General features: G+C 43.7%; 1 protein-coding gene and 1 pseudogene across 3 annotated transcripts; one reads left to right on the top strand and one right to left on the bottom strand.

Moving 5' to 3' along the window:
• The first annotated feature begins 9,060 nt into the window (after positions 1-9,060).
• Positions 9,061-13,290, top strand: LOC123431329 (annotated as a pseudogene).
• Positions 13,291-51,827: 38,537 nt separating this feature from the next.
• On the bottom strand, positions 51,828-57,813 carry LOC123428533 (FK506-binding protein 5-like). 3 transcript variants are annotated; one of them, XM_045112756.1, is made up of 4 exons: positions 54,442-56,873; positions 54,188-54,353; positions 53,790-53,844; positions 51,828-52,793 (listed from the first exon to the last, which is right to left on the bottom strand). In XM_045112756.1, exons 1-4 carry the CDS (start codon positions 56,808-56,810, stop codon positions 52,744-52,746), a joined length of 2,640 nt encoding a protein of 879 aa, XP_044968691.1. In that variant the 5' UTR covers positions 56,811-56,873; the 3' UTR covers positions 51,828-52,743. The 3 variants fall into 3 exon arrangements, with proteins under 3 accessions (XP_044968691.1, XP_044968692.1, XP_044968690.1); XM_045112757.1 differs by having other exon boundaries at positions 51,828-52,790; XM_045112755.1 differs by lacking the exons at positions 51,828-52,793; positions 53,790-53,844 and having other exon boundaries at positions 54,193-54,318; positions 54,442-57,813.
• Positions 57,814-72,089: the final 14,276 nt, after the last annotated feature.

Raw genomic sequence — 72,089 nt, 5'->3', positions numbered from 1 at the left:
AAACATCCCGAATTTTGAGGAAAACCTCACGGGCTGTAAAACTCATAAATTTGTAAATAGTTCTTTTATTTAGAAAGAAGGTCAAGAACTTGAAAAATGTTCACAAAAAAAGAAAGAAAAGGAGAACATGACAAAAAATGAAAACTGGGTAACTTTGGCCGGCCCTGTGGCTCAGCCGCTTGACTTGAGAGGACCGTCTCCGGGGAATCTCGCGTTCGCTGTGGTAAGTTGTCGTGCAAACGCACAGGAATTTAATGGCCTAGCCCATTAGCACCTTTCACTTATGTCGGTTTTTCCTTTTTTTTTCTTTTCTTTTTCCATATTCTTTTCTTCTTTTCACTTTCTGTTTTTCTCAAAAAATATTCAAATACAAAAAAAATTAAATACAATTTTTTTTAGAAAAATATTCAAATTTTCAATAGTTGCCGTTTTTCAAAAACATTCATAACTTCAAAAAATGTTCGTGCTTCCAAAATTGTTCAGTATTTTCCAAAACTGTTCTCAGTTTCAAAATTTGTTATCAAGATTTAAAAAATGATTGTGTTTAAAAAAATGTTTGCACTTCCAAATTTGTTCGTGGTTTTTCAAAATTATTCTCCGTTTCAAAGTTATGTTCTTAAAATTCAAAAATTGGTCATCCTTTAAAAAATTGTTCGCGCTTTCAAATTTGTACTCTTTTGAAAATTATTCTGCGTTTCAAAATTTTGTTCTCAAGATTCAAAAAACGTATGTGCTTTACAACATTGTTCTCGTTGCCAAATTTGTTGAGTATTTTCAAAATTGTTCTCGGTTTCAAATTTGTTCTCAAGATTGAAGTAATTTTTGTGCTTTAAAAATTTGTTTGCACTTTCAAATTTGTTTGGGGTTTTTTAAAAAAATTATACGTTTCAAAGTTCTATTCTTAAGATTCAAAAAATGTTCATGCTTCCAAATTCATTCATGATTTTTCGAAATTGTTCTCAGTTTCAAAATCCTTCTCTTAAGATTCAAAAAATGTTCATGCTTTTAAAAAAGTTCATGCTTTCAAAAGTTTTCTTCGTTTTGAAAAATGTTCATGTTGTCAAAAACTGATGGCAAATTCAACCTTTATTCGTTTTTGTAAAACAATTAAAAAAAGAAAAAAGAAAGAAAAAACGAACCAAAAAAGGAAAGGAAATAAGACCAGAAGAAAAAATAAACAAAAAAATCATTAGTCACTCCTAGCTATTATTTTAATATGCATGTTGACACTCAAGACAAACCATTACTCACTCCTAGCTAATTAAGCATGACATAAGTAACTATAATCTTTAATTGTAATTGCAAACATGTTCAATCCATAACGAGTTGAATCCAGAATGATGAGCTAACCATATATACAAAAACAATTGAGGTCGAGTTTATACCGGCTTTTCTCCATCTGAATCACTTCATCATATATCGTCATTATTGCCTTTCACTTGCACGATCGAATAGTGTAAATAATAATAATAATAATAATAATAATAATAATAATAATAATAATAATAATAATAAGAGTGCACGTGCATTGTATTAAGCTGGAATCTGCAAACAATAACTCAAAGGAGAAGACAAGGTAATATGGGCTCTCTGATAGATAGACAATAATGCATGTGAGAGCCACTAAGCATGTCATCGTGGTCTTCTCCTTGTGACCCAAGGAAAAAAGAAAAACTATTCACACGATAAAGCTCCCAACAAGCAAAAGAAGAATGATAAATCCTTTTGGGTTTTCTTTTATCACTACAACTAAGCAAACTAGAAGGTAAAGCTAGAACTATTTTTTTTTTAATTTTCTCAAGGTTAATGAAACACACAAGAAGAAAACAAATAAGAAATAAACTACCATGGATAGTACAATGAAAAAGTAAGAACACCGACAACTGGAATGAGTGTGTGAACATGAATGTAATGTCGGTGAGAAATACGTACTCCCTCAAGCTTAGGCTTTTGGCCTAAGTTGGTATAGGGCCATGGCTGGAAATAACCCTCTCCTTGGTACTCCGGAGAATACTGTGGGTTCCACTAGTTTATGAGCACGTGTGGCTCCCACTGAAAAACTGGAGCTTGATACGGATCAAAGGTTGGTGTAGGCTCAAGTGTTGGGGGTTGCGACAAGCTCCAATATTTGTAAATTTCCACGGGCATAATAATGTACTTGCCTGAATGAATATCTAACAAAGAAGGAGAAGGCAAAGTAATAATCTCACAAGTACCTTGACTAAATACTAAGTTATAAAGCAGCCTCTTACCATTATCTTTCTTAATAAAATCATGTGTTACCATCCTATCATAATCTAAATATCTTTTAGGAAGTAGCATTTCATCTTCCTCGTCAAGCCTAATAGGTATCTCAAAGTGCTTAGCTAAACGAGATGCATAGATACCTCCGAATATAGGGCCCTTCGAACGGTTTAAGTTCAATCTTTGGGCCACCATAGCACCAAAACTAAAAGTTCTATCAGCAAGTAAAGTGTGGCATGGAATAGTGAGGTTGGGAGCACTGAGGCTTCCACTCTCACCGTGTCCAACTAAACATCTTTTCACAAATAATTAATAATAGCATAGAACATGAAAGTGTATGCTAGCCGCTCTTGCCTTTGACACCCCTCTCTCTCCCTCTACTGTGATTGTGGGAATAAAATCCCCCATGTCTCTAGGACGTGGTTCACTGATGCTGCCCTCAAAGGGTATTTTGAAAACATTGCAAAAACTGTAAAGTGACATTTCCTTAGGGACATCATATAAATGAAATTGTACCATGGGATGATTCTTCCTAGGATAGAAGTGAAATTTTGCTCGAAAGTATTAGTAAGTAGGAGATACTGGTCACACTTATCGTTGGGGAAGTCGGTGATGCATGCATTTTCTGCTAGATAATAGAAATCTTCATAAATACCGGTTGCCCTCAAGAATTACTCACCTGGTCAATCACATGGTCAAACCTCCGTGGTGTGAGGAATATGGTATCTAGGCTTCTTATTTTCATTTTATTTGAAACCCCGGTGTGAAGAGCCTCTCAACAATCTCCTCATCCTTTCTTTTTCTGAAAAATAATTCTGAAATTTTTAGTAAATCCAAATAAGGGTGAATAAAACTCAATCAAAACTTATAGCAACTACTCCCACAAGTGCCTAGAAGCTATATCATGCATCAAAACTACTTGGTACTCTACAAATTTGACATGCAATCTCAAGAACAAGGTCACCACAACAGCAAATATTTGCAACATATAAAGCACTAGAACAAAAACTAATTGGACCATTGGAGGAGTCACATACCGATAACAATCCCCTAAAATAGTTGTGCAAATGACTACGGTAAATGGGAGGGCACCGGCGAGGCTACGGTACATGGAAGGATCGTTGTATGGAGGGCCATCCGTGGAGGATAGTTTGGTGCGAGTGGCAATGGGAGTAGATATGGGATTGCAATTAAGAATTTTTGCACGGTCCAATATTTCAAGAGCGTATTGTTGTTGAGACAAAAAAACATCGTGCTTGTTGTGGTGGGCATTGATGCATAGGAAATGGTGAAATATCGCCGAGATCACTCATAGAAAATTCGCTCTTAAGGGAGGAAATAATGGAGTTGAGAAGGTCGGTAGTTTTGGCGGTGAGAATAATACCATCTACGTAGAGAAGTAAGTAGGCGATGTGGGTGCTGTGATGAAGAATGAATAGAGAGGTGTCACATTTTGAGGCGACAAATCCAAGTGTGTCTAGGAAAGTGGTGAAGCAAGAGAACCACGCGCGGGGAGCTTGTTTGAGACCATAAAGGGATCTGTGTAGGCGGCAAACATGGTTTGGTTTTGTGGGGTCGACGAAACCAGAGGATTGTTCACAATATAGCATCTCATGGAGATGACCATGCAAAAATGCATTTTTGACATCCAATTGGTGCAAGGGCCACGATTTAGAGGTGGCGAGGCTGAGAACAACTCGAATGGTGGCGGGTTTGACCACGGGACTGAAAGTCTCACCATAGTCCACCCCTTCTCGCCGAGTGAAGCCACGAAGAACCGAACGTGCCTTGTACCGGGCCAGAGAGCCATTCGGGTTGAGCTTATGACGATATATCCATTTGCCGATCACAACGTTCACACCTGCAGGACAAGGAACCAAAGACCAAGTGTCATTCTGCATCAAGGCAATATATTCGTCTAACATCGGGTTGTGCCAATTAGGATCCCTAAGTGCAGATTTGTAGGTGGCAGGAAGTGATGAAATAGAGGAAATCGTGAGAACCTTAGGCATAAAATAGTCGTCTTTAGCACGCGTTTTCATTTTGTGTGTGTTCTCGGGTGGAGTCACGGGAACGGACTGGGGTGGCAGAGGCTGGATGCATAGCGGGATAGGAGAGGGTGGTGCGGAAGCGGAGGTGCAGGCGGTTGGAGAATCAGGATCAGGTGTCGTGGGGACGTGGGCAGCAGAAGGATTGGATGGGCTCGCTGGGTGATCTGACGCGAAACTGGTGTCTGGGCTGGCTAGCCCGGTTGGTGCATGAGAGCATGGAGACATAGCGGGCGAGGAATCGGGCACAGGAGGCGAAATCAATGTAGTCGGCTGGGTGGGGCTTGCAGTAGGCAACGCGACGTGGGTGGTTTGGTTAGCGGCGACTGTTGGAGAGATTTTTTGGGAGGTGGAGGTTTCTGGGGCGCGACCATCTAAGAGGATCGGAGCAAGCTGCATGGGAGGCGGGGGATCCGGTGCCGCGGGGGGGGGGGGGGGGGGGGGGCGGGGGGGGGGGGGGGGTTGTGGCGGGTGGTGCGGGAACAGTATATGGAAATTGTGTTTCATCAAATATGACGTGTCAAGAAATAAAAACCCTATGTGAAGAGATATCGAGGCATCGATACCCTTTGTGTTCTCCCCACCCTATCTTGCCTTCTTGGAAAGGGCACGATGCAACCGCATCATCAACATCGGGGAAGACTGACGCCAACACTAAAATTTTCTATCTTAGGGTTTGTTAGCACTAATAATCTTGACGGGTGCGCGTGTGACCGGTCGCACCTGTGGCCGTTGTGAACATATTGCTTGAGTGGCGTACGTGCGCCTGCATGTAGCTAGATTAGTCGGGTCAGTGGCCGGACATGGCGGCAGGTTAGTGCGTGTGTGGGCTGGCTCGTGGGCAGAAGTGGAGGGAGGCGTGCAAGCGCTGCGTGCTCCGCCTATATAACCATCACGTGTACTGCTTGTATGAGTTTGAGCCAGCTAAATGCAAAAAGGATTAGGGCGTTGGTGCGCCCGTGGCGGCGTTCGTCGCCGGCAAAATTTTGTGTTGTCTCCCTTCTTCTACCTTTGTTCGTGCGAGTGAAAGAGGAAGAGAGGGGCAGCCCCAACAGGGTTAACATGAGATGATGGAAAAATTACACAGAGGGTACGTTGTTGGAACATCATTAAGATGAAAGTGGTGAAGGTGATTCGTAATCTTGCCAACACTTACACTTTGCCAAGTTACATTGACTCAACTCCATAAATATTGTGCTTTTACCTAAGAAAGATGTGGCGGAAGACATCATCGAGTTTAGACCCACTAGCCTCATCCATGCTATCGTCGTGATGCTTGCCACTTGGCTTTCCCCCTTATGAACGAATGACCTCGTCTCCAACACAAAGTGCGTTCATTCAGAGGAGAAGAATGTATGATAACTATATGTATGTTACGAACCATGCCCCACTGGTACAGTTAACTCCAATACAAATGTTCTTACTGTCTTTTCGCAACACATTTTTAAACTATCGTCTTGTCTGTGTGGGTGATATATAGGGGGGTCCAAAACAGATGACCTAGATAAATTGTCTACGTTAGGGCGAGCGGTTGTTGACACTTTTCTAAAATAATTGTATGCGAAGTTGTGGACTATCCTACATGTTACACCTTGACATTATATTTATGATCCGCCAGACATCCGAAACGACTACACAGATATACTTGTGTGTAAAATATTGATATCACAAACTGTTAATCTATCGATCTCTTTGCGATAGGTACACTATCACACACAGTTAAAAAATATAAAATGTCTGTGGTGCCTCTACTATCCCCAATGTCTTCATTTTATAAGTGTGTGTGATAGCTATTCCTATCGCATACGGCTTCATATGTGAATCGTTTTTCGCCTGAAATTACACACGCATACGCATTTGAAAGGTCTGTGGTATCATGTCAATCGCACACACATATATCATCACGGGCAGGCCACGTTGCGCTTGTTTAGTTGGTCATCACCTCACAAGACAATCACCACCTACCAAGTCGCCTGGCCCCCACCCGTCCTCAAGATTATCAACAAGATTGTGTGTGATCTATAAAGTCACGGGCTATAAGTGCAAGGTAAATTGGAAAACCGTTTGCAGTCAGCCCCACCTTGGGGGCTTGGTGTGCTATATCTTGAAAAAATTGGTAGAGTTATCTGATTTAGATGACCTCGGTATGAATAGTCGACCCATCGAAGATTTGGGTTTGGTTCACGTAACCCTTGGGATGAAAATTATATGGTTCTCTTTTATGCTCTCACCACTATCACTGTTGGTAATGGGCTGGACCGATGTTGGAGCAACTGGTGTCATTGGACACCGGGTAAGTTTATGTATTGCCTTATATTATTAGCCTATTTACTAGGATGACACCCGTAAATTTCTTGGCTGCACACCGGCTATGCGGACGCATCCCAAGGCCCATGAAATGGCATGTGTGTGCAGCGACACACATATATTGACGAGAGTCCCTGTTCGGACGCCCATGTGTGTCAATAAGCTCTGGCTTCGCAGACGGTTCATCCAACTGGCCCGGCTCATTTGTAGTTCAAATAAAAAAACATATAGCTAGAACACTCTAGTGGGACGGTACTGTACCATTCGGCTCACTGTAGCGCCTCATTTTTTGCTTGGATTCTATTATCAAATATTTTGAATATATGAATATATATGATGAAAAACATTCGAGTACACATTGAACATTTTTTAATGTATGTTGATTTGTTTTTTCAAATATGCATTAAACAATTTGTAATGTATGTTGAACAATTTCTGAATACACATTGAACATTTGTGTAACGTAGATTGGACAATTTTATAATACACATTGAAATTTTTGTGTGATCTTGGGTGAACTGTTTTCAAATACATAGTGAACATTTATAGTATTCGTTGAAAAAAATACTTAATATACGATGAACATTTCATAATGCACGGTGAACATTTTTGTAATATACCGTGAACATTTTCATAGTATACAGTGAACTTTTGTAAAAGAAAATATATTTTTGTAGGAGAAAAGAAAAAGAAGGAAAATGAAAAAGAAATAAAATAAATAAAAACAGGAAAAAGAAAAAACATGAAGCAAAACAAGAAACAATGATGTTGACCGTGGGCCGGCCCAAACTGCGCGTCAGGAGGAACGCCTTCAGCGAAGGCTCACCACTATGACGCCCGCGGGCATCATATAGGATTCGCCTACATTGCGCACCTCCCCATCTATACAGATGTACTCAAAGAGAAAAGGAGGACTATTTATCGATCTAATCTTTTTTTTCTTTTTTGCGAGTGTTATCGATCTGATTGCTCCATGCAAAAAAGTCTGCTCACCCACTAGCCATGGAAATAGCATGATGGGTTACCGGCTCGCCATTGTCTCGTAGATCATGGGAAATTGAAGAGAAAGAAGGAACACCACGTTGTCAATTTATGCTAAATGTATCCCTTTATTTTGTGCAATTCCTGCTCCCTAATCATGTGCATGTTTTTTATTCACTTTTATTATAATTAAGGGTGTTACAATCAGGAAATAGATTACTACTATTTTTTTTAATTGTTTTAGGGTGATTTACAACTCTTTGGATTAATCTACTACTGCCTTTGTCTAATAATATAAGAACGTTTTTGACACTACACTAGTGTCAAAACATTCTTATATTATGGGACGGAGAGAGTATATATCTACATAGGTAGCCCCCACTATCATATTTTTCTCAATATGCAAGCATGCCACCTCATTATTCAATATGGATGGAAAAAAGTCCACCTTAACATGCACCCATGCATCAGTAAAAGCGGCCTTAACATGCAAATATGCATGAGAATTTTCGCTTCATTCATATTTAATAAATATTTATAACTATAACTGTTATTTTACTTAATAAATCATTTGTATTTTCTCCAAATATTCATGTTCCATACAACAGAATCTTATTAACATATATTGCAAAATATTCTCGTAACAACGTGCGGGTTTCATCTACTCCCTCTGTCCCTACACTAGTGTCAAAATGTTCTTATATTATGGGACGGAAGGGAGTAGTTATCAAACGGATTGATGTCGCACATCGTACACCATTAAGGCACAATATAAGTAACCTTAACTCCACAATTGTATTCACCTGGAAAGATAAAACTCCATAATCATATAATTTAATCAAATATGTTGTACTATTTTTTGTTTTCATTATTGCCTATGCAAAATAATACAAAACCATTTCCACCCACATACTAATTGGCAGTTTTACTCAATTTTTGTATTATTGAAGGTGGATTGGGCTTCTTCAAATAGAAAAGGCATGATTTGATATAAATATAGCATTGCTTGTTATCCTTGTGTATGTAGAGTACACATGGACACCATAACATTTGTGTCCTCGGTCTGCCCCTCATAATGGAGAAAGGAATCAATTTTGTAACATTGCGTGGTTGAACGGTAGGAAGCCAAATAACTTATTTTTCCATATAGAAAAATATAGATCATCATGCATCCATTCTTTGGATGTAACTCGAGCCCACTATTTATGAATATGAATGTATAAATGGATGTATATCCATACGAAAAGATAGATGCCATGCAATCATTAATTGGATGTAAACCAAGTCCATTACTAATGAATATTGATTGAATAATTAATTTATATCCAAAATTAGAAAAAATGGTGTAGCGAATGACTAATCATTAAATGTTGAGTGAATCATTAGTGTGATGCCATTTAAAGCTTTCCAAAATAAGAATGGGGCTCACCTCTATATAAGTTGTATTCTCCAAACGATATACAAAGACGTAAGGAATCACATAGTTACATGCTTCAGCAAAAGGAACACAATTCCTATATAAGAATGGGAGGTGATTATGTGGCCATATTGGCCTTACTGTGTTTTTTGTTTAGACCTTCCTACCTCACCATGGTTGAATCAATAGACATGAATGGCCATCTACAAAAGAATGAGAAAGTAAGAAACATCTTACTTAAGATTTTGACACATGCAATTGTTTGTGAATTGCATTAGATTTTCATCCTGTTTTTGTATCTATACGACTAGTTAATATTGAGAATTACTAATGGTTGTAGTAATTTATAACTACTCTATATTACTTATATACACATGGGCACCATATCATCTGTGTCCTGGGTCTGCCCCTGGTAATGGAGAAAGGAATCAATTTTGTAACATCGTGTTGTTGAACGGTAGGAAGTCAAAATAGCTTATTTTTTCATATAGAAAAATATAGATCATCATGCATCCATTCTTTGGATGTAACTCGAGTCCACTATTCATGAATATGAATGTATAAATGGATGTATATCCATATGAAAGGATAGATGCCAAGCAATCATTAATTGGATGTAAACCAAGTCCATTACTAATGAATATTGATTGAACAATTGATTTATATCCATATTTAAAAAAATGGTGTAGCGAATGACTAATCATTAAATGTTGAGTGAATTATTAGTGTGATGCCATCTAATGCTTTCCAACATAACAACGGGGCTCACCTCTATATAAGTTTTATTCTCCAAACGATATTCAAAGACGTAGGGAATCACATAGTTACATGCTTCATCAAAAGGAACACAATTCATATATAAGAATGGGAGGTGATTATGTTGCCATATTGGTCTTACTTTGTTTTTTGTTTAAACCTTGTTACCTCACCATGGTTGAAGCAATAGACTTGAATGGCAATCTACAGAAGAATGAGAAGGTAAGAAACATCTTACTTAAGATTTTGATACATGCAATTGTTTGTGAATTGCATTAGATTTTCATCCAATTTTTGTATCTATACGACTAGTTAATATTGAGAATTACTACTGGTTGTAGTCATTTATAACTACTCTATATTACTTATATACACATGGCCACCATAACATCTGTGTCCTGGGTCTGCCCCTGGTAATGGAGAAAGGAATCAATTTTCTAACATCGTGTGGTTGAACGGTAGGAAGCCAAAATAGATTTTTTTTTCATATAGAAAAGTATAGATCATCATGCATCCATTCTTTGGATGTAACTCCAGTCCACTATTCATGAATATGAATGTATAAATGGATGTATATCCATATGAAAAGATAGATGGCAAGCAATCATTAATTGGATTTAAACCAAGTACATTACTAATGAATATTGATTGAGTAATTGATTTATATCCATATTTAAAAAAATGGTGTAGTGAATGATCAATAAATGTTGAGTGAATCATTAGTATGATGCCATTTAAGGCTTTCCAACGTAACAACGGGGCTCACCTCCTATAAGTTGTATTCTCCAAACGATATACAAAGACGTAAGGAATCATATAGTTACATGCTTCGTCAAAAGGAACACAATTCCTATATAAGAATGGGAGGTGATTATGTGGCCATATTGGTCTTGCTTTGTTTTTTGTTTAGACCTTGTTACATCACCATGGTTGAATCAATAGACTTGAATGGCAATCTATAGAAGAATGAGAAGGTAAGAAACATCTTACTTAAGATTTTGACACATGCAATTCTTTGTGAATTGCATTATATTTTCATCCATTTTTTGTATCTATATGGCTAGTTAATATTGATAATTACTGCTGGTTGTAGTCATTTATAACTACTCTATATTACTTATATGCCCAACAAAAACTTTAGAACACCACATTTAGAAACTAATACCTATATCTTTTGGAGACTTTGTATGTAAATTTTACATGTTATGTGAATTTTATATGCTGACTATTGTGCACTAACATTTCCAATGCAGAACACCACTCTTTTAAGTCCCAAACATTTTCTGTTACCGTGGAGACCTGATATCATGGATGATGAAAGCAAAATTATTTCTCATGTACACTTTCTTACTCTTTCTTCCCCTCTCTCTGGACATATCTTTCTCTACTCTTTCATGTGCTAGATTTGGGATGTTTGTTGATTTTTTTGTGAGAATTGACCATAATAAAAATCACAATGTATGTCGCGATGACATGTGATAAATATAAAAGGCAAATTCAAGGTAGTTTGAACCTAAGCATCGCATCTGTAAATTATAGAGATAAAACAATATAAATACAGATTCATTAGTGAGCCATTGGAAACTTATCCTCACATGCCAACACTCTGCTAGTAATACGCTTCACACCTATCTGAGACATAGATAGAGAGAGAGGGGGGAGGGGGAACGGAGGGGGAGGGAGGTACAGAGAGAGATTTAGTTTTACCTTTGATATATGGAGGATACAAGATTTTGTCAGCCCAAGCACCTAAGCAACACCATTGACAAACCATATGACCTATAGATTACATGCATCACCACAAAAGATAAACTCCATAGTTTTTCAAGTTATTCACTAACTTGAGGTATATTTTTTTCATAAGTATGCAATGTGGCACACCAAGCCAGGACAATTCTATGGCCTTTCGAGCTGAAATGAGTATATGGGCTTCACCAAATATAGAAAACTCTCAAGAATCTGGAGCATCCATACAGATCTATTGTCAAGATGGAGGACACTACAACTTAATTCAAGCCGGCTTTCACGTACAAACATATCGCCTATCCTAGTAAACTCAAATTCTTTTGAATGAACTACTATTTCGTAATCTGGTTTTCCTGGCAGATTTCCCCCTCGTTGTACCATAACAGGGATATTCACTTCTTTACATATTGCACGGTAAGTGTAATCAATGTCATTCAAACAAGTTATAAATTATTGGTGTTCCTATATAGTTTCCATGTATTTTGTAATAGTTTGAGACATTATCGGACCAAGTGTTAGTCTCTTTACATCGACAATAATACATGTTACTTTTTTATTACTTAGAAGGACTTGAGATCAAAGGGGTGCTACAACTCACAATGTGGAGGATTTGTTCCTGCAAGTGGAGCTAAGCTAGTGCCGGGACAAGCCATTGCTCCTGCATCAATTTACGATGTACAAGATCACTACATCAGGCTTAGCGTGAACAAGGTGCATCATTCTTCCTAGTCAACAAGATCGCTATATAAGCTTATAAAATTTCTACTATTTCTCATGCCTTGGTGCAGAAATCTTGTCAAACGAAATGCATAAATATATGGCATATGAATAGCTATAAATATATAGAATATTTGGATTACCGTTAACATAATGCCTTGTATCTAACAAAAAATGTGAAACATGAACTACATATGTATTCTCCGAGTGTCCACACATATAACATTAATGACAACTCTACCATTTATGGAAAAAATTGTAAATTATGAGGGACATGCATGACTTGCTAATTTGGCAGGGTTGCATGGGTTGAAAAAACAAGTAATATGAAAATATATTTTTTTTCCTAACACACATGACTTGCTGATGTGGCATAGTTACACCCATAGAATGAAAGTAGCGTAAAAAATAAAACTTAGAAGTAACATGCATGACCTGTGAATGTGGCAGTGGCAACATGAATAGGAAAAACTTGATGGCTTGCAACTATTTTAGAATGCAAAATTAAAATTAACAAAGTAGGTTTTAATGCTATGGTATCTTTTATAAAAATATGGAACATTGGGTTATGGGAAACTATATGCCGCCCATGATTTTACCTAATTAAAACTTGCTTGTATTCTTCTTATGCGTGAAATTTATTTTTCATGGATTTCATCAGTTCATGTTCGACTACAGGATCCATACTCTGGAGATTGGGTGGTGTACCGTCATGATTTAGAAACACCGTCATTCTTGGGACATTTTCCGAGGGGGCTTTGCCCTGAAACACCACGTATACAAGCCTTGACCGGATTCGTGAATTACTTGAAGAATGCACGAGGTCCACCAATGGGTAGTGGGCACTTCCCCGATTGTGATGAGAAGAAATCTGCCTACTTCAATCACATTAAGAACTACGACGTAAATGGTCAAGCTGTTGACCCCTTTCTCAGTGGGATGGTCAAGTTAGTTGATAAGAAAAACTGTTATGATGCAAATGATTTATTTCTCATATTTAAGAAGGGTTTTACGTTCAACTATGGTGGTCCAGGTGGTTGTATTGGTTGAAAGAAAAGTTGTATTGTAATTTGGATTGAATAAATAGAAAATTATGGATTTGTCAACTATAGCATGGTAAGGATAGGGATCATCATGATAGTCTCTAGTTTATTAATTGTTTATTTTTGCCGCCTACTTAAGTCATTCCCATCACGAGTACATGTGACGTGTGCGAGAAGACAATAGCAAGTTAAATCACTAAAAGACCATATGACTGGACCTCTCTGGGCTCAATGGGCCATGAAATCTAAATAGAAAACCACATAGTAAATGTGTATATTATATGTATGATGAACTAGGAATCTACATGGGATAAGTGCGAAGTAGCCAACATGTTGCCCCCCCCCCCATGACAAACGTAACAATATATGGATGCCATCATGTGGAAGGGAGATATAAGGACGGGGACTTGTAAGTCGGGCTATGTACCACTTTTCGGTTGCTAGGGTGTGAGTCCATAGAGCTTTGACCGTGGTTGGTTGTTGTTGCGTGGATTGTGCCTGCTTGGGTGATTTTAGGGTCATGATGTTGTTTTGGTCGCGTCGTTATATAATGGATGTAATGGTCATGCGGTTTATGCCACCATACTTTCTTCGCGTGAACACTCCCCCTATAAATACATGGACACAAAGCTAAATCCTATGAGCATCACTAAAAGACTGGGCTAACAAATTTGGAGATTGATAAAGTCATCACAGGTTCTTCGTAGTTGGGGAAAACGTCGTCTCACTGAAGGAAACCCTAAAACAGAACCAGAAAAACATGAGAGCTTCCACCAACTATAAAACTTAAACATGGTCGGACGACTTTGGAGCACAAGAAATCGAACCATCTCAAGCTCTCAGCTAGGCTTAGTTTGCACAATGGTTTTCGTGGCGACTTCATGCGAAGCTATGTGAATGGGTGATGTTTGGTACGTGCAACCACACGTATGTATCTACCCTATGTGTGTGGTTTGCGATAGAAATATGCACATGATTAGTTAATTAAGTACTCCTCCCTTTCTTAAATACAAGTCCTTTTAGAGGTTTTAATGTGGATTCTATACAAAGCAAAATAAATAAATCTACACTCTAACATACCTCAATATACATTTTTATATAAACCTTATTGAAATCTCTAATAAAACTTATATTTAAGAACGGAGGGAGGTGCGCACGAGGTATCATGCTTGCATATTACAATAAAATAAATTAGTTGAGATGACTCTCTTAGGTATATAAGATTCTCGAACATTTTTCTAAAAATTCATATATTTTTCAAATTCATGATCTTTTTTCAAATTTATGACTTTTTAGGGGTAGTCTAACGCTTTATTGCTGAATCACATGGGATAGAATAGCAATGTCAGGGGAGTTTGGAGCTAGAGATGACGTCCATTACACTAGTGGGGACAGGGCCTTTAGTCCCGGCCCGTAAGGGGCTTTAGTCCCGGTGCATCAACCGGGACTAAAGGGACGGAACTAAAGGCCTAACCTTTAGTCCCGGCCCTGTTCCAAGCCGGGACCAAAGGTGCTCCACGTGGCCGTCTCGGAGGGAGTACCTTTAGTCCCGGTTCTACTTACGAACCGGGACTAAAGGATGAATATTTTTTATGTTTTATTCCAATTTTCTAATCTTTGAATTATTTGACAATTTAATCTCTAATCACCCATCCTCACTGCTCTAGCGTGGATCACTCATTTCAAATCGTCTAACTTCCCACCCGATCACCCATCATTTCACTGCTTCAGCCCGAGCACGCTTAACTTTCTGGTTCTATCGCCCCTAATTGCCAAGTGTGCACTTGTTGTTTTCCTGACAATAGTAAGCTATCAATCCTAAACAACTTGGGTCTTGATGTCATGTCACATGATTTAATTTTTTGAATTACAAACAATTACTAAAATAAACTTAATAAGTAACAATAATAGTGAATTTCAATGAAAACAACCTAATATTTTTAAATAAAATTATTTGTTGGAAAAAGCTTCTTTTTGAAATAACTTTTTTCCATTTGGAATTTTGAGCATGTGAGTAAACTTCACCGGGCAAGCCCGGGTGAAATCGAGTACCAATTTTTTCTAGTTTTTTTAACATATTAATTTTTTTTGACGTCGTATGGAAAAGTTATAACCGTTTATTTTTTTTTCCCTTTTTTTGCAAAAATTGTCAAAATTCATATCTCAAAATTTCTATACCTACTAGACACTAAAACCTAACAACATCTCAAAGGATTTTATTTTTTGAAGATTTTATCATTTTTGTTTAATTTTTGAAGATTTTATCATTTTTGTTTATTTTCTACAAAACTCAAAGTATCAAGGTTTCAAACGAAAACCCATCTGCTGCAAAGGCATTTTTTTAAAATTAATTGAACTGTAGATTTTTTTTGTGCATTAAATATGCACCATACTACAACATGTTAAAAATCTACAGAAAGAACTAAGTAAAAATAATAAAAAACAACAATTAAATGACTAAAACAACTATATAAGCAAAACAATATTTCTTTAATTAAAATCCTAATTTAAATTATTCTAAAAATAACCGAATAAATCTTACTGTGACAACAATCTAACACATGAGTGGGAGCAAAAAGAATTAAATTAAAAACTATTTGTAAACTCAAGTTATTCAAAAACTGGGTTTGAAGCAAATTTAAACAAATTCAAATTTAAACCATTCAAATTTGAAAAGTAATGGCACAAACAGAAACTAGACAAAATTTTGAATCTAATGCAAAAAAAGAATCAATCAAAAACATTAAATATCCTAAAAGAAATAAGCAATTTAAAACAGAAACTACAAACAAGAATTTAAAAACAGAAAAAAAAATCTGAACACCTTTAGTCCCGGTTCGTGTCACGAACTGGGACTAAAGGTCTACCCTTTAGTCCCGGTTCAAGACATCAACCGTGACTAAATCCTCCAAACCCTTTAGTCCCGGTTCGAGACACGAACCGGGACTAAATCCTCCAAACCCTTTAGTCCCGGTTCGAGACACAAACCGGGACTAAAGGTCTCATTTGAACCGGGACTAATGCCCGACCGGCGCCTTTGCCGCTCGAACCAGGACTAATCCTAACATTAGTCCCGGTTCGTAAAGGAACCGGGACTAATGTGTTTTTCGAGCTGGGACGAAAGCCCTTATTTCTACTAGTGTTAATAACATAAATGCAATTTCGGGCTAGATCATGAGCAAGAGTATTTGACAACAATCCTTCGTGTATAAACGAACTTTAATGAAGTCTCATCGGATGGTTGATCTCCATCAGGGCAGTATACTAGCTAGAACGGGTTTCATTGTTAATTGCATTGACAACCTCCAAGCAATCAGAAGCGATCAGACACCTTCGGCTGCTAGAGCAAGACCTTCTAAGCATGCTAGGGCTTCTAAGGTGGACGATTAGAAATTCCCGAGGAGGCTAGAACGGAAGAACCCAAGTACAAACCATTAGGGTCTTGACAAATTGAGACCACCACTATGTGATTCTTAGTTATGGATACATCAGCATCGACGATCATCTTTATCATCAAAGAGGGAGCCACAACTAGACAGCGTAGGACATGGTTGACGAGTCCCACCGCTAGTCGTCCGCTGGACAAAATGGACTCATTTTCAACCAAGAAGTTGCCAATGAAATGATAAACGGAAAAAGGGCTCTGCAAATGAGTCCTCCTAATCAGCGACTGAAGCATCAGTTCAAGCAGCCACTTGCCTGAACGGCCCAACAAACGCGAGCAGCCGCTACATTCGGCGCACCTCATTCCGTTCGATCACACAATAGCTTCGTTGGATTACATAGTAGTTTATTCGAGCCACTAAGAAAAGTAGTTTGTTCGATCGCTCCTCAGTTTATTCTTTTTTTGTTCGAGTGCTCCTCACTTAGTTCGATCACACAGTAGTTTTGTTGGATCGGTCGATTAACTTTTAAAAAATAATAGATAAAAAAATGGTCGCAAATCGTCCGTGGATTGGATAAACATTCATGGACTAGAAAAAAAATATGAAATTAAAAAATTCACTAATTTCAGATTTGTTTTTGAATTTTAAAGAGTTCATAGATTCAAAGAAGCTTGCAGATTTTGAAAATGTTCATGAAATTGAAAATTTCACTAACTCAAGAAAGGTTCACATATTTGAATTTTTTTGCGAGTCTGAAACAAGTACGCAGATTTGAAAAAAGTGATAGATTTTTAAATAGTAATGAAGTTTGCAAAAAAAAAAATAGAGGTACAAATGCATGAAATTTCAAAGAAAAATACCGAATTTTGAGGAAAATTTCGCAGCCTGTAAAATTCATGAATTTATAAATAGTTTGTTGATTTAAAAGAAAGTGACGAACTTTAGCCTCTTAAAGAGACTAGTTTTAGTCAGACTAATTTTAGTCTTTTGGATCCAAGCACCCTCTAAAACTAGCCTTGAGGCTAAAATCTTTTAGTCAGGGGTACCCCTACTAAAATGTGCATTAGTCATCTCTCTCCTCATTTAACTCCTCATGCAAGTTCTGGATTGGAGGGTTTGAAGGATAATAAATGCTCATTAACTTGATTTTAGTCTAGTTAGTACTTGGATCCAAGCATGGGTGAGGCTAGCAAGTTTTAGTCTCATTACTTTTAGTCATGGGAATAAAACGTATCCAAACACCCTCTTAGCCTCTCTTTAGTCAGGGGTGCTTGGAACTTTAGCCTCTTAAAGAGACTAGTTTTAGTCAGACTAGTTTTAGTCTCTTGGATCCAAGCATCCTCTAATACGTCGATGCATTACGCACATCACGTGACTATTTCATCACTACTAAATATGTCATCGGACTATCAAAATTTGACATGTTTGGCTATGGTGGACATCAGTCACGGCTGCACTTGTCTTTCCCGGAGCCCTTGTCATCCTTCTCGCTGAAGTGTCAGTTGAAGATGCCGTACGGATCGAGCCGGATCTGCTCGTCACCAAAGCTGCCCTACCCGTCGCTCACCTCCTCCTCCTTCTTCGATGACAGTCCGGCCATTTGACGGACAGCCCGATTCTTCTCTCAGACGAGGGCATGCGTGTTCCTCCGCGAGAGAGTCCTCGGCGGTCCTTTTCCTCTCCTTCCCATGGGGGGCAACCGTTCCCGGTGAGACTCGAAGGCTACCGGACTGGTGATGGGGAAGGAGAGATTTTCCCGCCCGATGGGACATCGATGATCCTGCCCAGAGGAACCGAGCGCTCATTGAGCGGACGATATGGAGTCGTGGCGGACAGATCCTGTCGTCGGTCGGGCGTTGTCCTCGCGGGAGCGGCGGAGTGCAATGCGAACCGACATTGCCTCCTCCAATCCGCACGGGACGACCCTCCAGTCGAAGGATCCGGACTGGTCGGAGTCAGATCCGCTGCCCTTCATGCTGGAGAAGGCCGAAGATCGCCGAAGGTGAGCTAGGGTGGTGGGTGGGAGTGGATGGGAATGTAGGGGAGCGGAGTGAAGTGGCTAGGGTTTGGTCCGGCGAACGGATGAGGACGAGTATATGTGGGATCGATGCAGACGAGTGCATGTCACGCGAGCGTGCCCAGACGACTTCATATCCGTCCAATATTTGGGTTGCGTATGAGGGGTGCCGGTCGGACCGGACATTTGAGACCGGTTTGAAAGGCCCGGATGGATCGAATTTAATTTCATGACCGATCAGTGATCAGAGGGCCTGCCCAGGCGTTGGGGGGATATGAGGGGTCCAGTTGTAGATGCTCTAAGACCCTTTTAGTGACTAACGCTTGATTCGAGGGGCGGACCTAGCAAAAATGCTAGACATGCAAAGAGTTACATAAGGTTACACTGACTAAGATTATTTTTTCTAACTAACCACTCTTCCCCTGATTTTCAAGGGGGTGGGGCCCTCATCCCTCTTAATCTTCAATCAAAATTTACTTGTTTATAAAACTCATGTAAAATTATGTACGCGTAGCATTGTTGGCGGACCTAGATAGAGCTTGCTGGTGTCCCTGGACACGGGTCCTGTTTGCACTTGTTTTATTGTAATCCACTGATTGGTGTTTAGGTCATTCAATTACTACTATATATTTTGAGTCACGGTAAGTAAATGTCCGTTTCGCAAAAAAATGTAAGTGAATATCTGAGTGGGGACTGGGGAGTCGGTGCTCTCTACTACTAGTACTAAACGGAACCGGACTGGGATGAGCATAGTGCTAGCGTAAACACCTGATCCAGTGGAACGGAAGTCCATGGAGGCGGACATGGACGAACTGCAAACATCTTTCGGCAGATTCGAAGTCGACGACGAGATGGACGCGGGCAAATCGGCCGAGGAACTGGCCGCGGAGAATGAGGAGATGGCCGACGAGGAGGAGCACTTCGCCGTGTACAGGAGCGCCTGGGAGTCTAGGTGGAGACGCAAGGACGGCTGCGGTTTCTTCAAAGGCGCGAGTGAGTTAACATGCAATTACAAACTTGCTAATTATCCAGCTTTACTTCATCTTGCTGTCCTATTTATTCTCCTCTTCTTCTCTTGTTGGAGCTAAATTACCTAATTATGTTTTTTTGAAGCTAAATGGGTTAATTATTCCATTTTAGAGGAAAATAAGCTAAGAATATAATATTCATGAGCTAACCAAGGTTCTTATGTCATTTTGAGGTTATTATGACATTTTGTAGCTAAATGTGCTAATTATGTCATTGTTGGGGAAATTAAAGGAAGGATAATATGAAAGAGGAGAAAAAAAAGGAGGAGGAGGAGAAGAAGAAGAAATCAAGAAGCATGAGGAGAAGGAGGAGAAGGACTAGAAGGTCCTTGGCCTTCTCCTTCTCCTCCTTCTCCTCCTCCTTCTCCTTCTTCTCTTCTTCTTCTTCTTCTTCTTCTTCTTCTTCTTTCTTTTCATTTTTCCTATTTCTTCTCCTCTTCTCCTCTTGTTGGAGCTAAATTACCTAATTATGTCTTGTTGGAGCTAAATGGGCTAATTATCCCATTTTAGAGGAAAACAAGCTAAGTATATAATATTCATGAGCTAACCAAGGTTCTTATGACATTTTGAGCTTATTATGTCATTTTAGATCTAAATGGGCTAATTATGTCATTGTTGGGGAAATTAAAGCAAGGATAATATGAAAGAGGAGAAGAAAGAGGAGGGGGAGGAGAACAAGAATAAATCGAGAAGAAGGAGGACCTTCTAGTCCTTCTCCTCCTCCTCCTTCTCCTTCTTCTCTTCTTCTTCTTCTTCTTTCTTTTCATTTTTCCTATTTCTTCTCCTCTTGTTGGAGCTAAATTACCTAATTATGTCTTTTTGAAGCTAAATGGGCTAATTATCCCATTTTAGAGGAAAACAAGCTAAGTATATAATATTCATGAGCTAACCATGGTTCTTATGCCATTTTGAGCTTATTATGGCATTTTGGAGCTAAATGGGCTAATTATGTCATTGTTGGGGAAATTAAAACAAGGATAATATGAAAGAGGAGAAGAAAGAGGAGGATGAGGAGAACAAGAAGAAATCAAGAAGGAGGAGAAGGAGGAGGAGGAGAAGGACTAGAAGGTCCTTGGCCTTCTCCTCCTTCTCCTCCTCCTCCTCCTCCTTCTCCTTCTCTTCTTCTTCTTCTTCTTCTTTCTTTTCATTTTTCCTATTTCTTATCCTCTTGTTGGAGCTAAATTACCTAATTATGTCTTTTTGGAGCTAAATGGGCTAATTATCCCATTTTAGAGGAGCTAAGTATATAATATTCATGAGCTAACCAAGGTTCTTATGCCATTTTGAGCTTATTATGACATTTTGGAGCTAAATGGGTTAATTATGTCATTGTTGGGAAAATTAAAGCAAGGATAATATAAAAGAGGAGAAGAAATAGGAGGAGGAGGAGAGCAAGAAAAAATCAAGAAGGAGGAGGAGAAGGAGGAGAAGGAGGAGGGGGAGAAGGACTAGAAGGTCCTTGGCCTTCTCCTCCTTCTCCTCCTCCTCCTCTTCCTCCTCCTCCTCCTTCTCCTTCTTCTCTTCTTCTTCTTCTTCTTTCTTTTCATTTTTCCTATTTCTTCTCCTCTTGTTGGAGCTAAATGACCTAATTATGTCTTTTTGGAGCTAAATGAGCTAATTATCCCATTTTAGAGGAAAACAAGCTAAGTATATAATATTCATGAGCTAACCAAGGTTCTTATGCCATTTTGACCTTATTATGGCATTTTGGAGCTAAATGGGCTAATTATGTCGTTGTTGGGGAAATTAAAGCAAGGATAATATGAAAGAGGAGAAGAAAGAGGAGGAGGAGGAGAACAAGAAGAAATCAAGAAGAAGGAGGAGAAGGAGGAGGAGAAGGACTAGAAGGTCCTTGGCCTTCTCCTCCTTCTCCTCCTCCTCCTCCTCCTTCTCCTTCTTCTCTTCTTCTTCTTCTTTCTTTTCATTTTTCCTATTTCTTCTCCTCTTCTCATCTTCTTGGAGCTAAATTACCTAACTATGTCTTTTTGGAGCTAAATGGGCTAATTATCCCATTTTAGAGGAAAACAAGCTAAGTATATAATATTAATGAACTAACAAAGGTTCTTATGCCATTTTGAGGTTATTATGGCATTTTGTAGCTAAATGGGCTAATTATGTCTTTTTGGAGCTAAATGGGCTAACTATGTCATTGTTGGGGAAATTTAGGCAAGGAGCATATGAAAGAGGAGAAGAGAAACTTACCGTAGTGGTCATCAAGGAGGAGAAACACCTGGAGAAGGGTCGTGTGATGCCGCTCGGGAGTTATTCTGCAGAATAGATATTTTGCAATGTCTTAGTTAGCATGATGACACTCAAATATTAATACTAGTTTATAATGAAACTCACCGTGCCAATCGAAGAGAAGACGGGCATCGACGGAGGGACTTGACCGCTCTTCTCGCACAGACCCTGAAGAGTGGGTCATATTAGTTAGTAATGAAACAGACATTACACACATGATTTGTCTAATGTGAAAAAAAACTTACCACAAAAAGCTCGTACAGGGGCCGTTGACCCGCCTCATTCCGGGACCTCTCCTCCTCAATCAATCGTGCCGTGGTCTGGTCCCTCTCATCAAGAGCAGCCTGACTTGCCAATCTCTCTTTCTCAAGAGCAGCCTCAAGAGCAGCCTGGCTTGCCAATCTCTCTTTCTCAAGAGCAGCCTGGTTTGCCAATCTCTCTTTCTGAAGAGAAGCCTGAAACACCATTCCTCGTTACCACAGTAATGATCTATGGTGACACACATAATGAAATGGATGAAAGTGTTCTTAGTCCGTACAACTAACCTCGATGGCAAGTTCGACTGGCCGTGGACGACGCATTATCTCAGGACAGCTGATCGACTGGCGCGCCTTGATCTGCGGGAGAGTGAGTGGACAACGTATTATCCCATCTCCAATGGCTATCGAGCCATGGGGCCTCCCGTCACCAGATATCATCACCAGCTCTGGATCCAAAGGTTCCTGGCTAGGGTTAAAGTCATCCCCTTTCGTAGCCTTCCCCGCGTCCCTGTATGCCACGAGCTTCTGGTGGGATGAGATGTTGGTGAAGTTATTGGGATCATCCAGGTCAGACTCAGAGAATGCATTCGCCTTCTTGTACGAGGCAGTATGGGCCATGCCACAAAGGTCGTACAAGTGTGGCATCTCCGTCTTATTGTGATGCGCCTAAAAGAGAGGAACAAAATATTAGCATCAAGAATGAATTGCATGAATCATGAAGCAAATCACATACCCAATTTCGTCCAAACTGAAGTAAGTTGGCGCTGCCTTGATGGTGTGGCACACCAACCATTTGGCTACGCCGATCCTTCGCATTCTCGTGGACGGCTCGCCAACTGCCTGTGCACCACTCATCAACCAACGCCTCCCAACAATCCATCTTATCCACACACCATCTCGGGGGCACCTGTAAGTTATTAGAAAGAATTTTCAGCGCTACGCCTATGAATGAAATCAATAAAACTACGTAGAAGGACTTAAGAATAGGTAATTACCTTCATGTATTGCTCCTTCTTCAGAAACTTTCCGCGGCAATCCTTCTTCTGCTTCTTAATACCACGCGTGGCGTAGTAATGTCGAATAGCCTGCGGCCGAGCCTCGTGGTGCAAGTTCTGTAGTAACCGCCTACACTTGGCCTCGAGAACCCTGGCCGCCTCCTCCTCATATCCATCCTCACACCTATAGAAGGTCTGCAATCAAACGTGAAAACACCGATTAGTACAATAATCAGCTATATTGTTAATTTTAGATTCTGTAAAAGGATAATTTACCCAAAAGCTCTTGATCACCATCTCGGCCCTCGTGTGGCACAAGACACCATCTATAATCTCCTCCGGTGGGGCCTGCGCAGCTTGGTAGTGCTCCCAGGAAAATCCTAGTGTAGGAACCTGACCCTCACCAGGCAACGTGAAAAACCCCGGAAATTTGTCCGGCAAAGTACATCGAGGACGGAGTTCGGCCTGCGGACTCCAAGAGGGTGTACCCATCCCCTGTAGTATGATAAGGTCAACGCATTAGATATTTGAACAAACTTGAAGGCAAAAGCTAAAAAAAAGAGTAAATGTACTTACCTATCTCCTTCAGGTTTAATCACCGGCCTCTGCTCGCGGGTAGCCGGCGCGACCGGGATAGCCGCCTCCTGTCTTTGACAGAAGCTCATACTCTTCGATGGAATCATTTTCGATCACCGCTCCATCCGAGAATTTGGCGACGTAACGGCTGTTTGAAATATCCAGGAATAAGAGCAGTTCAAATGAATTAGAAGTTACGGGAAAATATGCCGAGAACTCACTCGATGTACGGCCGCACTTCTGTTAGGTTGTTGAAGATATACAACGAAATGTTCCGCCATTGTTCGACATCCAACATTATTGGTTTCGAAGCACCGGCTGGTGCGAGCTTCCCTTTGAATAGGCTGAGGTTGGACCCACCTTTTTTAGGGTCTGCATCAGTGTGTCGAGGCTTCGGATTATGCAAATGATGATTTTTGGCTTCGTAGTGTGCTGTCACGAAGTTTGCCACCTCCTCAGTAATGAATGCCTCAGCCATCGATGCTTCAATTCTACGCTTATTTTTACATTTAGCTCGAAGGGTCTTCTGCATCCTCTCAGATGCATAGCACCAACGATCTTGCACGGGCCCACCCAATCTTGCCTCGGTCGGTAGATGTAAAGTCAAATGCTGCATTGGATTAAAGAAGCCCAATGGAAAGATCTTCTCTAACTTGCACAACAACTCCGGGGCAAACTCCTCCATGTCTTCTACCACGCCAGGCGACAATTCTTTCGCACAAAGAACACGGAAGAAATAGCTCAGCTCCGCTAGTACTAGCCATTCATCCTCAGGAATAAAGCCACGTAACATCACCGGCATTACCCGCTCTAGCCATATGTGCCAATCATGACTCTTGAGACCAAAGATTTTTAATTTTTCAAGACTCGCTCCCCTCTTTAGATTCGCTGCATACCCATCGGGGAACATCAAGTGCATTTTGACCCACAAGATAATTTCCCTCATAGCTGGCCTTCCAAGATTGAACCAGGCCTTTGGCTTCGACCACTTCTGCTTTCCTTTGCCTTCTCGCATGTTTTATAACGGTCTATGACATAGTGTCTCTTGATCGACTCTAGCCTTAATATTATCCTTTGTCTTCCCATCTATGTCGAACAATGTACCAAAAATAGCCTCTTCGATATTATTTTCAGTGTGCATCATGTCGATATTGTGTGGAAGAAGGAGGTCTTTGAAGTAAGGCAGATCCCAGAAGCATGGCTTGTTAGTCCAGACGTGTTTTGAATTATACCCCTTGAAATACCCTGGACGCCCTGGATCAGGCTCGAGGGCGTTTAACTGATCCAGGATCTGTTGGCCTGTGAACGCATGTGGTGCCAAGTTTTTGACAACTTTACCTTTGGTAAAGTTCTTCTTGTCTTTTCTGAACTGATGGTCAGGATCCAGGAACCGTCTATGCAAGTCAAAGCAAGAATGCTTCTGACCCTCCTGCAACCAATGAAACTGAAGAGTTGCCTTGCATTGGGGGCACGAGAACCTTCCATGCACACACCATCCAGAGAATAGCGCATACGCTGGCAAGTCATGCATAGAGTACATGTACCACACATGCATTTTGAAGTTTTCTTTTCTAGCGGCATCGTATGTCTTGACCCCATTATCCCAAGCTTCTTCCAATTCATCCTTAAGCGGTTGCAGATACACATTCATATTCTTCCCCGGATAATTGGCCCCTAGAATTATCAACGTCAGAAATATGTTCTTTCTTTGCATAATCTACGCCGGGGGGGGGGGAGATTGAGTGGAATGACAAATACAGGCCAACAATTGTATTGGGTTGCCGTCATGCCGAAGGGATTAAAACCATCTGTGGCGGCGCAGACTCGAGGATTCCTTGGATCTGCCGCTTTATCCTGATGCAATCCATCGAAATGTTTCCACGCTTCCCCATCCGATGTGTGTAGCATCATCTTATTCCCATCCGCATCTAGTTCGGTTCTTTTGCCCAATTTGTGCCATGTCATCTGTCTGGCTGTTTCTTCGACCATGAAAAGACGTTGAAGTCTTGGTATGATTGGCATATACCGAAGAACACTAACTGCAATTTTGGTCTGCCTCTTCTCACCCATACCGTTGTCTACCACAAGATACCTGCAAGACTCGCAATTGGGACAATAGTCCAAGTGTGCATACTCCTTCCTAAATAAGACACATCCTTTCTCACATGCATCTATCTTCTCATAGGGCATCTTAAGTACACGAAGTATTTTGTCCGACTGGTACAGGTTTGCAGGCATGACATGGCCTTTGGGTAGGAAGCGTCCAAATAGTGTCATCATCGCGTCGTAGCATTCTCTTCCCAAGTTGAACTGAGCCTTCACATCCATTACTTGTGCAATTGCATCCAGCTGACAGAGCTCAGTGTGCTCATGGAGAGGACGTTTTGAAGACTCCCAACATTTCATAAAAGGCCTTTGCAGATTCCTCCATCTCATCTTCCGAATCCCGAGCATCATCAAAGTCTTGCACCATGTCTTCGATCCCGGTACCATGCTCGTCCGTGCGACGACGGACCACCTCAGCTCTTGTGCATTGTATAGACTCACCATGAAATGTCCACAGCATATAATTAGGCTTAAAACCCCTCCTCTGCAGGTGTTTAATCATTACAGCCTCTGTCGTCTTTTTATAGTTGTCGCATCCAGGACACACGCAATAGTTTCTTTCCTGGCCATTTGCGAATGCAGCTTTCACAAATTCCTTTGTTTTTACAAACCATTCTTTCGTCATTTCTTTCTGACTAGGGTGACCGGTATACATCCACGCACGATCACTCATCTTGCGTAACTACTAAAGACAGAAGAAATATATTTATATATAATTTAGCATTTATATTCATCGGTTAATCAGGTTCGCCATTTTTATTACGTCCGGGCAACCTACATGCTAATAGGTAAAGATAGGTCATAATCCCACCCGAGTATGTGTAGATTGGGTTCGTTTTCCCATGCTCTGCTCCGGATCCAACGCAAAATTTCGGCAGCACCTCCCTGTTGTTCTCCTGATACACGTCTCCGCAATAAACATAGAGGATGTGCATCCGGAGAACAACAGGGAGGCACTGACGAAATTCCGCATCGGATCCAGAGCACAGCATACGGGAAAACGAACCCAATCTACACATACTCGGGTTGTCCATGGATAATGTTGGACAATTCGAAAGGATGGCAGTTATAAATATGCAAAGACATGCATATTTATGGATGTCGCCCTTTCGATCGGGAGACGCATACTGGTCACGCATACTCATGATTGAAGAAACCTATATATAGCTAGCAAGTTTCATCGGCACGAAGACCGGGACAGAGAAAATTAAGGGGGTAGGAGGAGAAGTCATTTGTGCTCACCAACAAACATAGGGGCGGAGCTCGTCCAACGCACGTGGAGGTCGTCGAACAACTGCACATTGAAATTCACCCGATCAACACAAATATGATGTTTTTATAAGATAATCAAAAAATATGTGACCTAACTCTTATTTTCTTTTTTCCTCTTATTCTTCTTCTTCTTATTCTTATTTTCTTTTTTCTTTTTCCCTCTTATCCTTCTTCTTCTTTTCTTCTTCTTCTTATTATTATTTTCTTTTTTCTTTTTTCCTCTTATTCTTCTTCTCCTTCTTCTTCTTTTCTTCTTCTCTTCTTCTTCTTCTTCTTCTTCTTCTTCTTCTTCTTCTTCTTCTTCTTCTTCTTCTTCTTCTTCTTCTTCTTATTCTTCTTCTTCTTATTATTATTTTCTTTTTTCTTTTTTCCTCTTATTCTTCTTCTCCTTCTTATTGTTTTCTTCTTCTCTTCTTCTTCTTCTTCTTCTTATTTTCTTTTTTCCTCTTATTCTTCTCTTCCTCTCCTATTTTTCTTCTTCTTCTTCTTCTTCTTTCTTCTCCTTCTCCCTTCCTTTTCCTTCTTCTTCTTTTCCTTCTTCTTCTTATTTTTTCTTCTCCTTTCTCCTTCTTCTTCTTCTCCTTTCTCCTTCTTCTTCTTCTCCTTTCTCCTTCTTCTTCTTCTCCTTTCTCCTTCTTCTTCTTCTCCTTTCTTCTTCTTCTTCTTCTCCTTTTCTCCTTTACTAAACAGGAAACTAACCTAACTAAACCTGAACCTAAACTAAACTAAAACTAAGCCAAAACCTCAGTAAAACATATAACTAATTAAACAAAAACTATTAAAAAAAGAAGAAAGAAAACTAACCGGGGGAGGAGGGCCGCAGGGGGAGGAGAGGCCGCAGGGGAGGAGGGCAGCAGGGGGAGGAGGGGCACGGTGAGGGGCGCGAGGAGGGCGGCGGCGGTGGGGTGGGGTGGCGTCGGCGGCGGCGGCGGTGGGGCAAGGAGGCCGGAGGAGGGCGCGGCGACGGTGGTGGTGTTGGAGGTGAGAGAGAGGGGTGTCGGGGTGGAGGAGGGGGCGCAGGGCGGCGGTGGAGGAGGGTGCAGGGCGGCCGGGGAGGAGGAGGGGGCGCAGGGCGGCGATGGAGGAGGGTGCAGGGCGACCGGGGTGGAGGAGGGGGCGCAGGGCGGCGGTGGAGAGGGTGCAGGGCGGCCGGGGAGGAGGAGGGCGCAGGGCGGCCGGGGAGGTGGAGGGCGCAGGGCGGCGCAGGGAGGCCGGAGGAGGGCGCGACGGCGGTGGTGGTGTCGGGGGTGAGAGAGAGGGGAGTCGGGGTGGCCATTAGGGGGAGAGAGAGGCGCGTGGGGGTGGGGCTAACGGCCGTTAGGGGGGCACCCTCTTTGTCGTCCGCCTCCCGACGGCAAAGAGCATGCAGGCAGACGGCAAAGAAAGTGGCCGCTAGGGGGAGAGAGGGGCTGCGGGGTGGGCCGCCCATGCTCTTTGTTGTCTGCCTGCATGCTCTTTGTCGTGAGCTGGCAGACGACAAAGAGCTGGCTGATGGCAAATAGTACCTTTGGCATCAGCCTGCTCTTTGTCGTCTGGTTTCTGGTAGCTGATGGCAAAGAGGGTCTTTGCCATCAGCCAACAGACGGCAAAGAAGCAGCATATGGCAAATAACTGTTTTCCAGTAGTGTAAGTCCTAGGCTAGGTCTCATGATTTTTTTTCTGAGTGACCTCCTGAAATTGCATATTGCATCATGCCGCTCTTATTTCATGTTGCCATTAGATATCTTATGAGATGTGAGTCATGGATTGGTGATTCTGCCTCTTCGGGGGGCAGATTGACCCTGTTGAACTCATCTTTGTCCAGCATTGCATACTATTATATGTTAATGTTTCTTCTTTCTAAAACCTTTATAGAAAGACCGGATAAGCACCGCCGTAAATGTTTCTAGTGTGGAGGGAGAGGAAAGAAAAGATATCACTTAGTCAAATGGGCGCGGGTTTGCAGATAAAAAAAAGGGGGCCTGGGAGTCAAAAAACTACATAGACAGAATGTCTCCTTCTTGCTAAGTGGCGGTGGGAGCTGGATAATGGTCATGGACTATGGGAGGAGGTGGTTAGGGCTAAATACCCGGAAAAAAAATTAGTTGCCAATGTTAGTGGGAAGTTTAATGATTTTTCTGTCTGAAAGGCCTTGCTTAAGGTGAAAGAGCACTACATGGCAGGGAGAGAAGTTATGGTTAATGTTGGTAACATTGCCAAAATATGGCATGACCCCATTGGGGAGCATCCACCGCTAAGGGAAACTTACCCTAACCTCTTTAGTATTTCGAACCATCTAGAAGATACTATTGAGCAATTTCGTGTGAGAGATTGCACGACGAAATTCAGACGCAGAATTATAGGTGACCTTGCCCCTCAGCTTGAAAAAGTGAATGAGATTGTTGGGCGGGTGAATCCAGAAGACAGATGCGATAAAATTGAGTGGACTCTTGGTCCCAAAGGCAGATATACTACGAAGGCGATGTATTCCTATCTTGAGAGGAATCTCGCGGGATATGATTATAGATGGATTTGGAAGGCTAAGTTATCTCTCAAAATCCAAATCTTTCTCTCGCAGCTTTTCCAATATGTGGTACTTACCAGGAACGTGATGTGCCAGAGGAAGTGGACTGGTAACCCAAAATGCTCTTTCCGTAAAAGTAGAGAAACTTATTTGCATTTATTCTTTTTGTGTCCGGTTGCCAGGATTGCTTGGCCAACGGTAGGCTCGATCTTGGGCGTTGATTTATGCCCAAACAACCTTTGTCAATTCTATTCGTGGTGATATGCCTTCCTTCCTGCTGGGGAGCAGTTTTTTACTATGGGGTTGGCAACGATCAGCTGGACAATCTGGAATTGCAGAAACCAAGCAACTTTTGAGTTCAAGAAACTTGCATCTCCTTTCAAGATTGTATTCACACCTTGTATTCATCTTCGATATTGGACATGTTTGTTGAAGGAAAAAAGACCGTGAGATGCTGCTGAAGGGTACGGAGATACTAAAGGAGAACGCCATCAATATGATGATGATCTGTGCGGCGGCAAATGCTGATGAGAATCGATGTTGAATCCTAAGGTGCTGGAAGCTGCTACACCTCCTAGCTGATGCTGGCTCCGTGTGATGGTGTCTGATAGCTGTTAGAGGACCTTGTTCTCCTTTTGCTAGTTGTTGCTGTTAGTCTTACTTACCTCTGCGTGGGCTTCTGAGTCGTAGAACTGTTGGATAACCGTTTGTTGATGGTTTGCTTTGGCGTTGTGATGGTGCTGCAGGGTTTTCGTTCCATGGTGAGCGCTACGACTCCGAATGCTCGCTATGGGTTTCCGTGGTGTGCTTGAGCTCGCTTTTTCCCTTTTCCTTGTTTTCTTTTACTTTGTTGTCAGCCTTGCTCGAACTCGGTTGTATTTCCGTTATCTTGATAATGAAAGGGGAATAGCCCGGCTAAAAAAAACTCTTATTTTCAGCAACAGCAGGTGCAGTCGGACGGACACGGGCATGGCCGCGACCAAACCAAGGTGAATGGTCTCACTAAGTCACTAACACAAGATTCCATGCAATCCAAGTACCCTGGGAATGGGATTATGTACAACTTGGTTAGGTTGTGCGATTGGACCGGGACGTTAGATCGAACCGTGGCTTGAACCAACCAGGACGTTGATGTTTAATTTTAACCCACCGCGCGCTACCGTCGTGACTCCACACCCCAGGCAGTGAAGGGTAGGCAGGACGATGCAGGTGACTGTACTGCATGGATGCATGCATGCGGACACCGGCGGCAGGTCTGAGGCCAAACTAAAGCTCTGCTACATCCATTGCTTCAGTAAAGCAGCGCATCTCACCATTGCAGTCGATGGGCAGCTGAACATCATAAGAGCCGTTAAGAATCGCCGGCTGTGACAAAAAATATATATCTATATATATATTAGTCATGCGCCGGTACAATCGCGCGGTGTATGTGATTGATCGAATGATTTAATATGGTTTTTTGAGTCGCTAAATGTGCGGGTACCGCACATACCCACCGCCATGACACACGCCTGATTTGGCTCGTGCCTCGTCAGGTGTGCTTCCAAATCCATTTGGGCACGTTGTAATCTCGGCCTTCTCTGCTTATCAAGTGCTAGCCACTCGCCCGCCTCTCCGATGTGGGACTAAAAGTCTAAAACGCGCGCTCGTCCAGCAAGTAACAAGGGCCACCCACCCAGACTTGTTTTCCACCAAGACAAGAACAGGTGCAGTTTTGGACGCACAGGTGGGAGATTTTACCATAAGCCACGGCCGTGAATGGCCAAACAGGGACTACCTTTGTTTCTAAATATAAGTTTTCCTTGAGATTTTTACTAAAATAATACTCTCTTGTCTTTCTAGAAGTTCCACTAGAACACTACATACGGATGCATATAGACATGTTTTAGAGTATAGATTCACTCATTATGCTTCATATGTGGTCCATTAGTGAAATTTCTAAAAAGACTTATATTTAGAAACAAAGTGAGTACATACAAAGGAAAATGAGTAAATATATACTAAAATACGTCTACATAAATCTGTATGTGGTCTCGTAGTGAAACCTATGAAAAGACTTATATTTAGGAACAAAAGGAGTAGATCAGAACACGAACTATGCGTAAGGTAAACAATTCTTGCAACCGTGGTCACAAGCATCGTTGTTTTCTCCCTGATGGCAACAGCACATCCCCTAGTCTCATGTTTCTGTCACTCAAGCTAGACATCGAGGGGCATGAACCCACAATCATGCATAACGCTCCCTCTTGGAGTTACAATCTACTACTCGTCCAAAGCAATAAATAGCAATGGAGAACATGCATGAATCACTAAAGAACATAATATAAAAGGATAATCAAATATATAACTCATAACAATCTGAACATAATCTCATAATCCATCGGATCCCAACAAACCAAGCATAGCAATAGCAAGAGAATTACATAGATGCCCTGATCATGTAGGGCAGCTCACAAGGACTAACCATGGAAGCACAAGATTGGAGAGAAGACATCACATAACTACTGGTCATGGACTCATGGTCCAAGGAGGACTACTCACGGCAGGTCCGGGAAGCGTCCATGGCGGTGGAGAAGCTCCCGGAGGTCAATCCTCCCTCCGAGAGGGTACCGGGAAGAGGTCTCCTTACGCTCCCTATCTCGGAAGCGCTGCAGTGGCGGAACGATGGAGAAATTTGCGATTCGGGATCCCATATAGGGTTTTCCTCGTCAAGGGGTAAATATAAGCGAAAGGAGGGCACCAGAGGGCGTGGGCCCCACCCAGGCGGCCTCCTGGCGCGGCCTAGGGGTGGGCCGCGCCCACAAGTAGCCTGGGCGGCCCCTGGCACCCCTCTGGCCCCCTTTCGTGCTTCGTGAAGCTTCTGGTGCGTTGATTTATATATATTTTTCTCGGGATTTTTCGGGCTTCAAAAAATTGGGTAAAAGCCCCTGGAAAATAAACATCAGCGGAAGTAAACTGGCACTGGGTGCACTGAGTTAGTAGATTAGTATAAATATGTGTAAAAAGATATAAAAGTGTAGCAAAACATATAACAATGTCACCCAAAAGATCATGAAACAAGCAGAAATTATAGATACGTTTGGGACGTATCAATAGCCCAGAGCTTCAGCTGCTTCATCCGACGCTCTTCCAGCTTGAGGTATGCGACGACCTTGGGAAAGGTCGGGTCGGGGATGAGCGTGAGGTTGGTGGCGGAGTTGGAGAATTCCTCGTTGAGGCCGTTGACGAGGGTGTTGAGGAGGGGGTCGGAGGAGACCTTCTCACCGATGTCGTGAAGTTCATCGCGGATGCGCTTGAGGCTCATGTAGAACTCCTCCACGGAGGAGTTATTTTGGTGGCAACCAAAAAATTCCTGCTGGAGAAATACGAGGCGCTGGAGGCGGTTGTCGGTGAAGAGTTCGTTGAGCTTCGTCCAGATGGAGTAGGCATCATCATCATCATGAACCACCGTGTAGAAGAGATCCTTCGAGATAGTCTGGAAGAACTAGCGGATGAGAGTAGCCTCGATAGCCGACCACTCAACACAGTGCTTCATAGCCTCGGCATCGACGAAGTCGTCGATGTGCTCCTGAAGGTGGTACTCACAGAAGATAAGGTTGAAGTAGGTCTTCCATGGGTAGGAGGAGGAATCGTCTTGAGGGAGACGGATGGGGACGCACTCGTGTATGTTTATGTTGCGGGTGTCCTCGGCGGCGACGGGATCAGGACCGGCAAAGGGGTTGGATCCGGAGATGGAAGACATGCTAGGAGCGCGTGGGGGAGGTGGGCGACGACGACAATGGAGCTACGGCAGTCGGGTGAGGTGGACGGCGGCAGGAGGGCTGCGACGATCTGGTGAGGAGGACGGCGGCAGAAGGGCTGCGGCGGTCGGGTGAGGAGGACGGCGGTGGTCGAGTGTGCGGTGAAAGTGCATGTAGTTCACATGTGTGGTTTTGGTAATTGATGACAATCCTAATGGACTAATGTTTGCATTGACTTATACATTTGAAGGAATGGTCTATTTGCAATACATGAAGAATATTGGATGATTTCAAGTATGTGGTTCCATGGATATGCAAGAAGGAGCTCGGATGATTTCTAAATGAATGTCATATACATATTGTTGTGCATGCATCAAGGATGAGCTCAACGATTGAATCAAATATGATACGATCAAGATGAATTCCATATGATGAACTAATGTGATCTATGTGGAGTTCATTGAGGATCTCACACATTCTCATGCCTTGGCTTATGGTTTGAGCCATGATGGATCAAGATCTTGAGAGAATAATTAAAGAGAAGAATTCTACATATGTCTTGAAAATAGGATCATGATGAGCCCATATGTTGTATCATGAAGACGAGCGAGTTATAGCCAATATGAGATTCATGGAGAAACTTGATATGGTCATGGTGAATTGAGATATTGGCAATCATTCCTTAAAGCAATGAAGCCTAACAAGAAATCAATAGGCCCTTCAAGGCATCAAGATTAATCATGGATCTAAGATAAATGTTGACCAAGATGAAGATCAAAGAGTTAACTCAAAGTTGGTCATCACACAAGCGCAAATTATGTACCAAATGGGATCCTGTGGTATGGTAAGTAATTGTCAATTGCACGTTGTGTACTAACCCATACTATGTGTTGTCTATGTCTATAAGGGTTAGGTAATTCTCATGGGCTCGCATCAAGAGAGAGATTCCAAGTGTCCATGAGATGATGACATCAAGGGTTCATGATCATGTTTGACAAGGACAAGTTCAAGATAACCATTTCTAAGGATTACATGCTTGAAGCTTGTGGATGTTCACATGATAGACAAATGAAGATGAATACAAAGAAAGGCTTTCCACATTGTGTATGGGAGAGTTAGTTGAAGACTTCATCAATGTCTTGCCTTCAGCTTGAGCCAAGAAGAAACAATAACATCAAGATCAAGTCTAAGGCCTGACTCAAAGATATTAGTTCCTTTGATGTTAGTGGTCCGGAGTGATGATCACCGAACAAACTTATACACTCAAGTATGGATTATCGGTAGCTATGTAGTGTAGCTCTTTTACAATTCTTGAGTTTTAGGGATCCCGCACTATTAAGAGGGGATCACTTGGTCTCGCAAGAAACTTGCTCAAAACTCTAGGTAATTCCACTCTCTCTATCTTCCTGGTTGGTCTTCTCTGGTTCGATCGTACAACGGTTCTCGGACGTCTGGACCCCGGATGGCCGAAGCCGTCCGGAAATCCGGAGCCAGCCAACAGAGTCAAACCTTCGGACTTCCGGTCCCTCCGATCGTTCGAGAACCGGACGTCCGGGTATGGTAGGAATTACGGTGCCACCCAACATACCCAAAATGTCGGACTTCCGACCATTCCGGGCGACCGTGCCCCGGACGGCCGACGCCCTTCGGACGTCCATGTGTTGCTCATTGCACCTCACGGTAACCTAATATCGTCTATGTCTTCGGACGTCCTAAAAGCTCCGGACATCCGTATGCTGATCACCTGTACACCAAGGTAACCTGATACTTCCTACATCTTCGGACGATCGACCATTGTCGGACGTCCGACCCTTCGTGGTTGTCCGGACGACCATGAACTGTTGGACGTCCGACAATTGCACAACATAAGTGGCTCTAACGGTCACTTTTCCACCACCACTATATATAGTCTTCCCCCACCTCGTGTGGGGGTTGCCCAACACAGCCAAAAGATTCCAAGAACATCTTTCTTTCTCACTCCCATTTGCCTACACCAAAAGCTAGATCCCAAGTGCATCTGTGAGTGCCTTTGAGGGTTGCTCCAATCAAAAGATAGATCGTCTCCCTATCCTCCTCTCAACCCAAGCTATTTGAGATTTGAGCAAGTTTTGAGCAGTCCTAGTGATCTTGTTACTCTTGGAGGTTGGAGACTCCTAGGTGGTAGGAGTTCTTCGGAGAGGAATCAAGCCGTTGTGATTACCCCAGGAAAAGTTTGTGAGGGTTTGGAAGCCACCTCAAAGGCTTACCACTAGTGGTTGAGAAAAGCCTTCGTGGTGTTGTCTCAAAGGGAGAATAGGGTGAGCCTTCGTGGCATTGGTGTGCCTTCGTGGTAACATCCACCTCTCTAACGGTGACTAGGTTCCCTCCAAGGAAGTGAACATCGGGATACATCCTCGTCTCCGTGACTTCGGTTATCCTTAACCCTAACTCCTTACTTGTGGTTTACTTTGGTTACTTGAGCATACATTTACTACATATTGTTGTCCTCATTATATTGTGTTGGCTACTTCCCTGTAAAGATTAATCATTTAGGCCTACACTTTATATCCCACGGTTCATACTTGCTACTATTGATATATCTTGTGTTTAGTGTGATTTGCTAATCGGTGCCATACACTCACATATCTTCTGATATTGCTCAAGTAAGTTTGTGTAACTTACTTGTGCTTGTGAGTAATCTTGTTGTGTTAATCTTAGCAGAACAAGTTGCTGGTGCACGTAGTTGATCCTAGTATATTTAGGATTTGTGCTTGAAAAGTATCATCTTAGTTTATTTCCGCATTAGGATAAAGCCAAATCCGTAGAAGTTTTTAAAACGTCTATTCACCCCCCCCCCTCTAGGCGACATCGTAGTCCTTTCTATTGGTATCAGAGCAAGGTCTCTCCTTATTAGGCTTCACCACCTAGAGAGTAACGATGTCGACTAATGGATTAATGCACAATGACACCTTTGATTTTGATGGCACAAATTATCTCTTGTGGAGAATTTGTATGCTTTATCACCTTCGGGCCATGGGCCCAAATACTTTACAAATTGTTCTTGTAGGGATTGTTGTTGCACGGGATGATCCATCTCCATTTATAGATGACATGTATCTTGATTGTGAGGCCTCCCTTGCCATTCATCAAACTATAAGCCCCGAAGTGTTTAAGTCAATCTCGACTTGCAAGTCGGCTCATGAAGTTTGGACCAAACTCGAAGATATATATGGTGGTCCATTCTTGATGGAGACAATATTATGTTGAAGGAGTTGTTGCACGAGCTCTCCACACTTTTATATCATGAAGTGCCCTCCATTGCTTCCATCTCCGATTACTTGCACACTTCAGGACCTTCTACTCCACCAACATGTAGCGTGCCACAAGGTAATGACATGGTGAGTGAAGAAATATTTGTTGATGATAATGTTGTATCTTCTATGGACATGGGCATATCAAGCACCACATATAGTGTAAATTATTGTGTTGATAGTTAATGCATATCACCTAAGGATTCCTTGGAAAATGTTTGTGGTGATATGCTTTCCCTCCCGTGTTTCCATGAACAAAATGCTTTGGTTCCCTCCAGTTGCCCTATGAATAACCATTTAGGGGAAATCAAGAAAAATGAGGCACTCTTTATTGATGAAGAACCTTGTTCTCCAAAAGAATCATAATCAACTCCTTTTGTTCACATGTGCCTCATGGCAAGAGGTAATGATGAGGTAACATCCTCTCTTAGTGATAATGATGATACTTGTAATGAGGATGATGATGATGACTTGGCTGAAAATCTCTATGTAATTGGTAAAATTCTCCATATAGCTAAAAATAACGCATATAAAATATTTGAAGATGTTCTTGCTTGCTTTGAAAAACGTAATGATTTATTTATGGTCGAGCAAGCTAAAAGTGAACAACTTGAACATGAACTTGATAAGGTTCATCAAACATGTAGTGACTTGAGATCTTCAAAATGAGAGACTGAAATTGCTCATGGTAAACTTAAAGAGGATTTTGAGCTCCTTCTCCTTGAATGCAATAATGTCAAGGGAGAGCTCATCAAAACCTCTAAGGTCTATGAGGAGCTTCAATCTACTCATGAGAAGTCTCTAAGTGCTACTTACTCCTCTCATGTTGTCGATGATACTTGTGCATCTAACCCTACCTCATTTGAAGCATAGACTTTGAAGGAGAATGTTAAGTTATGTGCTCAATTTTATTTGCTAACCAGCAATTATGGGAAATTGGTCGAAAGTCATGAAAATCTCTCGAGCACTCATGAGGATCTTCTAATCTCTTATAATGAGCTAAAGTTAGCACTTGAGACTATGGCCATCAAGGTAAAATCTTGTGAGTCTCATGAGAACGTTAGCACATCTACTATAAATGCTTTATTTCCATGTGCTAATCCTTGCAATTCATCCATCTCTCATATTATTACCAATCATGATGAATTGCTCACGGTGTCTTGTTGCTCTAACCATGAAGTTTCTACTTCCACTAGTCCTCTTGTTTCTAGTGTTGAGACTAACCATGTAGAAGAAGTTAATGAGCTCAAGACCCAAGTCACTAGTTTGAAGAAAGACTTGGAAAATATGATCATGGACATAGTTATCACTACAATAAGAAGAAGGCCAAGAACAAGAAAAGGGGACAAGATCAAACCACGAACAAATCCAACGTTACATGCTTCAAGTGCAAAAAGGTTGGGCATCACGTGAGATCTTGTCCATTGAAGATAAGGGTTCATAAAGAGATGATACATGGGAAGAGGCATCAAGATCAATCTCGAGCTCAACCTCATATTTTAGAACGACCACTTTGCATGATGAAACATGTTATTTCTTCCGAAGTTGAGAAAGTAAAGCAGAAGAACCAGGAAGGGGAGTACATGTTGCTATGTCTGTTGAAAGAAGCGGCACATAGCTTCAACATGCCCCACTGGTAACATATATAAGCCTCCAATTATCAATGGTCATTATTCACTTAGGAAGGATATTTTTGGCAATGTGTTTGCCAAGTATGTTGGTGCTCAAAGTGGTTCGGAAGTGGATAAGACCATTTGGGTTGCCAAGCCTATTGTTACTAACTTCTTAGGACCCAACTTGGTTGGGGACCATCAATCTCAAACTTGATAGGTCTGTGGAGGGCATTGAAGACTTGGCTACTTCATGAAGAAAAATTAGTTTCACCATTTATTATGGTTCAAGCCAAGTCAAGAATATTACCATCATATTAGTCATTACAATGCACCTCCTAGCGGTAACGTGTGTATATTGTCTACATTGAAAGTTACTAGTCCCTCTCATGTTTAGGTTTGGTACCTAGCATATGTTTTGATATGTTGTGCCTCCTAGTATGCTTGATTTGTGTTATCTAGCATGTGTAGGTTGCTGTGCATGTCATATAGTTGTGTGTAGTGTTTGATCCTCACTTGCATCTTGGTTGCACCTTATTGGGCTCTTTTGAGATATTAATGGATCATCACATTATGGGGGGGTGTTATGCTCTACGCACATCACAAACCTAAAATGTGTATATACTGGACACCACCTAGTATTTATAAGTGCAAGATTATCCAATCACTATGTGGTATGTCAAGGTCATTTGAAGTTCAAATTCTCATCTATTGATCACCTTTAGTTGGATTTCAAGTGCCTCTTGTGGAAATTACATGGAGTATCACATTATGGGGGAGTGATACGCTTTGTGCATATCACAATCCTTGGTAATATAAACATTTGATATATGCCTCTTAGAATCTATTATTGAGATTATTTGTATCTTTAGGGCTTGTCATGCTCAACATGTCTCTATTTGCATAATAATTATTTTAGGGTTTAATTCCTTAGATGTCTGTGAGTATGGCATTCTACTGCAGGTTTATTCTTGGTTTAGCTTCTAGATCGTACTTAAAAGAAGGGTATATATGACACAAGCCTTCCCAATTGTTTCTCTACATGATGATCTAGATAATTGGCATGTTAATAATATGGTATCTAAGCTTTGTGCTTATTTCTAAACTCTCATATCATGCTTGTGTGAGTATCAATGACCTTGTGCTTATTTGGAATCTATCACCGAATGATAATTCTAAATACCAGTGTGTTCTCTTACACTTGGTATTCCTTGTATAGTAGAGTTTCATGGTCATATTTATATCAGCTTTGCTTCTACTTGCATTTTATAATTAGCCGAGAAACTCTTTTGTCTCCCGATAATCTCACATGCTCTTATTCGAATTCATATTACTAAGTTTTACGGTAGTATGGGAGTTATTATCTTATTACTTGTACTATAACATATCCACTTAAGTGTGACATGCATGTAAGAATATGTATAATGCATATCTTATATGCTCTTTTGTTTTGCTTGGTTCATATGTTGAACTTGGTGTGCTATCATATGTTGATCTCTCACTGTGATTTATCTTGGACAACATGAATGATTGGTGGGGTTATTGGAAGTATTAACAGTTATGTGTTCATTTGTCCAACGTGTATCTCTTTGGATTATTGCTAGACTTGTGTAGGCATATTTACTTTGTGTAAATTCTCATGCCTTACTTCCTTTATTTATGATCCAATGTATATATGGTAAATCAGTCATATCCTTCAAAGCTAAGATGTGCATGAAATTGAAGTTCATATCTATTTGCACAAAATTGTGTGGTTTTTGCCCTATATATTGTAGTTAGACTAACTACTTCGGACCCAATAAGTTTGGGGACCATTTTGTACTTAAAAAGTGATATAGGTACATTGGAGAAGCATTGTTGTCTTGGCTTATTCATAAAGAAGGTGGTGTCACCACGAGGAAGTTAGAGCCAAGAGTACATGACTCAGTCCTTTCTACTCTATACCAATGCCTTCTCGGTAACAAGTATTTACTTCATGCATGTATTTAATGTTGGGAAACGTAGCATAAACTCAAAATTTTCCTACGCATATTCAGATCTTCCTATGGAGAGACCAGCAACGAGAGAGGGGTAAGAGCATATTCATACCTTTGAAGATCGCTATGCGGAAGCGTTGCTAGAACGCGGTTGATGGAGTCGTACTCGCAGCGATTCCGATCTAGTGCCGAACTACGGCACCTCCGCGTTCAACACACGTGCAGCCCGGTGACGTCTCTCGCACCTTGATCCATCAAGGAGAAGGGAGAGGTTGGGGAAGAACTCCAGCAGCACGACGGCGTGGTGTCGATGGAGAGACGAGGTCTCCCGGCAGGGCTTCGCCAAGCACCGGCAGAGAGGAGGAGGAAGAAGGGCAGGGCTGCACCGAGGGAGAGGGAACAGTCTAATCTCCAATGGCCAAAAGTGCCCACTACATATAGGGGGAGGGGAAAGGGGGTGCCACCCCTAGGATTCCCACCCTAGGTGGTGCGGCAGCCCCCCCAGATGGGAGGTGCGGCGGCCAGAGGGGGGAGGAGGGGGTGGCGCACCACCTGGTGGGCCTTAGGCCCACCTGGCTTAGGGTTTGCCCCCCCTTTTCTCTCCCATGCGCATTGGGCTGAGTGGGGACGCGCACCAGCCCACCTAGGGGCTGGTTCCCACCCCCACTTGGCCCATCTCACCTCCCGGGGTCGTTGCCCCCCTTCGGTGGACCCCCGGGGCCACCTCCGGTGGTCCCGGTACGTTACCGGTGATGCCCGAAACTCTTCCGGTGTCCGAAACCATCCGTCCTATATATCAATCTTTACCTCCAGACCATTCCGGAGCTCCTCGTGATGTCCGGGATCTCATCCGGGACTCCGAACAACTTTCGTTAACCTCGTATAACAATTCCCTATAACCCTAGCGTCACCGAACCTTAAGTGTGTAGACCCTACGGGTTCGGGAGACGGGCAGACATGACCGAGACGCCTCTCCGGCCAATAACCATCAGCGGGGTCTGGATACCCATGGTGGCTCCCACTTGCTCCACGATGATCTCATCGGATGAACCACGATGTCAAGGATTCAATCAATCCCGTATACGATTCCCTTTGTCTGTCGGTATAGAACTTGCCCGAGATTCGATCGTCGGTATACCAATACCTTGTTCAATCTCGTTACCGGTAAGTCTCTCTACTCGTTCCGTAGCACGTCATCGTGTGACTAACTCCTTAGTCACATTGAGCTCATGATGATGTTCTACCGAGTGGGCCCAGAGATACCTCTCCGTCACACGGAGTGACAAATCCCGATCTCGATTCGTACCAACCCAACAGACACTTTCGGAGGTACCCGTAGTGCACCTTTATAGTCACCCAGTTACGTTGTGACGTTTGATACACCCAAAGCACTCCTACGGTATCCGGGAGTTGCACAATCTCACGGTCGAAGGAAAAGATACTTGACATTAGAAAAGCATTAGCATACGAACAATACGATCTAGTGCTAGGCTTAGGATTGGGTCTTGTCCATCACATCATTCTCCCAATGATGTGATCCCGTTATCAATGACATCTAATGCCCATGATCAGGAAACCATGATCATCTATTGACTAACGAGCTAGCCAACTAGAGGCTTGCTAGGGACACATTGTGATCTATTCATTCACACATGTATTACTGTTTCCTGTTAATACAATTTTAGCATGAACGATAGACGATTATCATGAACAAGGAAATATGATAATAACCATTTTATTATTGCCTCTAGGGCATATTTCCAACAGTATCCCACTTGCACTAGAGTCAATAATCTAGTTACATTGTGATGTATCGAACACCCATAGCATTATGGTGTTGATCATGTTTTGCTCGTGGAAGAGGTTTAGTCAATGGGTCTGCAATATTCAGATCCGTGTGTACTTTACAAATATCTATCACTCCATTCTGGACATGGTCCTGGATGGAGTTGTAGCAGCGTTTGATGTGCTTCGTCTTCCGGTGAAACCTGGGCTCCTTGGCTATGGCAATGGCCCCGGTGTTATCACAGAAGAGTGTCATTGGACCCGACGCGCTTGGAACCACTCCAAGGTCGGTGATGAGCTCCTTCATCCAAATTCCTTCATGAGCTGCTTCTAAAGCAGCTATGTACTCCGCTTCACATGTAGATGCTGCCACGACTTCTTGCTTGCTGCTGCACCAGCTCACTGCCCCACCATTCAACACATATACGTATCCGGTCTGTGACTTAGAGTCATCCGGATCTGTGTCGAATCTAGCATCGACGTAACCCTTTACGACGAGCTCTTCGTCACCTCCATAAACGAGAAACATTTCCTTAGTCCTTTTCAGGTACTTAAGGATATTCTTGACCGCTGTCTAGTGTTCCATACCGGGATCACTTTCGTACCTCCCTACCAAGCTTATGGCAAGGTTTATATCAGGTCTGGTACACAGCATGGCATACATTAGAGAGCCCACGGCTGATGCGTAGGGGACAGAACTCATCTTCTCTCTATCTGCTGCCGTGGTCGGCGACTGAGTCTTACTCAATCTCATACCTTGCAAAACTGGCAAGAACCCTTTCTTTGAGTTTTCCATATTGAACTTTTTCAATATCTTGTCAAGGTATGTACTTTGCGAAAGACTTATGAGGCGTCTCGATCTATCTCTATAGATCTTGATGCCTAATATGTATGCAGCTTCTCCAAGGTCCTTCATTGAAAAACTCTTGTTCAAATAGGCCTTTATGCTCTCCAACATCTCTATATTATTCCCCATCAATAATATGTCATCCACATACAGTATGAGGAAAGCTACAGAGCTCCCACTCACTTTCTTGTACAGACAGGCTTCTCCGTAAACCTGTATGAACCCAAACGCTTTAATCACCCCATTAAAGCGAATGTTCCAACTCCGAGATGCTTGCACCAGCCCATAGATGGAGCGCTGGAGCTTGCACACCTTGTTAGCACCCTTAGGGTCGACAAAACCTTCTAGTTGCATCATATACAACTCTTCCTTAAGGTTCCCGTTAAGGAACGCTGTTTTGACGTCCATTTGCCAAATTTCATAATCATAAAAGGCGGCAATTGCTAACATGATTCGGACTGATTTCAGCTTCGCTACGGGAAAGAAAGTCTCTTCGTAGTCAACTCCTTGAATTTGTCGAAAACCCTTTGCGACAAGTCGAGCTTTGTAAACGGTTACATTACCGTTTGCATCAGTCTTCTTCTTGAAGATCCATTTATTTTCTATGGCTCGCCGGTCATCGGGCAAGTCCACCAAAGTCCATACTTTGTTCTCATACATGGATCCTATCTCGGATTTCATAGCCTCAAGCCATTTGTTGGAATTCGGGCCCGCCATCGCTTCTTCATAGTTCGAAGGTTCACCGTTGTCTAACAACATGATTTCCATCACAGGGTTGCCGTACCACTCTGGTGCGGAGCGTGCCCTTGTGGACCTTCGTGGTTCAGTAGTAACTTGATCCGAAGCTTCATGATCATCATCATTAACTTCCTCTTCAGTTGGTGTAGGCGCCACAGGAACAACTTCCCGCGCTGCGCTACTATCCTGTTCAAGAGGGGGTGTAATTACCTCATCAAGTTCTACCTTCCTCCCACTTACTTCTTTCGAGAGAAACTCTTTCTCTAGAAAGGATCCGTTCTTGGCAACAAAGGTTTTACCTTCGGATCTAAGATAGAAGGTATACCCAATAGTTTCCTTAGGGTATCCTATGAATACGCATTTCTCCGCTTTGGGTTCGAGCTTTTCTGGTTGAAGTTTCTTCACATAAGCATCGCAGCCCCAAACTTTAAGAAATGACAACTTAGGTTTCTTGCCAAACCATAGTTCATACGGTGTCGTCTCAACGGATTTAGACGGTGCCCTATTTAAAGTGAATGCTGCAGTTTCTAATGCGTATCCCCAAAATGATAGCGGTAAGTCGGTAAGAGACATCATAGATCGTACCATATCTAATAAAGTGCGATTACGACGTTCAGACACTCCGTTGCGTTGCGGTGTGCCAGGCGGCCTCGGTTGTGAAACTATTCCACACTTCCTTAGGTGTGTGCCAAACTCGTGACTCAAATATTCTCCTCCACGATCAGATCGTAGACACTTAATTTTTCTGTCACGTTGATTCTCGACCTCACTCTGAAATTCCTTGAACTTTTCAAATGTCTCAGACTTGTGCTTCATCAAGTAGATATACCCATACCTACTCAAATCATTGGTGAGAGTGAGAACATAACGATAGCCACCGCGAGCTTCAACGTTCATTGGACCACACACATCAGTATGTATTATATCCAATAAGTCGGTTGCTCTCTCCATTATACCTGAGAATGGAGTCTTAGTCATCTTGCCCATGAGGCACGGTTCGCATGTGTCAAATGATTCAAAATCAAGAGACTCTAATAGTCCATCAGTATGGAGCTTCTTCATGCGCTTAACGCCGATATGACCAAGGCGGCAGTGCCACAAGTATGTGGGACTATCATTATAAACTTTACATCTTTTGGTACTCACACTATGAATATGTGTAACATCACGATCGAGATTCATCAAGAATAAACCATTCACCAGCGGAGCATGACCATAAAACATATCACTCATATAAATAGAACAACCATTATTCTCTGACTTAAATGAGTAGCCGTCTCGCATTAAGCAAGACCCTGATACAATGTTCATGCTTAAAGCTGGTACTAAATAACAGTTATTAAGGTTTAAAACTAATCCCGACGGTAGATGTAGAGGTAGCGTGCCGACGGCGATCACATCGACCTTTGAACCATTCCCGACGCGCATCGTCACCTCGTCCTTGGCCAGTCTCCGCTTATTCCGCAGTTCCTGTTTTGAGTTGCAAATGTGAGCAACAGCACCGGTATCAAATACCCAGGAGCTACTACGAGCGCTGGTAAGGTACACATCAATAACATGTATATCACATATACCTTTAACGTTGTCGGCCTTCTTGTCCGCTAAGTATTTGGGGCAGTTCCGCTTCCAGTGACCCTTTCCCTTGCAATAGAAGCACTCAGTCTCAGGCTTGGGTCCATTCTTTTTATTCTTCCCGGCATCTGGCTTACCGGGCGCGACAACAGCTTTGCCGTCTTTCTTGAAGTTCTTCTTACCCTTGCCTTTCTTGAAACTAGTGGTCTTGTTGACCATCAACACTTGATGCTCTTTCTTGATTTCTACTTCTGCAGACTTGAGCATCGAGTACAACTCGAGAATGGTCTTCTCCATCCCTTGCATGTTGTAGTTAAGCACAAAGCCTTTGTAGCTTGGTGGGAGAGACTAGAGGATTCTGTCAATTATAGATCATCCGGAAGTTCGACTCCAAGTGAAGTCAGACGACCGTGTAACCCAGACATTTTGAGTATGTGCTCACTGACAGAACTGTTCTCCTCCATCTTACAGCTAAAGAACTTGTCGGAGACTTCATATCTCTCGACACGGGCATGAGCTTGAAAAACTAGCTTCAGCTCCTGGAACATCTCATATGCTCCGTGTTGCTCAAAACGCCTTTGGAGCCCGGTTTCTAAACTGTATAACATGCCACACCTAACCAGAGAGTAGTCATCACTCTGCGTTTGCCAGACGTTCAGAATGTCCTGGGCTGCTGCGGGAGCGCGAGGGTCACCTAGCGGCGCATCAAGGACATAAGCCTTTTTAGCTGCTTCAAGGATGAGCTTCAAGTTGCGAACCCAGTCTGCATAGTTGCTACCATCATCTTTCAGCTTGTTTTTCTATAGGAATGCGTTGAAATTGAGGTTGACGTTGGCCATCTACAATATTTATAAAGACAACTTTTAGACTAAGTTCATGACAATTAAGTTCATTTAATCAAATTAAGTATGAACTCCCACTTAAATCGACATCCCTCTAGTCATCTAAGTGATACATGATCCATGTTGACTAACCCGTGTCCGATCATCACGTGAGACGGACTAGTCACCATGGTGAGCAACTTCATGCTGATCGTATTCAACCATACAACTCATGTTCGACCTTTCAGTCTCTTGTATTCGAGGTCATGTCTGTACATGCTAAGCTCGTCGAGTCAACCTAGGTGTTTCACGTGTGTAAATCTGGCTTACACCCGTTGTATGCGAACGTTAGAATCTATCACACCCGATCATCACGTGGTGCTTCGAGACAACGATCCTTTGCAACGGTGCACACTTGGGGGAATACGTTCTCGAAACTTTAAGAGGGGTCATCTTATTATGCTACCGTCGTTCTAAGCAATAAGATGTAAAACATGATAAACATCACAATGCAATCATATAGTGACATGATATGGCCATTATCATCTTCGCCCTTTCGATCTCCATCTTCAGGCATCGCATGATCATCATCGTCACCGGCGTGACACCATGATCTCAATCATCATGATCTCCATCATCGTGTCTCCGTGAAGTCATCATGCCAACTACTACTATCACTACTACTATAGCTAACCGTTAGCAATGAAGTAAAAGTAGTAAGCACATGGCGTTGCATCTCATACAATAAATTAAGACAACTCCTATGGCTCCTGCCGGTTGTCATACTCATCGACATGCAAGTCGTGAAACCTATTACAATAACATGATCATCTCATACATCATACATGCAACATCACAACTTTGGCCATATCACATCACATGTCAAACCCTGCAAAAACAAGTTAGACGTCCTCTAATTGTTGTTGCAAGTTTTACGTGGCTGATTTGGGTTTCTAGCAAGAACGCCTTCTTACCTACGTGACAGCCACAACGATGATATGCCAAAGCTATTTACCCTTCATAAAGACCCTTTTCATCAAATCCAATACGACTAGACTAGGAGAGACAGACACCCGCTAGCCACCTTTATGCACGGTGTGCATGTCTGTCGGTGGAACCAGTCTCACGTAAGCGTACGTGTAAAGTTGGTCCGAGCCGCTTCATCCCACAATACCGCCGGAAAATAATAAGACTAGTAGCGGCAAGCAAATTGACAAACCATCGCCCACAACTTTTGTGTTCTACTCGTGCATAGAATCTACGCATAGAAAACCTGGCTCGGATGCCACTGTTGGGAAACGTAGCATAAATTCAAAATTTTCCTACGCATATTCAGATCTTCCTATGGAGAGACCAGCAACGAGAGAGGGGTAAGAGCATCTTCATACCTTTGAAGATTGCTAAGCGGAAGCGTTGCTAGAACGCGGTTGATGGAGTCGTACTCGCAGCGATTCCGATCTAGTGCCGAACTACGGCACCTCCGCGTTCAACACACGTGCAGCCCGGTGACGTCTCCCGCACCTTGATCCAGCAAGGAGGAGGGAGAGGTTGGGGAAGAACTCCAGCAGCACGACGGCGTGGTGTCGATGGAGAGACGAGGTCTCCCGGCAGGGCTTCGCCAAGCACCGGCACAGAGGAGGAGGAAGAAGGGCAGGGGTGCGCCGAGGGAGAGGGAAAAGTCTAATCTCCAATGGCCAAAAGTGCCCACTATATATAGGGGGAGGGGAAAGGGGGTTCCACCCCTAGGGTTCCCACCCTAGGTGGTGCAGCAGCCCCCCCAGATGGGAGGTGCGGCGGCCAGAGGGGGGAGGAGGGGGTGGCGCACCACCTGGTGGGCCTTAGGCCCACCTGGCTTAGGGTTCCCTCCCTTTTCTCTCCCCTGCGCATTGGGCTGAGTGGGGAGGCGCACCAGCCCACCTAGGGGCTGGTTCCCACCCCCACTTGGCCCATCTCACCTCCCGGGGTCGTTTCCCCCCTTCGGTGGACCCCCGGGGCCACCTCCGGTGGTCCCGGTACGTTACCGGTGATGCCCGAAACTCTTCCGGTGTCCGAAACCATCCGTCCTATATATCAATCTTTACCTCCGGACCATTCCGGAGCTCCTCGTGACGTCCGGGATCTCCTCCGGGAATCCGAACAACTTTCGGTAACCTCGTATAACAATTCCCTATAACCCTTGCGTCACCGAACCTTAAGTGTGTAGACCCTACGGGTTCGGGAGACGGGCAGACATGACCGAGACGCCTCTCCGGCCAATAACCATCAGCGGGGTCTGGATACCCATGGTGGCTCCCACTTGCTCCACAATGATCTCATCGGATGAACCACGATGTCAAGGATTCAATCAATCCCGTATACGATTCCCTTTGTCTGTCGGTATAGAACTTGCCCGAGATTCGATCGTCGGTATACCAATACCTTGTTCAATCTCGTTACCGGTAAGTCTCTTTACTCGTTCCGTAGCACGTCATCGTGTGACTAACTCCTTAGTCACATTGAGCTCATGATGATGTTCTACCGAGTGGGCCCAGAGATACCTCTCCGTCACACGGAGTGACAAATCCCGATCTCGATTAGTACCAACCCAACAAACACTTTCGAAGGTACCGTAGTGCAGCTTTATAGTCACCCAGTTACGTTGTGACGTTTGATACACCCAAAGCACTCCTACGGTATCCGGGAGTTGCACAATCTCACGGTCGAAGGAAAAGATACTTGACATTAGAAAAGCTTTAGCATACGAACAATACGATCTAGTGCTATGCTTAGGATTGGGTCTTGTCCATCACATCATTCTCCCAATGATGTGATCCCGTTATCAATGACATCTAATGCCCATGATCACGAAACCATGATCATCTATTGACTAACGAGCTAGCCAACTAGAGGCTTGCTAGGGACACATTGTGATCTATTTATTCACACATGTATTACTGTTTCCTGTTAATACAATTATAGCATGAACAATAGACGATTATCATGAACAAGGAAATATGATAATAACCATTTTATTATTGCCTCTAGGGCATATTTCCAACATTTAAGTAGAGTCAACCTTGTGTAGGTTGCATCATAGCATGTAATAGTACTTATTATTTGTGTTTTCCTGCATGTTCTTGAAAACACTCTATTGCAATGGTTAGACAATTGAGTAGAATCATCTAATGGGAATCTACAAAATCATGTTCATGGTTCATTTATCCCATGACATGCCAAATAAGCAATTCATTGCATATCAATTCCTAAAAAGTTCTCTCATGTGCAATCTTTATGAAACATTGCAAAAACACTATAATTACTCATAGTATTTGGTATCTTATTAGGGATTCATGGTTATACATATGAGATCAATTTCTACCATGGTCTTTGTGCCATGTGCCTTGCTCTTATGTTAAGATAACATGTGTATGATAATGGATTCACTTGTGCATATCATGTTCTTATCAATTGTGACTTGTTTATGTATGCAAGTTTCATTGTGGATACATAGACTACTATTGTCCACTTAGAAATTTGTGCACATAAGTAAGTTCTCATCTTTACGATATCACTTGATCCTTGCCAATCACTTGGTTCCTTCCTTATTAATTCATTAGTGGTATCGGTAAGAGGTTGTGAAATGAGTGCTTGTATGTTTTGCATATAATCTTATGCACTCATGCGTTTGGATGTATTTTGGACTCATACTTATCGTAATGATCGATTTGGATATTCACGTTATATCTTGTCCAAAATATGTTGTTTGGATCTTTGAATGTTTCCCTCACATGTTGAATGCTTATTGTCATATCACATCTATTGCAATCTCTAGATCATGAGCTCCTAAAATTTCCTGTCATTAAATATGTGCATTTTATTTCACTCACATCTTGAATATGCATACTCTAAGGAGGAACTCATTGTTTTCGAGATTTGTCCCATTTTGGCATTTGTTGCCAATGGGGGAGAAGCATAGAGGATTAAGAAAATCTAAAAGTGCCTATGACGTATTGTTTATTGCATGAATGAATATATATAGAGAAAACTCCACCTAGTTTATGTCAACCTATATATGCAAGGAAATTCATAGTTCGTTCACACATGCATATATTGTGGGGGGGGGCTTGCTTTATATATTATGTAGTATTTTGATGTTAGTACACCGAGTGATCGTCTCCCTCTCCTCCTCCTCAACCCAAGCTATTTGAGATTTGAGCAAGTTTTGAGCAGTCCTAGTGATCTTGTTACTCTTGGAGGTTGGAGACTCCTAGACGGTAGGAGTTCTTCGAAGAGGAATCAAACCGTTGTGATTACCCCCGAAAAAGTTTGTGAGGGTTTGGAAGCCACCTCAAAGGCTTACCACTAGTGGTTGAGAAACGCCTTCGTGGTGTTGTCTCAAAGGGAGAATAGGGTGAGCCTTCGTAGTGTTGGTGTGCCTTCGTGGTAACATCCACCTGTCTAACGGTGACTAGCTTCCCTCCAAGGAAGTGAACATCGGGATACATCCTCGTCTCCGTGACTTCGGTTATCCTTAACCCTAACTCCTTACTTGTAGTTTACTTTGGTTACTTGAGCGTACATTTACTACATATTGTTGTCTTCATTATATTGTGTTGGCTACTTCCCTGTAAAGATTAATCATTTAGGCCTACACTTTATATCCCGCGGTTCATACTTGCTACTATTGATATATCTTGTGTTTAGTGTGATTTGTTAATCGGTGCCATACACTCACATATCTTGTGATATTGCTCAAGTAAGTTTGTGTAACTTACTTGTGCTTGTGAGTAATCTTGTTGTGTTCATCTTAGCGGAACAAGTTGCTGGTGCACGTAGTTGAGCCTAGTATATTTTGGATTTGTGCTTGAAAAGTATCATCTTAGTTTATTTCCGCATTAGGATAAAGCCAAATCCGTAGAAGTTTTTAAAACGCCTATTCACCCCCCCCCCCCCCCCTCTAGGCGACATCGTGGTCCTTTCAGGCGGCGGCGACTATTGTGCGGCAGTGGCTAGGAGAGATGGCAGCGCCCCCCCCCCCCCCCTCTAGGCGACATCGTGGTCCTTTCAGGCGGCGGCGACTATTGTGCGGCAGTGGCTAGGAGAGATGGCAGCGGCACACGCACGGCGGCAGAAGTGATTAGGTTTAGGACCGGTTCGGTATCTAATACCATGTGGTTTGACAATATTTGCATTGATAGTATGCCTTAGCATGTATAAAACACATGGACAGAAATATCTCAACCATATCCGCTATACGAGGAAAGGACCGGGAGATAAACTAAAAAATAACAAACATAATCCTAACTGCCTAATTAAGTGCTTAACACGCTCAAACCCTCAAACAAGAATATTCTGCTACGGCTTAAAAAAAAACTCACTCTCATGTTATGCGTACCGCCAACGAGCATGTAACGTACGCACCTCGGCACATCACGAACACGGTGGTCTCATTAACTAACACCAGATTGATTCCATGTGAAAGCATATGCTCCCAAGAGCCATACGGTGTATTTTCTTCAAACAAAATATTACCTTCGTCCCAAATTAGTTATCTTAGACTTAGATTTAACTAAATACTGATGTATCTAAGATAACTAATTCCGGACGAACAGAAGTAGAAGATATGATCCATATAAGTAGTACATAGGCAGGCAGGCAGGCGGATACTCAGACAAGAGTCCCTATGAAGAAATATGTATGAATTGGTTTCATCCCAACGCTATCACACTCCCTGCATCCGAAATTACTTGCCCTAGAAATGGTTGTACCAAGACATATTTTAGTTCTAGGTACATCCATTTCTAACCATTTCCACGACAAGTAAGGAGAGGGTACGATTCAGTAACAATTTCAGACAGTTAGTTGTTATACAGCAGACCTTCTCACCCTTACCCTGCCTACCACCAACATCTTCCATCACATCAGTTCAGAAAGAAAGAAAAGATAACATCTTCCATCACAATGCCATTGCATCAGCAGAGTATTGCTGTTCCCTTCCAACACAGAACAAGTCCAGTTAGAAGCACTGACCCAGCACCAAACCGATCATGCCAGCTTCCTCGCTCATCATAGACAGACAGACCCGATCATGCCAGCTTCCTCGCTCATCATAGACAGACGACCGAGCGACAAGGACGACGGTGATTGGCCGGCCATGTGGTGCTTGCCAACTTGTTATGTTACAGCCTAACAAGTTGCCACCTTTCTTCTGTTCCATGCACTCATCTTTCTCAGCGTAATTACAGCCAAGTATCCAGTAAACATCATGCACTTCACACTGCTTACTGAATCAAAGAGGAGGTCATCAGACTCGAGTCTTCAGCAAACATTCACTTGAGCACAAGGTGAGTCAAAACGGAACGGAACGGTTAGACCAACAACACTTGGTACCCTATCCTTTTGCAGTCAAAACTGTAGGAGGAGCGGCTGCCTGTCAACAAGCTACAGAGTGTTTGCATACCCTGTACCATAGGAGGCACCAGCCACTTTCTTCCTGGACCAGCAAGGAAATGCGACCTCTTTCAACTCTACTACCAGGGATCTAACAACAAGACAGACAACTAAACTAGTACTACCTAGCATAAGACCACATGGTACAGATCAACAGCAACCGGTCGACCGGCTCCAGCGCCCGGCCTTCAACGGTCAAGGATAACTAACAACAGACACACAGTAAGCTGGAGCGTAAGTCAGCGCACACACGCACGTACAACACAGGCATGGATGGCTGCCTCCTGGCTCATCAGGAACTCCCCAGCTCCGACGACGGCAGGTCCCACACATTGATCACTTCTGGCCAAAAAAAGTAACAAGGAAAAAAGTTACTTAAGCAGCAAAGCCCAAGGCTCATGTTCAGTTGAATAAAGCATAGACAAGAAATGAACAAGCATATGTGTTGGCACAGGTACAAAGCAAGATTCATGGTTGACAAACTAGTCGCCGAGCATGGAAAAAACTACAAGAAAAGTTGTTTCAGTAAGCGGTAAACACGGCCTGAAAATAGGAGATAACATAGATGCAGCACCCTGGCAGAAACAAGATTTGTAGAAACTAGCTACCTCGTCCCAGGGTAAGTTCAGTTAAACATGGCATGCAGGATACATGAACAAACATAACTGTAGAGTTGTTTCGGGAAGTTGGCACCGGTACATGTACAGTAACCCAGGAAGAAAGAAAGCCAAGAATGACGATTGGCAAGCTAGTCACCAGGTACGGAATAAAAATATAGATCATCGAATGGGGGATAAGGTGCAGCTGTATATTATATAAGACATAAAGACTAAGCGGAAAAAGAGCAATGTCTGTGTATGGAACTGACAACGTGCTCTGTAAAAGAATAGCATGGTATTCATATTCCTATTTAAATAAAACATGGTTTTCATATAAACAGCAAATGATGGAAAATGATGTTGCTTATATCACTAAATGTCCGATCCTGGGTTCACGATGTCGCTGTAATCCATGTGGGCATGCAAATGACTCTAGGAACCATGTTAAAAAAAACAAATAATGCCTCCAGCCCTCCAGGACACTGACTGCTTTGATACAGGCAGCTAGTCCCCATGCATAAAAGCTATCATGCATATGTGGCTCGGTCCAAAAGTTCGACGGAATATCAGCATACATTATCGAGTAGCTAGGAATGTGCACCCACAAGTTAACTAATCTACACAAGCTTCATCCACATACATACATGGTAAAAAAAACTGAGACAAACCAGGTTGGCAACGCTCCAGTTTCAGCAAGAACAAACATAATGGTATCTTGTCCAGAAGTGGGAGAGCTTACCTAATGGTATCTTGTCAAAGGCACCATATAGGACGCCATCATCACTGGGAATTCCCTGGTGAAATGAGAAACCGTTTCAATATATTACTTAAAGAGATAACAAAAAAGGAATACGAATACAGGACAAAAATGCAATGCTGCCGATCAGAGTCAGAGAAGAACAATGTAGAAGTGATGTACTGACAGATGCCAATAAGAGCATGAACAGACTGATTTGGTAATTACCCCTTGAGCATGTGACTATATGAGCAAAGCATTGATCAGAAGTGCAACTCCTAGTATTAAAGCAAATTGTACACTAACAATTCCCTTCCCCAGTTAGATGCCTCACTAGCTGCACGAAGAGTAATGAACAAAAACAAGGGCACAGGTATATCATTTCAAAACAGCCATCTCACCTGTGCATTGACAGCTCCCATCCAAGTCCACCTATTTCCGGAATGTGGTGGAACCGATGAAGAAGATGCTGGGATGTTAGTCTGATGGTCAGGAAAGCTTGCGGCTTGCTCGTCTTGAGAACACATACGTTCTGGCAGAAAATTATCCATGTGTAAGGTATCACTTCTGTATAGTGGACATGTTCAAATGTAAAAGATTGCCCTCTCCCCCTTGAGACTTACGACAAAAGAAAAAAAGATCTTAAAAAGCTTACTTGGGTTCTAAGAACTCTCTGGTATCAGGCTGCTCTGCATAATCATCATCGTCGTCGTCGTCATCCAAATTAATTATAGGAATCATCATTTGACCATTGCCCAGGCTGCGAAGTGTGGCTTGTCTCTTTGCAGCCCGATCCACAAGCATTTGCCCATCCTTTAACTGGGCTCCATCAACTGCAGATTTATTAACTGAATCATCATTTACTAGCATCTGTTCACCGTTCAGATCACAATGATCCAAGTCATGCACAACTGTAACATCATCTAGAAGCATTTGCTCCTCCTTAATCCGGTGATTAACGTCTGTAGCAGGATGAGGTAGCAACTGCTCATTCTCCACCTGCTCCTCGGCATCTTGCTTTAGCATTGCTTCCTCATTGTTTAAAAGCATTTGCTCGCTCTCAGGCTGTTGATCACCATGTCCATGCTCATTGGCTCTCTGATTTACAAGCATCTGCTCGCTGTTCTGGTAGTTCTTATCTAAATCATGCATGCCAATACCCTGATTTAGAAGTACCTGATCATCCTCCAAATGTTGGTTTTCATCTGCATGTTTATCTTGAACTTGGTTATCTGGAGGATCATAATATGCTTGTTGGCTCATCTGACCAACTAAATCAGGCAGAGAATCACAAGCATGTTCTTCAGGAGGATCACCGGGAATCTCAGTCACTTCACAGCTCGCACGAGTTCCGCCGACATTCAGGTCAAAAATTTGATACCAAGCCGGAAGCTCTTCTTCAGCTCTGGTAGGATCACCAGTAGCAGCTTCAATTTCCATTTGTGGAGTTTCTTCGACAAGTTCAGATTCATACTTACTTTGCGGAGCCTCCATTTCACCTGTCACTTGAAGTTCAGTTCCAATCTCAATTTTCATCTGTGGAGTTTCCTCGACAAGTTCAGATTCATGTTCACTTTGCAGAGCCTCCATTTCAACTGCTACTTGAAGTTCAGTTCCAAGCTCAATATCCATTTGTGGAATTTCCTCAACAAGTTCAGTTTCAGGTTCACTTTGCGGAGCCTCCATTTCACCTGCCACTTGAACTTCAGTTCCAAGCTCAATTTCCATTTGTGGAATTTCCTCGACAAGTTCAGTTTCGGGTTCACTTTGCAGAGCCTCCATTTCACCAGCCAGTTGAAGTTCAGTTCCAGGTTCACTATGCAGAGCCTCCATCTCAACTGCCAGAAGTTCAGTTCCAAGTTGATTTTGCGGAGCCTCCATTTCACCTGCCACATCAAGTTCAGTTCCAAGTTCACTATGCGGAGCCTCCATTTCACCTGCAACTTGAAGTTCAGTTTCAAGTTCACTTTGCGGAGCCTCCATTTCATCGGCAACTTGAAGTTCAGTTTCAGATTTACTTTGAGGAGCCTCCATTTCATCGGCAACCTGAAGCTCAGTTTCAGGTTGACTCTGCGGAGCCTCCATTTCACCTGCAACTTGAAGTTCGGTTTCAAGTTCACTCTGCGGAGCCTCCAATTCAGCTCTAACTTGAAGTTCAGTTCCAAGTTCACTCTGGAGAGCGTCCATTTCACCTCTAACTTCAAGCTCAGTTTCAGGTTGACTTTGCGGAGCCTCCTTTTCACCTCTAACTTCAGAACAATCACTGTTTTCAGCCACTGGTTCAATCAGGCATGCATCCACACGCACAACGCCCGCCTCCGTGTCCTCCTCCACGTCGCTGAGCTGGGACTGCGTGTGCGCCGGTTCCTCAGCAGGCTCTGATGGATGAACATCCACCATGGGCAGTTGGTGGCTGGCATTTATTTCCACAGCATCTGCATCATTCAGGCCAGCAACAGCAACAGCTTCATCATCCTGACCATTGTCCTCTGTTTCCATCTCTTCATATTCATAGGTGACACCATCATCATCTTCGCCATGATCATCTGATTCCACCACCTCTTCATATTCATACTCTGCATCTTCATCTTCAGGCCTTGCACCATCATGCTCCGGTTCCACCGCATCTTCGTCTTCACGGCTGGCGCCGTCCTCCACCATTACCACCTCGGAGTGAAGAAGCTTCGGATCCCTCGGCAATTTATTGACATCATCGCGGTCCACATCACCGTCACGGCCAGCAGCAGTTCTAGACTCTGCTGGCACCTTGCTCTGATCTAGGTCGCCACTGCGTGGCTGATCGAAATCACCACCGCGTGGTCGCCAGTCTGAATCCCTCCGGCTGCCACTGTAAGAGTTCCGGGGCCTTGTTCTGCTCCGGCTCCTGCTCCTGCTCCGACTCCGACTCCGGCTCCTCCGCCTCCGGTCCAGTCTGCGGTCAACAGAGGGCCGGCGGTCATCGCTGGGGGGACGCCGGTCGTCGCTGGTGGCCCGGCGGTCGTTCTGGGAGTAGGAGCGTGACATGGCGGGTCTCCTCTTCTCTTCGTACGCGTGGCTCCGGCGAACGCCCCTGTCTGCATCAGCGCCAGCACCGCGTCCGCCATCGGCGTCGTCGTACCTGCGTCTGCCGTCAAAGCTCTGGGTCCTGCGGTCCCAGCCCGACTTGGCCCGGGCTAGCCTGGCGCCGTCGTCCTCGTCCCTCTTGTCGCGGGCCCAATCGCCGGCTCCGTTGCGTCGCCATCTGGGGTCGTCATCAGGGCGCGGCGCCCCGTCGTCATCCCTCTTCCTGGCATAGCCGGCGGGGGCGGAGATCTCGGGGCGGGGGCTGGGGATGGGGTTGAGGTGCTTGGGGTCGTCTCTGGCGTGGAGAACGTGGTGCTGCTTGGGGCTGGGGTCTTCCCGGGCGTGGAGAACGTGCTCGGGGAGGACGCCCTGCGCGACCAGGTAGTGGGCGGCCAGGCGGCCGGCCTCGAGGAGCACGTCGGTGCGCCAGCGCCGCTCGGCGCAGGCGACGAGCGCGGCCGCCGGCGGCGGGAGGGGCTTCTCGTCCAATCGGCGCGGGGGCGGCGGCCGTTCGGGGCTGCTGCGCCTCGGCGGGGGCAGCGGGTCGCGGGCCCGGCGCTGGTGGTGGTGGTGCGGCGGCGGGGACCGTCGGCGGTATCGTCCTCCCGATGACGGCGACGGCGGGGGCGGCGGCTCGCGTCCGCGAATGCGCGACCTCGGGTGCATCGGGCCCTAGGAGGGGCGGGCGGACGGGAAAGCCTCCTCCTTTCCTCCGGCGGGGGGGAGGGGCGGCGGATTCGTGGCGAAATGCGTTCGGCGAAGAGCGTTCGGTCAGTCCGTCGGCGCGTTTCGTCGGTCAGAGCCTTGAGATCTGCATCGGCGGCGTCTCGTGCCTGCGTTCTCCGTCGGCGGGCGGATCTTCCGGCTCGGCGGCGCGGCTGGAGGGGCCCCGGCGGCGGGGGCGGGGGCGGAGGCGGAGCGAGGAGATTTGAGAGCGAGGGTTTGCTTTTGTGAGTGGGGGAGGCCGCTGCCTATTTGAGCACACCCACACCCACATCACCTCTCCTTTTTTACTGCGGCCCGTGTAGTAATAGTCGCCGTTTTTTACTGCAGGCTCAGTGCGTGGTAAACTGGTAATAATAATAGACAGATGATCACCGTCAAAATTACATTACATGGGTTAGGTTAATTATTAGTTTAGTCATCGAGGTGTCTGTAGTTAACAATGGCGATGTGGGGAAGGATGCCTCGTGTTAGGTTTGGAGCCTCTCCCCCTCCATCGTGTACTCCCTTCGTTCATAAATATAAGTCTTTTTTTTAGTCATTTCACTAGTAAACTACATACGGATGTATATAGACATATTTTAAAATATAGATTCATTCATTTTGCTTCGTATGTAGACTTCTAGTGAAATATCTTAAAAGACTTATATTTAGGAACAGAGGGAGTAGATCCCAAGGCAGATACTACACATAATGTTGCCGATACAAGATGTACAAACCATGTCGTGTTACGAAACCGGTATTTCTTTCCTTATAAGTCCGCCCACGGTGATACGTGAGGTGGTTCCCCGAAGAAGAAACTGCATGCGTGTAAATGGATAATCGTTTGGACCTCTTTTTTTCGCATGAGATATTTGTATACATTTCGTGTTTGCATAGGACGCTCGTATGAGTCTCGCATTTCTAGTGATGGTCTTAGGGAGCCTTGTTTCGAATTTGAAGCAAACTTATGCGTGGAGACCAGTCCGTTTCTGATTTTTAGGACCAAGAGATAACTTGTTATTGCCTCTATATTTGAAGCGATGTCTCGGTTCTCCGTTGCATATCAAAATCGGTGTTTCATACTCATTCCGTTCCTAAATATTTGTCTTTTTAGAGATTCAACTATGAACTGCATGCAAAACAAAATGAATGAATCTACATTCTAAATTATGTCTATATACATCTGTATCTGGTTCATGATGAAATCTTTAGAAAGACAATTATTTAAGAACGGGGGGGGGGGGGGGTAGATTCTTCGGTAACGCCTCTTGTAACGAGATAGGTACAAAAGGCACATTGTCGTGACGCCCGAACCACATTGATACTTTTGGTATTTTTCTAATTGGTGTTTATCATGCTCACCTAACCGGTACAAACCCGGGTGCGCACACTAGCGGTGTCATCGATATAGACGACAAAAAGTTCAGCTGAAATCGGTATTGATCACATTCACGATTGTTTGTGAGGTCCTTCGGAGGGATTCGTGGAGAAATGCGTTTGACGAGCATTCGGTCAGTCCGTCAACGCGTTTCTCGGTTAGAGCATTGAGATTTGCATCTACGACGTCTTGTGCCTGCATTCTTCGTCGGAGGGTCGTGGCGGGGCCCGCCTACCGGCACGATAGTGCGGCTGGAGGGCGAAGGCGGAGGCGGAGTGAGGATATTTGAGAGCGAGGGTTTGCTTTTGTGAGTGGGGGAGGCCTCTGCCTATTTGAGCACATGCACAACCACACCCTTTGCTTTTTTACTGCAGTTCGTGTAGCAGTGGTCGTTTTTACTGCAAGCTTCGTGCATGGTAAAGTGGTAATAATAGACACATAATCATCGTCAAAATTACATTACATGGGACAGGTTAATTAGTTTAATCATCGAGGTGTTTGTAGTTAACAATGGCGATGTGGGGAACTACGCCTCGTGTTATGTCAAAACTTCTCCCCCTCCATCATGTAGGTCCGAATATCTGTCCTCTCGGAATATTGTGATATCATTTTCTAGGGTTAATTTTCCTACTTGAAAATCAGCAATGGACATATAGTCCGATAAAGGGGGCAAGATGCTCGAAAAACTCGAACCCGTTACCGGAACGTGGTTTCAATTGCCTACTTTGGCTCGAAGGATTCGACGCCCTTAGCTAGGGGTCTTGATCCAAAGCAAATGTACCTGTTAGATCGGTCACTACATCAGGATAGATCTTTTCAGACAAGTTGGCAATGTATCGTCGTTTTCTAGTTTAGAAGCGTATCTTCATGCCTCCGCTGCTAGTAAGAATTATGGTGTCTGATGAATGCTCGAGGTAATGCCTCTTATTTGTGGGATTATTGACGAAGGTGCCTCGTCGTGGTGCAGAAATCAGTTGATACTTTAGTGTCGTTTAGTGGTGTTTCTCATGTTGGCATGACCTGGCCTTGGTTCCGAATCCGCTCTAAATAGCCGTATATTGGTGGCGTCGGTAACATCCCTGGTGGGAACCTGAAGGCGGATACCGATAATGTTGCTAATGCAAGGTGTACATATCATGTCGTGTTACGAAAACCGGCATTTCTTTCCTTATCATTCCGCCCCATGGTGATCAATGAGATCCTCCGAGGAAGAAATCACATGCATGCAAATGGATAATCGTTTGGACCTCTTATTTTTTTCACACAAGGTATTTGTGCACATTTTTTGTTTGCCTAGGACGCTCGCATGAGTCTCGCCATGGCATGTCTAGTGATGGTCTTAGAGATCATCTTTCGAATTCGAAGCAAACATATGTGTGGAGACCGGTTTGTTCCTGATTTTCAGGTCCAATAGGGAATGTGTTATCATCTCTAATTTAGAAACGATCTGCGGGTTCCCTCTTGCATATCAAAGGTGGTGTTTCATAGATTCTCTTGGAATGTCTCTTATCCATATGATAGGTACAAAAGGCGCCTTGTTGTTATTGGAAATATGCCCTCGAGGCAATAATAAAATGGTTATTATCATATTTCCTTATTCATGATAATCGTCTATTGTTCATGCTATAATTGTATTAACAGGAAACAGTAATACATGTGTGCATAAATAGATCACAATGTGTCCCTAGCAAGCCTCTAGTTGGCTAGCTCGTTAGTCAATAGATGATCATGGTTTCCTGGTCATGGGCATTAGATGTCATTGATAACGGATCACATCATTGGGAGAATGATGTGATGGACAAGACCCAATCCTAAGCGTAGCACTAGATCGTATTGTTCGTATGCTAAAGCTTTTCTAAAGTCAAGTGTCTTTTCCTTCGACCGTGAGATTGTGCAACTCCCGGATACCGTAGGATTGCTTTGGGTGTATCAAACGTCACAACGTAACTGGGTGACTATAAAGATGCACTACGGGTACCTCTGAAAGTGTCTGTTGGGTTGGTACGAATTGAGATCGGGATTTGTCACTCCGTGTGACGTAGAGGTATCTCTGGGCCCACTCGGCAGAACATCATCGTGAGCTCGATGTGACTAAGGAGTTAATCACACGATGACGTGCTACGGAACAAGTAAAGAGACTTACCGGTAACGAGATTGAACAAGGTATAGGTATATTGACGATCGAATCTCGGGCAAGTTCTATACCGACAGACAAAGGGAATTGTATATGGTATTGATTGAATCCTTGACATCGTGGTTCATCCGATGAGATCATCGTGGAGCAAGTGGGAGCCACCATGGGTATTCAGACCCCGCTGATGGTTATTGGCTGGAGAGGTGTCTCGGTCATGTCTACCTGTCTCCCGAACCCGTAGGGTCTACACACTTAAGGTTCGATGACGCTAGGGTTATAGGGAATTTTTATACGAGGTTATATAAAGTTGGTCAGAGTCCCGGATGAGATCCCGGACGTCACGAGGAGCTCCGGAATGGTCCGGAGGTAAAGATTGATATATAGGACGGATGGTTTCGGGCACCGGAAGTGTTTCGGGCGTCACCGGTAACGTACCGGGACCACCGGAGGTGGGCCCGGGGGTCCACCGGAAGGGAACAACGATCCTGGGAGGCTAGATGGGCCAAGTGCGGGAGGGAACCAGCCCCTGTGCGCCCCCCCCCCCCCCACTCAGCCCATGGCGCAAGAAGAAGGGAGAGGGGGGGAACCCTAGCGCAGGTGGGCCTAAGGCCCACCAGAAGGGTGCGCCACCCCTCCTCCCCCCCTTGGCCGCCGCACCTCCCCCCATCTAGGGCTGCCGCCCCTCCCAGGAGAGGGAAACCCTCAAGGGGGTGCAACCCCTCCCCCCTATATATAGTGGGGACTTTTGGCCTTTTGGAGACAGAGTTTCCCTCTCCCTCGGCGCAGCCCTGCTCTTCTTTCTCCTCCTCTCTGCCGGTGCTTGGCGAAGCCCTGCCGGGAGACCTCGTCTCTCCATCGACACCACGCCGTCGTGCTGCCGGAGATCTTCCCCAACCTGTCCCTCCTCCTTGCTGGATCAAGGTGCAGAAGACGTCACCGGGCTTCACGTGTGTTGAACGCGGAGGTGCCGTGGTTCGGCACTATATCGGAATCACACCGCGATCTGAATCGCCGTGAGTACGACTCCATCAACCGCGTTCTAGCAACGCTTCCGCTTAGCTATCTTCAAAGGTATGAAGATGCACTCACCCCTCTCTCATTGCTGGTCTCTCCATAGGAAGATCTGAATATGCGTAGGAATTTTTTTGAATTTATGCTACGTTACCCAACAGTTGTAACGTGTGAATCCCATTGATACTTTTGGCATTGTTTAATGTTATGTGTTTATCACGTTGATCTAACCGAAACAAACCCGGGTGCGGACATCGGCGGCGTCGCTGATATAGACGACACAAAATTCAGACGAAAAAGATATTGATCACATTCATGGCTATCTGTGAGGTCCCTCGGTGGGAGGGGTTTGTATTCACGTGTGTTTGCATGCATATCTTATTTGTTTGAACCTCTTTTGTTTTGTTGATAATGATATATTTGTACGCATTTCTTGTTCACTCACGGGATCTTCAACGCTGACCCTTAAATCGGTTGCATCAGTCTAGATCGTGTTGTTCGAATGTGTTTTGTCATTCAACATGGTATCCCATCGGTCCGTGGAGCAGTCCAGATGTTTGTTTTCTCATAAACTTGAGGCAATTGGGGGTTATGCGGGAGTCCAAATCGTCACTACGTAGGACTCTGAAACTCTCGTCCCACTCAAATCCCTCTTCCAGTCCACTTTTTTCACTCTATCCCTCCCCCTTGCTTTGTATCTGCACCTTCCTCGTCCCAAGTTGTCGCGTACCTCCTCGGTTGCCACCCAAGCATCATACGATGTCTGTAGCACCACGAACGTGTTTATCCTCTTTGGACTACGTTGTTGTCCATCCAGTATCCAAACGCAGCGAAGTACCATTAGTCCATAGTCGACGACGTCCATGGTGGACACCACGTTTGACAAGTGTTTGGTCAAATACCATTGAGTTTTTTTATTAAACTTATTGTTGTTTTCAAGAGTAAGAACAATGATGAGTACTCGGTGAAGGAGGATGAGTTATTGTGTGTTGTGTGGTTAACCGTATGTACGAACTTTGTAGGTAGGAATTCAAGGGGCTCAATCTTTTGGCAGCGCATGCATGGTTCCTTTCATGTACGAAAGAACTTCGCGCCCTAAAGACATACCCGTCAACCCAACAATGCAAATGCTACTATGTTGTTTAATTCATTCATTCGTTCAATGTTACGGTAACATTGTAGAAACTGCCGGTGTTGTCGAAATGTACATAGGAATGAAAGCAGACCATTCACGCACATATATTGTTGAATGGAGTTCATGGGGCAATGTGTGTGAGTAGACTGGTGCCAATTTTGAATTGTATCATTGGATTTGAAATCAATGAATTCGTGAAACTTGTTGAACATATAAAATATTAATGTACTCTGATTGTACATTAATATAAACTGCTGACGTTGTCGAAATGTACATAGGGCTGAAAGCAGGCCATTCACGCACATATATTGTTGAATGGAGTTCAGGAGGCAATGTGTGCGAGAAGACTTGTGCCAATTTTGAATTGTGTCATTGGATTTGAAATCAACGAATTCACGGAACTTGTTGAACATCAGTTTACATTTGAAATATTAATGTACTCTGATTCATATTACTTGTCGTTTGGACAGATGTATCTATCGCTGAAATACGTCCAGATACATTCATTTAAACGACAAGCAATATGGATTGAAGGTAGCAGTAGGTATATATTTACGTGCTATTCATGAATGAATTATGTCATTTTTCATTAAAAAAATTGCGAGATTTCATTTTTTATAATTACTTTGAGTGTTGAGGTAAAAAAAAAAGTCGAACGTTTAAAAGAGATGGCGAATGGTCGACTTTTACATGATTGTCCATGCATGGTTTGAATTTGGGGATGCCGTATGGATTTCTATGCACCGTGTCAGGTGCTCGTTGTCAGGCCCAAACGGTGGCACGGATACCAGCCGCTACTGCCAGTGTGTCTGAAAAATTGCATCTATCCGTTACTGCCAGTGTGTCTCAACTCTCAAGATCTTATCTAGGTCTGCTGGGGAAGGATCGAGGTACTCCAGCAACGCGCACAGGCACAGCACAGCACCGCGCCTTGTGCCAAACGGATTACTCCAGCAACCATTAATGGGCTTCCTTAAATACGAGATGATTTCTTTTTCTGCAACGGCCATTCCCTATGCCACCTCTCGCCACTGGTCAGTCGGTCGTCTGACACGTACCAACCTGGCCCAAACGATCTGCCGCTGGGCCGTGAGCTTCATACGGCCCATGCAAAATACAGCCCACTGGGAGAAGGAAATCTCTATTCTACTTACTCGCAGAATTTTGCTCAAAATAAATGAAAAAACTTACTCGCAGAATGTGGCCTACACCTCAAAAAAGAAAGAAAAAAAGGACCGGAGGTATTATTTCAATTATGGCCATTCTTTGATGATTGAAAGAATAAAATATTATTTTTTCTGTATCTAAATAATTATTATTTGAAAGAACTATACTAGTTTTTTCAACTACAATTATTTAAGTACAAAAGGAGTAGAAGCTCAAAATTTTAACTGGAAGTGAATTTATCAAAATATTTGGCCGCGTGAGGGGCTTCTCGTTCTGCGGCGGCAAGCGAACATATTCGATCGTTTGGGCTTGTTGTGTCTCGACGGAGGCGGCGGGCCACAGGTTCGGCAGGAGTGGTGCTGCCATACATGAAACTTGAGGTACAAGCGAAAACTAGACAAGGCGTGGTAATAACGAGAGGGTGTGTGATGATAATAATAGATTGATAATCACCGCCAAATTACATGGGTTAATTAGTTTAATCATCAAGGTGTTTATATTTAACAATGGTAATGTGGGCATGCCTTGTGTTAGGTTGGAACCTCTCCCCTCCGTCGTAGATTTGAATATTTGCCACTTTTGAATATATTTTATTTCATTTCTCTCTAATATATCTTTTTTATATGAAAGTTGATGAGAGGCAGAGTTTGAAAAGAGAAATGACACGCTCGAATAAATAACAGTGTTAGCGAAACACATTTTCTACTCTTTATCTTTGGTTGCGAGAATCCGGTGCCCTGAACGATAGGTCGTTTGGTTGCAAGCTTCGTAGATCTCGCAAGATTCGGTCGTTGTTTGTCTTTGATGGATCCGATCTCCGTTCGTCTATGTTCGTGTGTCTACGAATTGGATCCTTGATATACGTTTCTTCTCATTGGAGACGGGTACTGTTCTGTTGCGTTGGTCTTTTAGTGCCTTGACACGATAAATTTTTGACACTCTACTACAACAAAGTCCTGTAAGGAAGATGTGATGAGGATGACGTGCCTTCGGCTTGATTCAGTGTGTGTGGTCGTTACTAGGTGGTATAGGAACATGAATGTATTTTTTCTTACTTTTGATGTTTTTAATAGTGTCATGATGTTTGATAAATAGATCACCTGCAAAAAAAAAATCAAAAGATTTTTAGAAAAAACGAGAGAGTTATCTGTACCCATTTCTTGTGTTTGCATAGGGTTGCTCGTGTGAATTCCTTAGTGGCGTGTGAGATGCTTGTACCAAATGTGATTGAACATTGAGAGAGAGAGAGAGATGCTCTGTCTATCTATCTATCTAGGTCGGGGTGAAACGATGGCCGTATGGGTGGAAGAAACGATGTACACCTGGGTCGGTTGTGACTTGTGAGACGATATGCCAAACAATACGGCAAGCGAATTCATAGACTTCCTTTCTGATTTTTGTGGGAAACAGTAGTAATGGACTTCCTTTCTGATTTTTGTGGGAGACAGTAGTGATGGACTTCCTTACAACAACAAAAAAATGGTCTGCTAGGTCACGGGGACAAGGCTGAGAGAGGGGAAATGCATTGGAGCATCCGGATGTCACACATCTTTATATGTAAATAGCATTAAATAAAATATAGAAAAATTTCAGAAAAAACTGTCATTTTTATTAGACTATAAAACCTGGATGACCACTGTACATCTATGTTTATTTTGTTGTGTAATGGATGTCCGTGGTATCGACGGCACAAGAATGACAATCCGACATACGTTACATTCAGTTCTTTTCTACACATAAGAATTTTGTATCTTTTTTACTAACGTTACCATGGGCACCCATTCTCCATGAAACCGAACACATGTGTGCAACGGGCACCCAGGTTTCATATCCCAATTTTTATTTTTATTTTAAATTTCCTAATATGTTTTTTAGTGCTATATACATATAGGGGTGTGTGTCACCCGGGAGCCACAAATCCTCTTCCGCTGAGACAGCAACTAGTTAGTGAGTCTTCCCTCGGAAGCCTCTCAAATATCACTGCCACGCGTTGTCATTTGACGCATTCTCAGCCGTCGTCACGTGTTTTTTGTTTTTTTCCTTTGTTTTTTATTTTATTTTACTTTTTCGCATGCATTTTGGTTTTTAATGTGAGTTTTTTTGGTGTTTCGGTTTTTACCGGTCTTTCTTAGCTTTTGCACTAATTTTTTAAAAAACATTCAATTTTTTTGAGAAAAACATGTTTTTTCCTTTTTTTCGAAAAGCACGATTTTTCTTGCACGAGAGGCACGGATTTGCTTCCGCGAAAGGCACACATTTTTTTTCGAGAGGTGCGGTTTTGCTTTCACAAGAGGCACGAGTTTGTTCTCGCGAGAGGCACGACGGTGCGTCTCGGAAATGAAAAAAAACACATTTTTTGTAATTTTTTTCTTTCGTGAAAGGCACATATTTGCTTTTGCATGCCTCTCAAAAACAGAAAAACATATTTTTTGTTTTTATATTTCGCAAGAGGCACGGCTGTGCCTCTGTGAAACAAAAAAAGCACGTTTTTTTGGGTGAGAGGGGTGATTTTGCTTCCGCAGAAGGCACATGTTTACTTTCCCGAGAGGCAAGATCGTGCTTCTTGAAAAATGAAAAAAACGCGTTTTTTTCATTTCGCAAGAGCCACGGTTTTTCCGTCGACTTTTTTGTCATTTTTTAAAAAAATATTAAAATTTATCAACATGAGACATAGTTTTAAAGATTTCGGCGCGAGAAGTCTAACGATGAAAACTGTTTAAGATTTGAAAACACGATTTAAAAGATAAAATTAGAAAATACGAATCTACGGAAAAGAAAAAACTCATAGATTACGACAAAGTGGCACACATATACTCCCTCCGTTCCTAAATATAAGTCTTTGTAGAAATTTCACTAGTGGACTACATACGGATGTATATAGACATACTTTAGAGTATATATTTAATCATTCTGCTCCGTATGTAGATCCTTAGTGAAATCGTTTAAAAGACTTATATTTAGGAACAGAGGAAGTAGTACGCCACTTGTTGCAGCCTGGAGATATGAGAGTGATATTTGAAAGAAATACTGCTCAATTAGTGATTTTGCAAGTCTGAACTAGAACTTATTTTTTTTAGACAAAACTAGAACTTAGTTGTATGACCTGACTAAGGCCTCCCTGAAACAAAAAAACCTGACACATTTCCTTATTCCCGACTTTTGTTTGATGAGTTTAATTTTAAATTCCTACGGCCTAGGGGAAAAGCTAGGCTAGGTGATATACAACTCAGCGGGCTACATCAGAAACAACAGAAGAAGAATCGAAAACGAGGTACGCCAAGCATCCAACGTTAAAAAATCAGCACCGATTATCATTAGGCATGCCAAGGAAAGTGGGATCAGCTGAAAGGAGATAGTACTACTACTACTTTCACGTTTCACCCATACCACCACAGCCTCGATCCTTCCCCAGACCTAAACACAGCATTTGTCCCTGTCTTCACACACATTGGCACTAGCGTCATGTCTTCCTGTCGGCTGTTACTATTTGGGCTGGAACGACGAGCAATCTGACAGCACGACACAAAGAAATCCAAATTCATACGAGCCCCACATACAAACACAAGAAATTTGTACAGATATCTCCCTCTTGTGTAAAATAAGAGGTTCATTCAAACCAACAGATCCGGGCGCAGGGGTGCGAATACAATTTTTGCCCCGATGGACCTCACAAAATCGCCGCGGATGTGGTGATAAGGAAAGAAAAACTGATTTCGAAACGCGGCTGAAATTTGTGTAGCCTATATTGATGACACCGGGGTAGCCGGGTATCCTAGGCGGTTTCGTACCGAGTAAGTCAACATAATAAACACATCATTAGACGATACAAAATGAATTGATGAGATTTTCGCATCACAACAAGGCACTTTTTTTTTAAACAAGAGTACTACACACGTGCACGTGAGAAAAGGCGATCGAGAGACGATCCCAGCTGCCCCAGCGACACCGGCCGCCACCGGTCCCTGCCTCCTCCGTTGCCCACTCCGGCGACGTGAGGAGGTGGGGACCACGGCGCTGCGGCGCAGGCTTGTAGTTAGGGTTGGCCTAGTGTTTTCTTGGGAAGCCGTTGTGGTGGTGGGAGCGGCGTCCGGGTAAATAAATCTGCCTCAACTCTATTCCCACACCAGCGGCGACCTTCACGACGACGTCTCGAAGTTGATGGCAACGTGTGCTGCTCGGTCCTTCAGATCGGCAGCTTGGTCTTCTCGCCGTTCTTCAGATCTTATGAGATCAGTTTCTCGGTCTGTCGCTGGCGTTCATGGTTATTCGCGACGGCGCTGGCGGCCCGGGCGAGGTGGTTCTTCTGGAGAGAGGATGTCGGTCCAGAGGTGGTGGATCTGCCGTTCCTCTCCGACTTCGTCGATGGGAGGCGACAAATCTTGGTACAAGACAACACGGGGACGTTCCCCGGTCGACGTGCCACAACGACATGTGCCTTGCTGCGTGCAGCGGGCCTGTTCATCGACTCACAAAGCCTCGTTGGCAATGGTGCTTTCTCGGACCTTGGGATGGTGGAGGCTCGGCGTCTCTTCCGGCGTTCGCCTCGGCGGCGCTAGAGTTGGGCGGCAGCCGTTCGCTACGGTGGTTGCAGGTAACCCTAGGGCTCGTTTTGTATTTCTCGATCTTTTAGGATTTTATCTGTAAATTCAGGATAATCATTTTATCCCGGTTTATCTTTTAGTTTCTGCGTGTGTTGCTTATTGTAACTTGTTTTTTGATTAATGAAATATGTGGCTACTCAAAAAAACAAGGCACTTTTTATATCAATACCATGGATAAGAGGTGTGTCAACGGGGTTCTCACATCACGACATGGCGCCTTTTATACCGATCCCACGGAGAAAAAGAGTGTTAACGGTGCACCTATGAAACATCAGTTTTGATATGCACGACCAACCCAGAGATCTGTTTCTACAAATTGGAAACATCCACAAGTTGCCTCTTGGTCCTGAATATTAGGATTTACGGAGCGTGAATCCAAGAGGCCCGATGGGTGGCAACTTGGGGTTTGCCATGTGGGTAGCAATGCCAGAGTCGCTAGCGTTTCTACGTGGATTGCAACACGAACTGGTTAGGCGTGTGAATATGGAGCAGAAACGACACAGTTGACTGACGTTTTTTACATGCAGCAGCAACACTACGGAAGAATAGAATCAACTGACGTAACTTCAATTGGCTTTACACCCATCAATTGCGAAGAACTCCCCTACGCTCGCGCCTAGGGTTTTCCTCCTCGATGGCGATCTGATCGCCCCGAGTTCCCCCCACCTATACTCCGTCTGGATCGGTGTTCTCTCCGTCAGCCCTGATCCCTAGCCCGCGCCCGGATGGATTCCCCTTCGGATGCCAACTCTGACACAAGCGGCGGTGCCTCGGCGGCCGCCAATCCCGTCCTGGAGGACTTCTTCGACCAGCTAGATCTGAACAGCGAGGAATTCAATGATGTGGAGATTGATGAAGAGGATCCCTGCATTAAGGAAAGCGTACGGTGGTTAGCCCTAGCTAGGGTTCACACCGATAAAACCTTCTCCCCGGCGGCCTTCTATCAGGATATGAGGGCGTCCTGGAATCTGGCGCAGCCAGTCCGGTTCCACCCGGTTGGCTCCAATAGATTCGTTGTCCAGGCGTCATGCCTTGGGGACTGGGAGAGGATGATGAAGCAAGGGCCCTGGCTCTTTCGCAACATGGCGGTCCTGATGTGTTCGTACGATGGCTTCACCAAAGTGGGTGAGGTGGTCTTTGATCACATGCCGATTTGGCTCCAGATACACAAGTTACCGGATCCCTACTGCAAGCATGGGATCGTGGAGAGGCTCCTCAAGGGGCGGGCGAAATCCTGGAGATGAGGTTGAACGGCAACACCCGTGGAGACTATGTTCGGGTTAGGGTTAACCATGACATTAAGCTGCCGCTTACAAAGTTCGTAAGCGTTGTCAGAGCTCAGGAGAGACAAGTCTTTCTAGTTCGATATGAAAAGCTGGCTCGTTTTTGTAAATTCTGTGGTCTGATTGGACATGATCATAAGGAGTGTGGCTCTGGTATTCATGATCAGAAGAAACTGAAGTTTGGAGATTGGTTGCATGCTGATGGACCTAACCGTATGAGGTCTGAGCAGAATACCACCAGGACCAGCGAACAACGACAACCAAAGGGCAACCCGAGCGCTCCGTTGGTTCCTGCTGGTAAGGAAGTGGACCCCGAGATCCTGGATACGGTCTCGAGCCCGGTGAAACATCAGGGGGTGAGCATGGAGGTTGATAAAGACGCCAGGAAGAGGCTCAATATGGATGCCGGTGATCAGATTCTTGATACCGCTAGGAACCCGAAAGTGATCCTGGCTATCACTGATGGCAATTACCCTGGAGGTGGAGGAGAAGGCTTCGCTGTCTAGCGGTACTTTCAGCAGCAAACGTGTTAAACTCAGTTTGAACCACGACACAAACGATGTATCGGCGGCTTCCCGGGAGGAAGACCGCCGGACACAATGAATACCCTCTTCTGGAACTGCCGGGGGGGGGGGGGGGGGACCGCCGGACAGTTCGTGAGGTTTTGGCCCTCTCAAAAGCCAATAACCCCAAGCTTATTTTCCTGTGTGAAACTAGGCAACTCTCAGGTAAAATTGAAAAGCTGCGTTGGAGACTTGGTCTGAAAGGTTTTCATGGAGTGGATAGTGATGGTAGAAGTGGTGGCTTGGCACTATTCCGGGATGAGTCTCTCTCTGCGACTGTCCTAGACTCGTGTAATCGCTTTATTGACGTTACTGTGGTTGATGCTGGCTCAGGTTCGTCTTGGCGGGCTATGTTTGTATATGGTGAACCTAGAGTGGAGAATCGTTATCGCATGTGGGAGCACCTGTGCAGACTCAGGGCGTCCTCAAGTCTGCCGTGGATGGTCTGTGGTGACTTCAACGAGGCCCTATGGCAGCACGAGCATCTCTCGATGTCCATGCGATCACAATCACAAATGGTGGCATTTAGGGATTGCCTGGAGGTCTGTGAGCTGGGAGACCTTGGCTTCTCTGGCATTCCGTACACTTACAACAATGGTCAGGACCCCCCCCCCCCCCCGTAATGTACAGGTTCGCTTGGATCGCGCTTGTGCAGATGAAGCTTGGAAGGATTTGTTCCCGTTTGCAAAAGTCTGCCACTTGGCCACCTCATGCTCTGATCATTGCCCTGTGGTGGTTCTGATGGAGGGGTCGCAGGACCAGCGGAGGCGGGCGCCATGTCCACGTTATGAAATTATGTGGGAGCGAGACCGATCCTTACCGGATGTGATCGCCGGTGCTTGGGCCAAAAGGAAGCCTATGGGAGGCCTGGGTTCGGTAGCCCGATCGCTGCAGGAAACCCTGAAGGATATGAAGGAATGGAGCAAGGTAAAATTTGGAAATGTGTTGAAGGAAATTGAAAAGCTCCGTTCGCAACTGGAGGAGCTGCAGAGACTGGGCGCGAACCGTACTGAGATACGATCCAAGATGAACCAACTGGATGAGCTATTGTATAGGGAGGAAATGCTTTGGCTTCAAAGATCACGAATCACTTGGTTGAAGGAGGGGGAACGCAACACCAAATATTTGCACCGCAGAGTTGTATGGCGGGCCCGAAAGAACCTTATTCAACGCTTACAGAAGCAGGACGGGACCTGGTGTAACGTCCCAACTGAGATGGAAAGGATGGCTAATTCCTACTTCAAAGAGATCTTCACTAAGGAC

Source organism: Hordeum vulgare, chromosome 2H, assembly GCF_904849725.1.
Source record: "Hordeum vulgare subsp. vulgare chromosome 2H, MorexV3_pseudomolecules_assembly, whole genome shotgun sequence".
In the NCBI taxonomy this organism is placed as follows: domain Eukaryota; kingdom Viridiplantae; phylum Streptophyta; class Magnoliopsida; order Poales; family Poaceae; genus Hordeum; species Hordeum vulgare.
The sequence above is the reverse complement of the archived record's forward strand: the minus strand, read 5'-3'. Positions and strand labels throughout refer to the sequence as shown.

Excerpts from the sequence above, each read along its gene's own strand:
- LOC123428533 (XM_045112755.1), bottom strand. The coding sequence starts at position 57,515 with ATGCACCCGAGGTCGCGCATTCGCGGACGCGAGCCGCCGCCCCCGCCG. Across the intron at positions 54,319-54,441 it reads AGAGAGTTCTTAGAACCCAA|AACGTATGTGTTCTCAAGAC; the intron begins GTAAGCTTTTTA and ends ATTTTCTGCCAG.